Source organism: Chiloscyllium plagiosum, unplaced genomic scaffold, assembly GCF_037043375.1.
Source record: "Chiloscyllium plagiosum isolate Xiang-an unplaced genomic scaffold, Cpla_swu_hap1 HiC_scaffold_16, whole genome shotgun sequence".
In the NCBI taxonomy this organism is placed as follows: domain Eukaryota; kingdom Metazoa; phylum Chordata; class Chondrichthyes; order Orectolobiformes; family Hemiscylliidae; genus Chiloscyllium; species Chiloscyllium plagiosum.
The window spans coordinates 16533068-16604302 of NW_028270154.1; the positions used below are offsets into that span (position 1 = coordinate 16533068).

Consider the following 71235-nt stretch of genomic DNA (forward strand, 5'->3'; position numbering starts at 1 on the left):
GATTGTATTTACAGCCATGAACTGAGAAACCTGGGCTCAAGTCGCACCGATGTTAGAGGGGTGCAATAATGTCTCTTGACAGTTCAAATGGGAAAAATGGATGCAAGATATTCAGTCATGTATTCTGTATGATTGATTGATGACATTAAATCTATGATGTGTTGGTGCTGGCGTTGAACTGGTGTGGATAAAGTCAGAAGTCATACAATACCAGGTTCGTTCACCTGACGAAGGAGCACTGCTCTGAAAGTTTGTGATTTCAAATAAACATTTTGGACTATAACCTGGTGTTGTGTGACATCTGATTAAATCTATGAGCTGGTATTATTCCTCTTGCCATTGCAGTTATTTATTCTTATTAAAGCAAAGCAATTTTATATAGAGTGGAAGAAAACAATGCTGATTGTGTGATGATGCTGAGCGACAGCAGTGAACAACAAACCAACCAAGTTATCAATAAAAAGGAACCAAGACAAGAAGATACCTCTCCATGGGACCATATAATCACCAGTTTGGGTCAAGTTGTCAAAGCTCCAAGGCATTATATCAAAGTTGAATAATTAATTTTGTTAACAATTATGTTAAATATATGTATAATTACTGAATTGACAACATTTGCGTCTGTACAGTTATCTGTTTATGATTGGTTTTCTTTGCAGATGATGTATCATAAAGGAACATGCCTTTAATGGATGTGCATATGATGTCAGCATTGTATCTGTATGTGGCCTGTACTTACAAAGTTTTCAGGATCCATCTTGCAGACCTCTGTCCTCTTACAGCATAACAAGCTGAGAAAAGCATGAGATCAGAATACATCTGACGGACATGGCTTAGGGCCAGCCACACGAATCATTCACTGAAGCTTCCAACTTTTCTGGGACAACAAACAGCTTCTGACTATTACAGCTAAAATTAACTATAAAGCCTGTTGTATGAGAACTGGCCATTCCCATTCAACCTGCTTCCATTGTTGCAACTTTTCAAAGACATCTAAAGTCCTCCTCAGTTGTTCATTTGGACTCTCACCAGTAACTTCACCTTTACAATCGCTTTTCAGAAAAAACCCCAGGACAAGATAACCTTATTAAAGTGACAACGTTGTCACATGGGATGGCACATTACAGTGAACATTGGTGAGGCCACGTTTGGAATGCTGTCTTCAGTTCTTGTCTCCCTGCTCAAGGAAAGAAGCTGTTAAACTTGAAAGGAAGCAGAAAAGATTGACAAGTATGTTGCCAGGACTGGAAAGTTTGAGTTGGACGGAGAGGCTAAATGGGCTCGTGCTGTTCTCCATGGAGCACAGGAGGCTGAGGGGCGACCTTTTTCGAGGCTTATCAAATCATGTGGGGTATGGTAGGGTGAATATACAAGATTATTTTCCTACACCTTGACAGGCCTCCACTCTGAAAGACATCCCTCCATCAACATTCTCTGTTTTTTATCTTTGAGTGGTTTCTGTATCAAAATAGTTTGTTCTACCTGTATTCCATTAGATCTAGCCATGCCAGCCTATCTCCCATGAGGAAGCCTGTCAAGGTGTTGTTGATGGCTGAGGTATGTGACAAGGTGTTTTCTGCTGGGAGTGGTGAGGGAAAGCTGTTATTTGTAATTTATATGAATGATTTAATTGAAACTGCGGTTTGTCTGCTTTGTAATTTTTCTGATTACGTGAAAGTTAATGGAGTTGTGGAAAGCTGTCAAAGGACATAGTAGGATATAGATCAGTTGGAAAGCTGAATGGAGAAATGGCAGATGGAACTTAATCTGGACAAGCTCTGGTGGCCACACAATAGAAAATATCTGGACACTGTGGTGTGGGTGAAAAAGAAGCTGACCAGGATATTGCCTTGATTGTATTATATTAGTTCAAAGGAAGGGTTGGACAAAATTTATTTTATTTCAAGTGTGTGGGAGGCTGAGGGCGACTTGATAGATGTATGTAAAATGTGTACTCTGTTGTAAAATGTACTTTTGATTGTGAGCCAAGAAATTGTTTTAAAACCAAGAACTGCTGAAAGATCATTGCATTTTTTGAAATCAAGCAACCTGACATTCATTGTCAGTTCTCTTTGCACAATTGGAACTTCAGTTGAAGTGCAGTTTGCAGATGAGCTGCAGCTGTTGTGGCTGTATCTGGAGATTCAGTTTCTGTGATGACAGGATGGTTTGTAAAGGTGAATTCTGTCCTTTTTTTTGAGAACAGACATTGAAATAGATGTGCCCCAAGCCAATTAAGTAGACAGACTGTGATGCCTTGGGTCTTTTTCAAGGTTGTACCAACAGAAAGAGCATGATTGGGTGGAATCAGGCTCCCATAGAGCCAAGGTTTTTGTTCAGCTTTCAGCAGTTACTTGGGTCATGAAACTGTATGTGTAAGTTATTTTTTTTTCTCTCTCTGTCACAGCTAAAAGCTGGACATCAGAACTGAGCTGAGAGAACTATGTATGAGATAAACTATTTTGCTGAATTTGCCTTTGCCAAAGGCATGTACATTGGATGGCACTATATTTGGATTAATTGTTGTTTGTTAGTTAAATAATCTGTTATTCTATTAAGTTTTCCAATAGAGTTAATTTATTACAATTCTTCTTTGTTTTGTGTGTATTTTCACTACAGGGTAAGAAGAAAGTGGATTTGGCTTAAAACCAATTAGTGTGACCAATTTAATTTCATGTGGAACACAGCATCTTACACTTGCCTTTGAATAAGAGAGCCGTTAGAGTCTAGGCTACCTCCATGTTATATTTGACGGGGGTTTGGTCCAGTCCATTATACCTCTAAAACGTAACTGATTGGTCTGTGGACTAGTAACCATTTAATGATAACAGAAGTCTTCTGCTGCTAACAATTATGGGAATTATTCTCAGCTATGTGAGCAACTTGTGGTTGTGAACAACAGAGAGAGAAGCCATTAGACATTCAGCAGATCAGGAGATCACTCTGTTCTCTGCCATAAGAGCCACTTTACATGCATAAAACTGGTTTATATGTTTAAGCCTGGGGGTCTCTGGAAAAGGAACACGTGGTGTCTCCCAACACCCTCAGGTGGTTCAAGAAGAGGAAGGCACCACAGGGAGTTGAGTGTTTTATTTCCCCCTCCAACTCTATTTTGATTCAATCCTTGCACTCTCCGTCACTTTTTTGATCACACAGGATTGCCTTTTGATGAAAAGGGCATTGCTTGTCACTGGGCACTCTGGTGTTTCTTTTCTTCCTGGTGGTGGGAAATGAATAAAGATGTGTACACCAGTTGTCTTTCACTGTGTCTCACAGCTTTATACACTCCAGGCAGTAGTGTGAGGTGGGAGGAAATTAAAAAGAAAAAACCCCAATAAAACTGGTTTATCTTCACTTCAGCAGTTGAAAGCTGAGACTATTCTGAAACCTGTGTCTCTCCTGTAACATAAGATATTGGGCATGGTCATCTATGTTCAAGAATCTAACTGATATTTATGCAGCTCATTATTGTGAACAATTGTTACTTTCCTCAGCCAGATAAATAGCTGCGGCAGGGTTGTGCAATCCTCTGTTGTCGAGTGCCATGCCTCAAGCGATCTGTGGTAAGATGGAATTGAGATCTTTATACCCTCAGGTCACATGCTATGAAGCCACAATAGTATCATCAGCATGCTTCTTATGAGAGTGTAACATAGCCTTGATCAGTTCTGATTTATAACCACAATTTAATATGAAAATACCAAAAGCATCACCAACAATTAAAATGTTAATCATTTTATATTTGAACAGGTTTAAAGTTTCCATTGTTCTCAGTGACCTGCTGCTTGAATTCATTGAGGTCCCTAAATAGATTTTGGATTTTCAGGAAGAATCGTCGGTATGGCTTCATACTCAAGCTTGCCATTTTCCAACACCTTCAGCGATGCCCCATTCCTGGTCTGATCCATGACAAGCTGCAAGAATCCCTCTGCAATGTGGGAAGTTCTGTAAAAGTCAGATGGTGATCATGAGCAAACATCCTGTTTGTTTAAAATATCCCGCCATTGGTACACAATCCCTTCCAGTGTGTTAAGGCAGCACAAGACTAGGACATCTACCCAATCTTGGAGATCTAACTAGCAGGGTTGATGAAGGAGAAACAGCCAACATCATTGATTTCCAGTCGACATTCCCGGTTGGTTTGCACATCTCATCATTCTGCACACTCATCAAATCAAACATGCAAATTCTCAGGTTAATGCTGAAGATTCAGAAATCAAGCTGTGATATTTTGTGGATACCATGCCATCATTTCTGTAAGATATTCCTCTACAAATGCTCCATGTTAACATTCTGAACACATTTTCACCCTATCAATTCCCACCCCACTTCCTGATTATGATCAAACTCACTTCAGAACTCCAAGGTTGGCTATCATCATCTCAAGCTTCTCCTTGTGGTCTGGAGCCTTCACTGATTTCAGATCTGTCAGAAGCTTAGTGTCGACGAAAACAGGACACAGTGCTTGTAATCGAACCCCATGCTTCTCAAGGCAGGTCAGCTGAAAGCAGAAACCTTGTAATGTCTCATACTCTTAGAGTATTATAGAACTTTACAACTTCCTGACAGGAAGCACTCAGATGTTAGTTTATGTGGAGTTTTGTGATGAGGGCCCATCCTGACTGCAGCAGACTGGGGGAAATCAGGAATCCAGTCCAAGTTCCTGGAAGTGTTTGTGCTTTGTGTGAGGCTGACCTGAGAGGCAGCACAATTCAAACTCCCACAACTATTAGGGTCATCAACACATTCAATCTGATTAGACTTGCCTCTCAAACCCATACCCTGTGTTCATCTTTAGTTGGGTGACCTTAAACACTTGGAGCAAGTCAACCTGCACATAGCCCCACAGCCTTTTACCAATAATCAATTTGTGGTGTGTCTCCTGCCCCATGTATGATTATCTAACCACCAGTGAAGAAAGTGAGGAATGGAGACGCTGGAGATCTGACTCAAGAGTGTAATGTGAAAGGCTTATGCCCGGAACGTCGATTCTCCTGTTCCTCGGATGCTGCCTGACCTGCTGTGCTTTTCCAGCACTACACTCTCGATCTAACTGCCAGTGTCAATAAATGAGAACCAAGCAATATAGTATATTTGGATTTCACTGTAAAATTATCATAGGAGTTCATGGGATTGTGGGTAATATATTAACATGCATAAACAATTAGGAAGGAAAATGTTCATTTTCAAGTTGACAGACGATGTCTTTGGACGGCCACAATGATCAATGCTGGGGCCTCAGCTATTTGCACTCAATGTTAATGAATTTGTCAAAGAGACAGAGTATTATATCTACATTTGCAATCCATTCAATGCTAGATAAAAACGGCAGCTGTGAGGAGGTCATAAAGCAATTGCAATAATGCTTAAGCAGGTTAAATAAAATTGTGCAACAAAGTGATGGATGTTCGCATGTAGGTCCTGGTGAAGGGCTTATGCCCAAAATGTCGATTCTTCTGCCCTCGGATGCTGCCTGACCTGCTGTGCTTTCCCAGCACCAAGCTCTCTTCCCAGCAAACAACCAGGAAGGCAAACAGCGTGTTGACCTTGATTGCAAGGAGATTAGATTACAGGAATGAGGAAATCATTGGTGGAAGCATCGGTCATATCCACATTGTGTTTGACTAAAGGATCCTGTATCAGGGAGTTGGGGCTGTAGTTTTAAATGCCACTACACACAAATTACTTCCAACTTCCTACCAACCCCCACCCCACAAGCCTCATCTCTTCAACACTCACCTCTATCTAGGGATCCATCCTCATCCACACCCACATGTAGTATTGACAATGACCATCTTTCCATTAATTAAGTGTAAGACCTTAAGCTGTTCAGAGGAGTGCCTGAATACCAGGACATTGTGTTGGGCCTCCAGTAGGGAAGCAATGCCAGGGTCTTAATGGTTCTCCTAGTGATAGGTGAGATCCCTGTATGACAGTCTCCTATCTTTAGAAGAATGAGAGGTGGTCTAATTGATCTTTGCAAATTTCTGACAGAGCTTGTCAGAGTGGACATCGAGTCAGACGTTGCACACGACACCAGGTTATCCACCAGGTTTATGCGAAATCAGACAAGCTTTTGGCACACAGTTCATTGGTCAGGTGTAGTGGAGCAATGCTCTAAAAGCTTGTGATTTCAAACAAACCTGTAGGTCTATAACCTGGTGTTGTGTGACTTCTGACTTTGCCTAAACCAGTTCAATACCGGCAGATCTACATCAAGAGTAGATATTGAGATTGTTTCACCTGTCTTAGGAACCTATAACGCAGTGAGCATGAGAGTCCATCATTTTGGCCTGAAATGAGGAGAATTGAGGAAATTCTGTCAAAGATTAGTGAATCTTTGGAGCTCTCCATCCCTGAAGATGACAGTTCCATTGTTGAATACATTTCAGGATGAGATAGGTCTTTGGTCCCTCAGAATCACTGGGTATGAGGATAAGGCAGGAAAGTGGTGTTAAAGCCCAAAACTAGTCATGATTGTTCTGGTTTAGGCAGAAACATAATTCAACAAAATCTCCGATTCCATAAACCAGCAGTGCCACTTAGGAGCAGCTGCTGGGATTGCAGAAGAAACAAAGCCATGGAGTTTGAAACAAGCTCAGTCCATGGACCGGCAGATCCATTCTTGCAGATCCCAATTTGGTGCATGGACACAGGCTTGCATGGGCAGCACAATTGCTTTTGTAACCTCTGTGCCAATGTACGGCATTATCCAGGTTAAAACAATGACTGCAGATGCTGGAAACCAGATTCTGGATTATTGGTGCTGGAAGAGCACAGCAGTTCAGGCAGCATCCGAGGAGCAGTAAAATCGACGTTTCGGTCCAGTACCACTAATCCAGGATATGGTAATATTCACCCCATCCACTATGTGAGACTGTGGATCCTCAGTTACTGATGACATTCAAGGTCAACATTGACAGAGTTTTGGGCACTAAGATAGTCAAGACGGAGTTTGAGAAAATTAAGTCAAGGTGCTAACTGAGCTTTCATCTTACTGAGGAGCAGAGCAAGCTTGAGGGACCATGTGGCCTGTTACTTGCTCGACAGCTGCTGCTTGTTCTGAGATTCTGACAAGGTATTAGTGCATTATTTATCGAGATAACCTTTACGCTTTGCATGATAGTATAGCACTCACAGACAATGATGCAGTGAATCCCACAACTCCATACTTTGAGGCTGCATAAACTGGTCCACGGAAGAAAGGAATCAGACCTGTTCACCATGAATTAGCAGAGAATTAGCTTCAAACACTCCATCAAACAGAAACATGTGAATATATGCAAACGCTTTGGCATGGAAACAGGTCACCTAATTCATGTCAACATTTATCCCTTACATGAAGAAATAGTCCTGATATCATTTATTGAATTTAAAATGTAAAGGAAAGCTAAGCAAGAAACTGTCAGTCATAAATAACTTTTCTGAAAACAAAAAGTGCTGGACATTAGAGCAAGAGGCAGTAGGCATGGCGAGAGATCAGGCTAACATTTTGAGTTGAGAGCTTAAGTGAAGTGTGAACTGTGAAGGAGGCAGCATTTATGCTATATTGTGGGGTTTGGGGTGTGGAGAGCCTGGCGGGGAAAGGAATTTGATAGTTCAGATAAAGCGATCAGAATGTGAGATCGGCAGAACAATGGTGTGTCTAAGTGCCAGACCGGAAAGAGCAGGCAGTCCCACTGAAGAGGGATGCGGGGACAAAGGACTTGGTGACAGAGAATGTAACAAGCAAAGCTAAAGAAATGGAAGGAATGTATGTGGATTCTCCATAATTAACCTCTCCATTGCAATGCTTCTACCCAGAGGGTGGTATGAAGGCTCAGTGATTAGCACTGCTATCTCACAGCGCCAGGGACCTGGGTTCGATTCCAGCCTCAGGCGATTGTCTGTGTGGCGTTTGTGCATTCTCTCCTTCTCTGCATGGACTTCCTCCGGACATGTTGGTTTCCTTCCACAGTTCCAAGAATATGCAGGTTAGGTGGATTGGCAAATGCTAAAATGTCCAGAAATGTGTAGACTGGATGGATTAGCCATTCGCAATGGAGGGTTACAAGGTTAGGGTGAATTTGGGTGAGATGCTCTTCAGAGGGTCGGTGGGGACTCCCTGGGCCAAATGGCATGCGTTCACACTGTATGGATTCTATGAAGACGGTTCTCTTGTCACCCAATCTGCACATTCCTCACATATGGTATAAATATAGTTTTTCCCTTACTTTGGTTTTCATTGAGACTTGTCCTGATGAGTGTAAGACAAAATGGGTTGTTATTCAGCTATACAAAGTATTTATGTGCTACAAAGGATAGTCTAGATAAATGCTAGTCAGGACACTGGATATATCCCCGATCTTCTTTGAAACAGTAGCAATGGTAATGTTCCTATCCCTGAGTGGGCAGGCATCATCTCATTTTATCATCTCAGTGACTAATAGCTGAGCCACACTCCCGTATTGCTAAGCTGAAATGTCAGTGCAAATTGTTGGGATGAAAAGTTAGGCTTGGCTCATATTTTTAGGAAAGAGAAGGCTGTGGAATAGACGTCAACTGTGTTGGATAAGGCTGAAGATACCAGGAACTGATCGGAAGCTTGACAATGGGTGTTATGTGAATGTAATTATGCTGATTTATGCATGTTTGCTAAGAATTAAGATTGCAAATCATTGACGACTGTTACTTTCAAATAAGGACAAAACATTCAGGTTTGGTCATGTACACAGAAAGTTCAAAGTAAGGCATATGCTTGACACAGATCTCTTTATGAAGCAGCCCAGGAAGTCCTTCATATTTAGCAAGACTTTAAAAAATATTTCTACAAGAGATACCCGTTGTTAGGAGGTGTGGTGAAGACAGTGAGAAGAATTCCATCCCAGGCAGCGTGCATTATTTGTTTATGTCTTTTATAAATTAATTGCATTTTTTCGAGCTGTAAGTGTCTCTGTTATATCTTTGTCTATGTATATCCTGTTGTCTCCCAGAGACGTGCAATAACTGTGGTGCGCCTCTGATCAGACTTGTCCTGGAAAGTGAGGCGAGTGTAGATTCAGTATATTTTTGGCAGTCCAGACCCGATGGGGCAAAGAGCCTCTCCTGTTCTATGTGATTCTATGGACTATGAAACTGTCACCACCAAATCCAATGAGGAACAAAGGAAAAACCCGAAGTGATTCGAATGTAATCATCTTGTGATTGTGAGAAAATGGCTTGAGGTGAATGACACTTGAAGGGAAGTTAAAGAAGTTGAATGATGTTGTGAGTTGAATCAGATGACCGGCAGCTTGTGTGGAGGTTAAATATCTTTTCCATTGCTGTACATTATGTGAAAAGTGAGCTTCCACCGAAATTGTATTTTGTCCACTGTGGATGCTTTCCAAAATCCTCAGGCAGCACTTCGAATATTCATTGATAAACTATTGTTACTTTGCTGACTTACCTGCAATGGAGGCGGTATTAACAATCACTCCTCCTTTCCCTCCAGTCTCTTTACTCATGTGCTGTATTCCCAGATAGGTTCCTTTAATTACACTGACCTGCAATACAAGCATCATAGGAATCATCAGGGAGCAGGCCAATCAGATCATATTAAAATACTGACATGTACAGACAGTTGCAAAATGCAGAGAGATGCATATGGATAGCAAGCTACATTCAAATTCACCCAACAAGAGTACATTCAAGCATTAGGAGAACACAGAAAAATTCAGGTGCTTGTAGGACAATAAGCAGTAAAACACTGGAAAGATGCAGGATTATTTGTGGACTGGGCAGTCTATTAAACAGGATGGACCAACTCGGTGTTGGCAACCTGGTTACTTGAAAAAACCGATTGATCCATAAATGAAGAGGAAATTCAGTGGAATGAGCAAATTGGTTATTGTGATGTGAAGATTGGTCAGTGGGTGGATCAACAGTTCGTAAAATGAAAGAGATCAACCAGTGACTTGGTTAATGGAATGGATTTACAGTCCAGATTCACATTAATATGGTGAGTTTTGAGCAAATCTGTTTATGAAGAAATATAATGACCAAAGTGTACTGGGTTTTCGAGCACCACACAGTTTTTGACTCTTATCTGCAGCATCTGCAGTCCTCATTTTCTCCGAGTTGATTATGTTAAATGGGGTGTGGTAGTAGTCCACTGAATCAACAGGAAATTGATTAGCAGACAGCTGACAGAGAGCAGAGATAAGAAGCACACGGTCTGGTGTGCAATATGTGATTGGTGATGGTGTTTTGCAGCGACTGGTCTCAAGCTTCAGCTATTCATCGCACTTAGCAATGAGTTGGGTTTTTATTCATTCCTGGATGGAGTGGTCTTCGCCCAGGTCAACTTTGATTGCCTGTCCTCATTTCCTTTGAGAAAGTGATAGAGGTAAGATTTCCTTTTATTATTTATTCATTCATGAAATGTTGGCATCGCTGGCCTCGCCAGTATCTATTGCCCATTCCTAATTGCTCAGAATGCAGTTAATCACTGAACAATTTGGCCCTGGAATCACACCGGCCAGAACATGGAAAGGCATTGGATTTTTACCCCTAAAGGACTTAGTGAACAGATGGATTTTTTCAACAATCGACAAAAAGCTCATGGTAAGAATTATACCAGCTTTTAATTCCAGATTTTGTTTTGTTGAATTTAAATGTCACCATGTGCCCTGATAGGACTTGAACCCAGGTCTCCAGAACATTAAGCCTTAGTGGCTACTATTTAGTGACGTCATAATTAACACACAAAAGCGGTGAGTATATTTATGTGAGGCTGGTGCTTGAATAGCGTGTGTGACACCTCTCTCAATTTTGGCACACATCCCGAGTTGATAGTCCTGAGGAGGACTTTGCTGTATTAAGTTTGCTGTTTTTGTCATTTTTGATACTTAAGGTGATGTCAGAAGGACCTTCACCATTCCCTTTTATTCATCTTTGCTGTGGAGCTTTGTGCAGCTATATGCTGTGGGAGGCCATTTTAGAGTCAACCACAATGCCGTGGGTGTAGAATCATACACAGGCAGACCAGGTAAGATCATCAGATTTCCCACCAGATTTCCTTCCCTGAGGAACGCAAGAGAAGTCGACAGGTTTTTATGACTATCTGGTATTTTCATGATCTCCATTCATTTGAGCTGCGTTTTGCCAAGTTATAATGGTCAGATTTGTACAACTGGCATTCGGACATTAAGCGTGGGTCATTGGTTTACTAGTCTAGTAACATTCCCGCAATGCTCCTCTTCCCCTTAAGGTTTTGAATTTTGAAAATGATTTGGTTAGGTTAGGTAGATATGGAGAAATTCTTCCCACTGGCAGGGAATAATTTAAAATGAGACCAAGACCTTTGTGGAACAAAAATAAAAACATTTCTTCATGCAAGTATTAATTAAAATTTTATTCTTTCTTCCAAACAACTAATGCTGAGGGGAACAATTTTGACCTTTGAAGAGAAAGATAATTTGTTGCTGGGTGAGGTTATCTGATAATAAGAAGCAAAATCATTCAAATGCAATCAATGTAGAGATTATCTCTAATCTAACTGAGTTGTGAAACAGGATCAACATGTTGACTGGTCTCTTTAGAAACATAGAAACATTCCACTTTTAATTTGTTTGTCGGATGTGGGCATTGCTGAACAGGTCATTATTTATTGCCAATTCCTAACATCTTTGAGAAAGAATAACCCAGGGAATTGACAGTGCAGAATTCAGTGATGGCAATACCATTGCATATCAGAATGTGAGGGTGAGATTTTCTCATGTTTGAGATGATCACTGCCTTGTACTTGCATGTTTTAAATGTTACTTGCCACATATCAGACCAAGTCTGGATGTAGTTCAAGCCTTGCTGTATATGGATACTTAACTTACCTCTATAATAGACTGAAAGGGACTGAATTGTTCACTAAATTTTCTTAGTTGCAGTTTTGATGCTGCAGCATATGAAGGAGATCATAATTGTCAAAAGTAGATTGTTCAGGAATGTGCCAGGTAGTTGTAATAACTGAACCATAACTATCCGTTAACAGACCACAGTCCTCTGACACCTTCATGGGTATTTCCTGTTCCACTGGCACAACAGATAAATTCACAGAACCCAAGCCTACACTTCAGAATTTCTTCATGTTGTGGGAAATGTCACAAGAACATAAAAACTATAAGCAGACATGTGCCATCAGCTGAACAAATGTCTTCTGCTGTTCTATAAGAACAGTTAAAATCTTCCAAATCAATGGAAATACCACAAACTGCAACGTCTACTCCAAGCCACTGCTGTCCTGACTTGGAAATATATCACTGTTTCTTCAGTGTTGCTAGGTCTAAATCCTGGAATTCCTACTCCATTGGCGTTGTGGATGGACCTAAAGATCATCAACTGCATAATGTAATAAGGAGCCCTCCACCACCTTCTCAAATGTCCATAGACACCTACACCCACAAATCATGAGTAAATTAAAAAATGGTCATGATGTGAGCTCAACAAATCAAGGGAAAGTATTGCTGCTTACCAGCAGCCATCCTTCTGTGTTATATCTCTCTCTCCCACATCCCATTCTCCCAACACTCTCAGATGACAGCACATCCATGATAAAGATATCTTGATCTGAGGAACCGAAAGCTTCCGAATATTCTGGGTAAGGACTTCCCTATCCATCATTGGTTAGTGTTAGTTAGAACCTTGGGTTTCACAAGAGTGTCTCCATCACTGACAAGAGACTGTGTTGTGCCACCATCGTTGTCAGATAGAGATACTTCTGGTAGTGAGGGACTGAGGATATAACCTAAGCCTCAGCAACCAGCCAGAGGAGTGCATACTATTGCAATCTACTGAGTCAAGGATGTTATTGGAACCATCCATTGCTGACTATTATATTGATTTACGGAATGAGGCATTAAAAACTTTCATCTTCAAACTCAACCGCATCCTAGTTTCAAGAAGTGTTAATTAATGTGCTCACACAAAAACCCAATTAATATAAACAATGTACAATTGACACAAACCAGGTTTATACTGAGGCAGTTCTCCCAGTTTTGCTCATCAAAGATCCCTGCATTGTTGCATACTATATCCAATCTCTGAAATTTTTCAAGAGTTTTAGTGAAACAATCTGCAAAAGACAGTAAATGGAATTGATTATCAAAGTTTGCAATGTCTTTGACCAAGCATAACAACACTAAGCACATTCCTCAGAATGACTCATTCAGTCACTGTGTCACAAATAGCAGCAGAGAAACAAGCCCTTCAGTCCACCATATCTGTGCTGACCAACAAACACCAAACTATGTTATACCTATTGACCTGCACTTGGTCCATAACTTGCTTTGCTCTGGCATTACAAGTGCTCATTCAGATGCTTCTTAAATATTTCAAGACCACCTGACCCAATCATCCTCTCAACCAGTGCATTCCATATTTCCACCAGCCTCTGAGAGGAATGTCATTCCTCAGGTCTTCTGGAAAACACTTACTCCTCACTTTATGCTTTCGACCTTTGATCTGAGATACATCTGTGATGGGGAGGAAGATTTCATGGTTTCTCTATTGTTGCCTCCAAAGGTTTGTATACCTAATTCAGACCACCCCCCAAACTTCTCTGCTGCAGGGAAAATAATCCCATCCTATCCAATCTCTCCCTGTAATGAGGCTTTCCATCCCATTTGTCAGATGTTTCATTATCGAGGATGATCTATTTATGCAAACAATTGATGAATTTTCCCAATCTTTGCCTTGGGAAATGTGGTTGACCAAAGCCGAGACAGAACGTTTTCACTGAACCCTCTTGATGCTGAATCAAAATGTTTGGAGATTGGCAGTGCATGGAATGGGAAGCATGGTCCCAGCATGCTTCCTGTTGCCCACAATCAGCAATCATCAAAATCCTGAAATAAAACCTGTAGATTTGCAAAAATCACCTCCTCTCCTCCATGCATACACCTGGAAGATGTAATGCTGTGCAACATCAAACCACTGCGGAGCGTCCTTATTTCCTAGCAACAGGCAACAGGCCTTAATTCTTTGACCAGAACTGGATAGACTCTGAGAACCATTATCAGGAGAACTGAGACACTAAAGTAGAACATGTACTCACTACTCGGACACTAAACCAGGACCATCTGAACCAAGACCTACAGTAGAAGCATGTAATTAAACGACAAGGGTCTAAAGAAGGATCACCTGGACTGAGATCCTCGACCAGGAACACTGAGACCCTCAAACCGAGGAAGATGAAAAGCTGAGCAGTATCAATTGGTGTCTGAGCACAGACTGAGTATTGAATTCTGGAATCTGTGCTCCCAATGAAGCATCCCATTTCTATGTAGATATTTGCTCCCTGTTCTGAGGGCACAGTTTTTAATTGTAAATGCATTCTTGTGCTCCTTTTCAGCACATGGAAGGTTATCCTCAATGCTGTACGAATTATATTTAATCATATTACAGTGTATAAGCTTACTAATGCCAACAATGTAACTCCCATTCACACTCACTCCAGCTGATTATTACACCCACTGGTTGCAGCAAAGTGTCTGTTAAGAAACCAGTCAGTCAGATTGAACAAGTCAGTGGCATGTTGATAAAATTAGTGTTTGAATTGGTACCTTTCAGCTGATTCTCAGATGTTACATCACATGGAAGGAACAAAATATTCTCAGCTCCATAGGTCGGTCCAAAGGCAGCTTTGGTAGCTTCCCCTCTGGATACACTGATATCCAACAGACTCACCTAAAGGAAGAAAACATGGTTGAGTCCTAAAGTAAACATGTGGGTTGGTCAATGTGTCTGAGGAGAGCTTGGGTCAGTCAATGGCTCATTTCAAACTCTCTTTCCAACTCTGACCAGACAATTGGAAACTACACACTCAAACTATACTGATATTTTCTGAATGCACCCCTGATGGACGATCCTTCAGCACTGATTTGTTGCAGCATTCCTCAGAGGACACAGTGCAGAGATTTTTCCTTACTGTGGCATGAGCTGCTGGATTAGAATGAGTAAAGAGTTCAGTTGACCCAAAGCTTCTTCAAAAGCAACAGTGGATGAAGAAGGTGTGTAGGTGTAACATCATTGTGTTATTAACCCAGGGGAGCAGTGTAATTCTCAAGGGATTTGGGTTCAAATGGCACCTAGTGAGCTGGTGGTGTTTTAAAGTTGAGAGGTGACCTGTTGGAGGTGTAATAGCTTATGATGGGCATGGACTGGATGGACATCAAGTACCTGTTCTTCTTAGTTGAAGGGTCAGTAATCAGGGGCATTCTGTTAAAATGAAATGCAGAAGATTGAGAGGAGATTTGAGGAAGGTTTTTGTTTTCATCGAGAGCATGGTGGAGATCCAGGCTGCATGTGCTGGAGGTTGGTTGATACGCGAAATCTCGCAACTTTTAATAAGTACTTGAATGAGCTCTTGAAATGGTATAATATTGAAGGCTATGGGCCAAGTGCTGGAGAGTGGGGTAACGGTAGGTTTAATGTAGTTTTTATCAGAGGAGACCTGATGAGTCTAAGGGGCTCTTCTGTTCAGTGTGAATCTATGATTCTGTGATAAGTAAGCAAGTGTGTAATGTATAAATGGTATTTGGGGAAGGGTGAGTGAAATATACAGATTAAGAGGTAGGATGGTAGCAAGGTAAATAGGTCAGGAGTTCTGCCAGAGGATTAGTTGACTACTGAGGTCATGTTAGGAGTCGGAGTGACAGGCTAGTTGTTGGATGTCAAGGGGAAGCTTGGTTGGGTGGTCAACGTGAATGATTGGGGTTCAGTTGTATTGTTCTCCTGGAGGTGAAAAACTTTACTGTTAGACATTTCCTGGGTAATTATCTAGACTTGTATTGTGACACAACCAAACACTGCGGCATGAAATCCAAGCTTTTTCTGGAGATGTAGGTGTTGCTGGCTCGGCCACCATTTAATGCCTGGTCCTATTTGCCCTTGAGGAGGTGGTGGAGAACAGCTTTCTTGAACCACTACTGTGCACCCGTCTGTGGTTTAACCCACAATGCCGTTGGGAAGGGAGCTGCAGGGTTTTGATCCAAAGATGGAACAGTGATATCTTTCCAAGTCAGCATGTGAGTAGCTTGGAGGGCAACTTTCACGTTTAGTGTTCCCATATATCTGTGGCCCTTATCCTTTGAGATAGAAGTTATCAAAGATTTGGAAGGTGCTGTTCAAGGATGCTTGGTGAACTGCTGCAGTGCATTTTATTTTTAGCACACACTGCTGCTTCTGAGCATCAGTGGTGGAAGGAGTCAATACTTGTGGTTATGGTTCCAATCAAGTGGGCTGTTTTGTCCTGGAAGGTGTCAAGGTTCTTGAGTATTGCTGGAGCTGCACCCATCCAGGCTAGTTGGGAGTATTCCATCACACTCCTGATTTGTGCCTTGTAGATAATGGTCATGCTTTGGGGATTCAAGGGGTGAGTTACTCATCACTGTATTCTTACCTTGGCACTGTGTTTATGCCTCAAGTCCAGTTGACTTTCTGGTCAATGTTAATCTTAAAGATAGTGGGGGATTCAGTGATAGTGACACCACAGAAATCAAGGGGTGGTAGTTAGATTGTAAATTATCAGTGATGGTCTTCATTCATGTGACGAGATTATCACTGCCCAAGCCAGGATTTATTGCCCATCCCTAATTGTCCAAACGGCAGATAAGCGTCAATTACAGATCTGTGGATCTGGAGTCAAATGTAGGCCAGACCAGGTAAGGATGGTAGTTTCCTTCCCTAAAGGACATTAGTGACCCAGATGGGCTTTTCCAACGATCAACAATGGATTCATGGTCATCATTAGATTCTTAATTTCAGATATTTATTGAATTCAAACTCTACCAACTGCTGTGCCGTGTTTTGAACCTGGGTCCCCAGAATATTATGTGGATCTCTGGATGAGCAGTCCAGCGATTACACCATTAGGCCATTGCCTCCCCATAATGGTCATAGTCTAGCATTTTTGTGGCACCAATGTTACTTGCCTGTTGTTAATCCAAGCCTGGATCTCATCCAGCTTTGTTTGCCTTTGAACATGGACTGCGAGGATTTGAGGAGTCTTGATTAATGCTGAACATTGTGCAATCATGAATGAATGGATGTAATCTCACGTTACTTTATGGTTAGAAAGAGTAAAATATAGTGAAAACGTTTTCTCTTGATACCATGATCCTGCGCCATTTTTATTTGTTTCTCGAATAAGAAAAATAGAAAGCCATTTGTCAAATACAGTTCATCAGTCCTGAGCCAGCTCACCTTCGGAGAACATGTCCATTTCTGACCTTATGATAGAAGGGATGGCGTTAGTCATTATGAAGCAGCTGAGGACATCTCCAACATATTCAATAAGGATCCTATCATGGTGCAGTGATTGTATTTACAGCCATGAACTGAGAAACCTGGGCTCAAGTCGCACCGATGTTAGGGGGGTGTAATAAAGTCTCTCGACAGTTCAAATGGGAAAAATGGATGCAAGATATTCAGTCATGTATTCTGTATGATTGTTTGCTGACATTAAATCTATGATGTGTTGGTGCTGGTGTTGAACTGGTGTGGATAAAGTCAGAAGTCATACAATACCAGGTTAGTTCACCTGACGAAGGAGCACTGCTCTGAAAGTTTGTGATTTCAAATAAACATTTTGGACTATAACCTGGTGTTGTGTGACATCTGATTAAATCTATGAGCTGGTATTATTCCTCTTGCCATTGCAGTTATTTATTCTTATTAAAGCAAAGCAATTTTATATGGAGTGGAAAAAAACAATGCTGATTGTGTGATGATGCTGAGCGACAGCAGTGAACAACAAACCAACCAAGTTATCAATAAAAAGGAACCAAGACAAGAAGATACCTCTCCATGGGACCATATAATCACCAGTTTGGGACAAGTTGTCAAAGCTCCAAGGCATTATATCAAAGTTGAATAATTAATTTTGTTAACAATTATGTTAAATATATGTATAATTACTGAATTGACAACATTTGCGTCTGTACAATTATCTGTTTATGATTGGTTTTCTTTGCAGACGATGTATCATAAAGGAACATACCTTTAAAGGATGAGCATATGATGTCAGCATTGTATCTGCATGTGGCCTGTACTTACAAAGTTTTCAGGATCCATTTTGCAGACCTCTGTCCTCTTACAGCATAACAAGCTGAGAAAAGCATGAGATCAGAATACATCTGACGGACATGGCTTAGGGCCAGCCACACGAATCATTCACTGAAGCTTCCAACTTTTCTGGGACAACAAACAGCTTCTGACTATTACAGCTAAAATTAACTAGAAAGCCTGTTGTTTGAGAACTGGCCATTCCCATTCAAGCTGCTTCCATTGTTGCAACTTTTCAAAGACACCTAAAGTCCTCCTGAGTTGTTCATTTGGGCTCTCACCAGTAACTTCACCTTTACAATCTCTTTTCAGAAAAAACTCCAGGACAAGATAACCTTATTAAAGTGACAGCGTTGTCACATGGGATGGCACATTACAGTGAACATTGGTGAGGCCACGTTTGGAATGCTGTGTTCAGTTCTTGTCTCCCTGCTCAAGGAAAGAAGCTGTTAAACTTGAAAAGAAGCAGAAAAGATTGACAAGTATGTTGCCAGGACTGGAAAGTTTGAGTTGGACGGAGAGGCTAAATGGGCTCGTGCTGTTCTCCCTGGAGCACAGGAGGATGAGGGGTGACCTTCTTAGAGGCTTATAAAATCATGTGGGGTATGGTAGGGTGAATATACAAGATTATTTTCTTCGGTGGTGTAGTCCAAAACTAGAGGAGAAAGGTTTAAGGTGAGAGGGGAAAGATTTAACAATCACCTAAGGACCGACTTTTTCATAAAGAGGGTGATGAGTCTGTATGAGTCTATAACTTTACATCGTTATTTTTGGTGAGAGGATGTCGGTGTTCTGCAAAGCAGTTACCCAGTCTGCGCTTTGTTTCTCCAGTGTGGAGGAGACCACATTGTGAGCAGTGAATACTGTAGACTAAATGGAGCGAAGTGCAGGTAAAGTGCTGCTTCACCTGGAACTTGTGCCAGGAGCATTAGATAGTGAGGAAGGGGGATGGAGATGGGCAGGTGTTACACTTTCTGCCATTGCATACTTACTCGCAGGTAATTCATGTAAATTGCTGGAATATCGTTTTCACTGCACTTCATTTCCAATTTAATATCTTATTATTCAACCTAGCTTTTGCACACCACTCGCTTCACATCAGTCATCAGGTTAACACAAACTGCTGCATTTCTGAACACACTGCCTGGGCAATCGTCGTCTTTCTTTGCATGGGGAAATTGACAGGAATGATTCAACCAGAATTGTTACCTTAGCGCCATTCTTCAGGAGGATTTCAGCAATTGCTTTCCCAATGCCTTGGGCAGCGCCAGTCACCAGCGCAACTTTCCCCTGGAGCTCCATCGTAGCACTGACGGTGGACTTTAGCGATTTGCCCCTGGACTTTATGAAGAGTTTGCAGTTAACTTGTCATGAGTAAATATTTGCATGAGCTGCTGATATTTACCTACACAAAGTAGAGGACAAACTCCAATGTCTAATCAGTTTCCTCCCCAATCCTTCATGGTTTTGCACCACTCTGAAAATCTGTCACCCTCCCACTTTCTCGCACCCTCACATTTCTAGTTCATGGCCAGCATCCACATTATGGATTGAAATAGGTCCTCAGCCTTTAAACCAAGCAGTGTTTGACTGGGGAACGGGCTGTCATATCTGAGTTCACTCTGCCTGTTCCCCCTACCCAGTACACAGGCAGGGAGCTGTTATAACAAGACCCATCCTCTTCACTTTGAAGAACTACAAAATGTGGATTTGTGAAAAGGATGGTGGGGATCTAGGAGGGCTTATTTGGTGTGAACATGTTGTCAATTACCATGGCCCATTTCTTCGAGGGGAGCTCACCCTTGCTGTGGTGACTGCTTTATGCTCAAATGTGTTTGCAAAAAATACCCACTATGCGCTGGGTGCTCACTCCTACGTTCACATCCAAATCTTTATATAAATGTGAAAAAGAGTGGAACCAACACCAATCCTTCAGGCACACCACTGGGGACAGGCCTCCACTCTGAAAGGCATCCCTCCACTAACATTCTCTGTATTCTACCTTTGGGTGATTTCTGTATCAAAATAGCTTGTTCTACCTGTATTCATTAGATCTAACCAAGCCAGCCTATCTCCCATGAGGAAGATTGTCAAGTTGTTGTTGATATGTGTTTTACTGGCTGACGTATGTGATAAGGTGTTTTCTGCTGGGAGTGGTGCAGTGAAAGCTGTTATTTGCAATTAATATAAATGATTTAATTGAAACTGTGGTTTGTCTGCTTTTTAGTTTTACTGATAACATGAAAGTTAATGGAGTTGTAGAAAGCTGTCAAAGGACATAGCAGGATATAGATCAGTTGGAAAGCTGAGTAGAGAAATGGCAGATGGAACTTAATCTGGACAAGTTCTGGTGGCCACACAATAGAAAAGATCTGGACACTGTGGCGTGGGGAAAAAGAAGCTGACCAGGATATTGCCTTGATTGTAGTTTATTAGTGGAGAAAGTGAGGTCTGCAGATGCTGGAGATCAGAGCTGGAAATGTGTTGCTGGAAAAGCGCATAAGCCTGAAGAATTCCTGAATTCGAATTCCTGAAGAAGGGCTTATGCCCGAAACGTCGATTCTCCTGTTCCCTGGATGCTGCCTGACCTGCTGCGCTTTTCCAGCAACACATTTCCAGCTCTGTAGTTTATTAGTTCAAAGGAAGTGTTGGACAATATTTATCTTTTTTATTCAAGTGTGTGGGAGGCTGAGGGCGACTTGATAGATGTATGTAAAATGTGTACTCTGTTGTAAAATGTACTTTTGATTGTGAACCAAGTAATTGTTTTAAAACCAAGAACTGCTGAAAGATCATTGCATGTTTTGAAATCAAGTAACCTGACATTCATTGTCAGTTCTCTTTGCATTATGGTAGCTTCAGTTGAAGTGCAGTTTGCAGATGAGCTGCAGCTGTTGTGGCTGCATCTGGAAATTCAGCCTCTGTGATGACAGGATGGTTTGTAAAGGTGAATTCTGTCCTTTATTTTGAGGACAGACATTGAAACAGATGTGTCCCAAGCCAATTAAGTAGCCAGTGTGTGATGCCTTGGATTTTTTTCAAGGTTGTACCAACAGAAACAGCATGATTGGGTGGAATCAGGCTCCCATAGAGCCTGTTACTTTGGTCATGAAACTGTATGTGTAAGTTATTTTTTTCTCTCTCTCTGACACAGCTAAAAGCTGGACTTCAGAACTGAGTTGAGAGAACTATGTGTGAGATAAACTATTTTGCTGAATTTGCCTTTGCCAAAGGCATGTACATTTATTTGGATTAATTGTTGATTGTTAGTTAAATAATCTGTTATTCTATTAAGTTTTCCAATAGAGTTAATTTATTACAATTCTTCTTTGTTTTGTGTGTATTTTCACTACAGTATAAGAATAAAGTGGATTTGGCTTAAAACCAAGTAGTGTGACCAATTTAATTTCATGTGGAACACAGCATCTTACACTTGCCTTTGAATAAGAGAGACATTAGGGTCTAGGCGACCTCCATGTTATATTTAAAGGAGGTTTGGTCTAGTCCATAATACCTCTAATACGTAACTGATTGGTCTGTGGACTAGTAACCATTTAATGATAACAGAAGTCTTCTGCTGCTAACAATTATGGGAATTATTCTCAGCTATGTGAGCAGCTTGTGGTTGTGAACAACAGAGAGAGAAACCATCAGACATTTACCAGGTCAGGAGAACTCTCCGTTCTCTGCCATAAAAGCAACTTTACACGCATAAAACTGGTTTATATGTTTAAGCCTGGGAGTCTCTAGAGAAGGTTCACGTGGTGTCTCCCAACACCCTCAAGTTGTTCAGGGAGAGGTGGGCACCACAGACAGTTGAGTATTTTATTTCCCCCTCCAACTCTATTTTGATTCAATCCCTGCAGTCTCCGTCACTTTTTTGATCACACAGGATTGCTTTTTGATGAAAAGGGCATTGCTCGTCATTGGGCACTCTGGTGTTTCTTTTCTTCCTGGTGGTGGGAAATGAATAAAGATGTGTACACCAGTTGTCTTTCACTGTGTCTCACAGCTTTACACACTCCAGGCAGTAGTGTGGGGTGGGAGGAAATTAAAAATAAAAATAATCTTCACTTCAGCAGTTGAAAGCTGAGACTATTCTGAAACCTGTGTCTCTCCTGTAACATGCCCTGTATTGGGCATGGTTATCTATGTTCAAGAATCTAACTGATATTTATGCAGCTCATTATTGTGAACAATTGTTAATTTCCTCAGCCAGATAAATAGCTGGGGCAATCCTCTGTTGTCGAGTGCCACGCCTCAAGCGATCTGGGGTAAGATGAAATTGAGATCTTTATACCCTCAGGTTACATGCTATGAAGCCACAATAGTATCATCAGCATGCTTCTTATGAGAGTGTAACATAGCCTTGATCTGATTTATAACCACAATTCTATATGAAAACACCAAAAGCATCACCAACAATTAAAATGTTAATCATTTTATATTTGAACAGGTTTAAATTTTCCATTGTTCTCAGTGACCTGTTGCTTGAATTCATTGAGGTCCCTAAATAGATTTTGTATTTTCTGGAAGAATCGTCGGTATGGCTTCATACTCAAGCTTGCCATTTTCCAACACCTTCAGCGATGCCCCATTCCTGGTCTGATCCATGACAAGCTTCAAGAATCCCTCTGCAATGTGTGAGGTTCTGTAAAAGTCAGATGGTGATCATGTGCAAACATCCTGTTTGTTTAAAATATCCCGCCATTGGAACACAATCCCTTCCAGTGTGTTAAGGCAGCACAAGACTAGGACATCTACCCAATTTTGGAGGATTTAACTAGCAGGGTTGATGAAGGAGAAACAGCCAACATCATTGATTTCCAGTCGACATTCCCAGTTGGTTTGCACATCTCATCATTCTGCACACTCATCAAATCAAACATGCAAATTCTCAGGTTAATGCTGAAGATTCAGAAATCAATCTGAGATATTTTGCGGATACCACACCAATCATTTCTGTAAGATATTCCTCTACAAATGCTCCATGTAGACATGCTGAACACATTTTCACCCTATCAATTCCCACCCCACTTCCTGATTATGTTCAAACTCACTTCAGAACTCCAAGGTTGGCTATCATCATCTCAAGTTTCTCCTTGTGGTCTGGAACCTTCACTGATTTCAGATCTGTCAGAAGCTTAGTGTCGACGAAAACAGGACACAGCGCTTGTAATCGAACCCCATGCTTCTCAAGGCAGGTCAGCTGAAAGCAGAAACCTTGTAATGTCTCACACTCTTTGAGTTTTATGGAACTTTACAACTTCCTGACAGGAAGCTCTCAGATGTTAGTTTATGTGGAGTTTTGTGATGAGGGCCCATCCTGACTGCAGCAGACTGGGGGAAATCAGGAATCCAGTCCAAGTTCCTGGAAGTGTTTGTGCTTTGTGTGAGGCTCACCTGAGAGGCAGCACAATTCAAACACGCACAACTATTAGGGTCATCAACACATTCAATCTGATTAGACTTGCCTCTCAAACCCATACCCTGTGTTCATCTTTAGTTGTGTGATATGAAACGCTTGGAGCAACTCGACCTGCACATAGCCCCACAGCCTTTTACCAATAATCAATTTGTGGTGTGTCAACTGCCCTATGTATAATGATCTAACTGCCAGTGGAGAAAGTGAGGAATGGAGATGTTGGCGATCCGAGTCAAGAGTGTAATACAGGAAAGCACAGCCGGTCAGGCAGCATCCAAGGAGCAGAAGAATCGACGTTTCGGGCTTAAGCCCTTCATCATCCCATTCGCCTGACCTGCTGTGCTTTTCCAGCACTACACTCTTGATCTAACTGCCAGTGTCGATAAATGAGAACCAAGCAATATACTTGGATTTCACTGTAAAGGAATCATAAGAGTTCATGGGATTATGGGTAATATATTAACATGCATAAACATTTAGGAAGGAAAACGTTCATTTTTGAGGTGACAGACTGTCTAATTGATCTTTGCAAATTTCTGACAGAGCTTGTCAGAGTAGACATCGAGTCAGAAGTTGCACACGACACCAGGTTATCCACCAGGTTTATGCGAAATCAGACAAGCTTTTGGCGCACAGCTCATTGGTCAGTTGTAGTGGAGCAGTGCTCCAAAAGTTTGTCATTTCAAACAATTCTGTAGGACTATAACCTGGTGTTGTGTGACTTCTGACTTTGCCTAAACCAGTTCAATATTGGTATATCTACATCAAGAGTAGACATCGAGATTGTTTCACCTGTCTTAGGAATCTATAACATAGTGAGCATGAGGGTCAATCATTTTGGCCTGAAATGAGGAGAATTGAGGAAATTCTATCAAAGGTTAGTGAATCTTTGGAGCTCTCCATCCCTGAAGATGACAGTTCCATTGTTGAATACATTTCAGGATGAGATAGGTCTTTGGTCCCTCAGAATCACTGGGTATGAGGATAAGGCAGGAAAGTGATGTAGAAGCCCAAAACCAGTCATGATTGTTCTGGTTTAGGCACAAACATAATTCAACAAAATCTCCGATTCCATAAACCAGCAGTGCCACTTGGGAGCAGCTGCTGGGATTGCAGAAGAAACAAAGCCATGGAGTTTGAAACAAGCTCAGTCCATGGACCGGCAGATCCATTCTTGCAGATCCCAATTTGGTGCGTGGACACAGGCTTGCATGGGCAGCACAATTGCTTTTGTAACCTCCGTGCCAATGTATGGCATTATCCACCCATCCACTATGTGAAACAGTTACTGATGACATTCAAGGTCAACATTGACAGAATTTGGGGCACTAAGGTAATCAAGAGGTAGGGTGAGAAAATGAAGTCAAGGTGCTAACTGAGCTCTCATCTTACTGAGGAGCAGAGCAAACGTGAGGGACCATGTGGCCTGTTACTTGCTCGACAGCTGCTGCTTGTTCTGAGATTCTGACAAGGTATTAGTGTGTTATTTATAGCAAAAACGTTTATTCTTTGCATGATAGTATAGCACTCACAGACAATGATGCAGTGAATCCTACTACTCCATACTTTGAGGCTGCATAAACTGGTCCACGGAAGAAAGGAATCAGACCTGTTCACCATGAAATAGCAGAGAATTAGCTTCACACACTCCATCAAACAGAAACTTGTGAATATATGGAAACGCTTTGGCATGGAGACAGGTCACCTAATTCATGTCAACATTTATCCCTTATATGAAGAAATAGTCCTAATTACATTTGCCAGTATTTATTGAATTTAAAATGTAAAGGAAAGCTAAGCAAGAAACTGTCAGTCATAAATAACTTTTCTGAAAACAAAAAATGCTGGACATCAGAGCAAGAGGTAGTAGGCATGGCGAGAGATCAGGCTAAGAATTAAGATTGCAAATCATTGACGACTGTTACTTTCAAATAAGGACAAAACATTCAGGTTTGGTCATGTACACAGAAAATTCAAAGTAAGGCATATACTTGACACAGATCTCTTTATGAAGCAGCCCAGGAAGTCATTCATATTTAGCAAGACTTTAAAAAATACTTCTACAAGAGATACCCGTGGTCAGGAGGTGTGGTGAAGACAGTGAGAGGAATTCCATCCCAGGCAGCGTGTGTTATTTGTTTATGTCTTTTATAAATGAATTGCATTTTTTAGAGCTGTAAGTGTCTCTGTTATATCTTTGTCTATGTATATCCTGTTGTCTCTCAGAGACGTGCAATAACTGTGGTGGGCCTCTGATCGGACGTGCCGTGGAAAGTGAGGCTAGTGTAGATTCAGTATATTTACGGCAGTACAGACCCGATGGGGCAAAGAGCCTCTCCTGTTCTATGTGATTCTATGGTCTATTAAACTGTCACCACCAAATCCAATGAGGAACAAAGGAAAAACCCGAAGTGATTTGAATGTAATCATCTTGAGATTGTGAGAAAATGGCTTGAGGTGAATGACACTTGAAGGGAAGTTACAGAAGTTGAATGATGTTGTGAGTTGAATCAGATGACCGGCAGCTTGTGTGGAAGTTAAATACCTTTTCCTTTGCTGTACATTATGTGAAAAATCAGCTTTGCCCTTAATTGCATTTTGTCCACTGTGGATGCTTTCCAAAATCCTCAGGCAACACTTCGAATATTCATTGATAAACTATTGTTACTTTGCTGACTTACCTGCAATGGAGGCGGTATTAACAATCACTCCTCCTTTCCCTCCAGTCTCTTTACTCATGTGCTGTATTCCCAGATAGGTTCCTTTAATTACACTGACCTGCAAAACAAGCATCATAGGAATCATCAGGGAGCAGGCCCATTCAGTTAATGTGAAAATACCAACATGCACAGACAGTTGCAAAATGCAGAGAGATGCATATGGATGGCAAGCTATATTCAAATTCACCCAACAAGAGTACATTCAAGCATTAGCAGAGCACAGAAAAATTCAGGTGCTAGTAGAATGATAAACAGTAAAACACTGTGGAAAGATGCAGGAATCATTTGTGGAATGGGAAGTCTATTAAACAGGATGGACAAACTCAGAGTTGGTGACCTGGTTACTGGAAAAAAACCGATTGATCCATAAATGAAGAGGATATTCAGTGGAATGAGCAAACTGGTTACTGTGATGTGAAGATTGGTCAGTGGGTGGATCAACAGTTCATAAAATGAAATAGCTCAATCAGTGACTGGTTAATGGAATGTATTCACAATCCAGATTCACATCAATGTGGTGAATTTTGAGCAAATCTGTTTATGAAGAAATATAATGGCCAAAGTGTACTGGGTTTTCGAGCATCACACTTTTTGACTCTTATCTGCAGCATCTGCAGTCCTCATTTTCTCCGAGTTGATTATATTAAATGGAGTGTGGTAGTAGTCCACTGAATCAACAGGAAATTGATTAGCAGACAGCTGACAGAGAGGCAGGGATAAGGAGCACATGGTCTGGTGTGCAATATGTCATTGGTGATGGTGTTTTGCAACGATTGGTCTCAAGCTTTAGCTATTCATCGCACTTAGCAATGAATTGGTTTTGTATTAATTCCTGGATGGAGTGGTCTTCGCCCAGGAGAAAGTGAGGACTGCAGATGATGGAGGTCAGAGCTGAAAATGTGTTGCTGGAAAAGCGCAGCAGGTCAGGCAGCATCCAACGAGCTGGAGAATCGACGATTCGGGCATGAGCCCTTCTACAGGAATGAGGAAAGAGTGCCAAGCAGGCAAAGTAAAAGGTAGGGAGGAGGGACTTGGGGGAGGGGCGTTGGAAATGCGATAGGTGGAAGGAGATTTAGGTGAGGGTGATAAGGTGCGGGTGATAGGCTGGAGTGGGGGTGGGGGCAGAGAAGTCAGGAAGAAGATTGCAGATTAGGAAGGTGGTGCTGAGTTCGAGGGTTGGGACTGAGACAAGGTGGGGGGAGGGGAAATGAGGAAACTGGAGAAATCTGAGTTCATCCCTTGAGGTTGAATGGTTCCTCGGTGGAAGATGAGGCACTCTTTCTCCAGCTGTTGTGTTGCTACGGTCTGGCGATGGAGGAGTCCAAGGACCAGCATGTCCTTGGTGGAGTGGGAGGGGGAGTTGAAGTGTTGAGCCACGGAGTGGTTGGGTTGGTTGGTCCGGGTGTCCCAGAGGTGTTCTCTGAAACGTTCCGCAAGTAGGCGGCCTGTCTCCCCAATATAGAGGAGACCTAATCGGGTGCAGCGGATGCAGTAAATGATGTGTGTGGAGGTGCAGGTGAATTTGTGGTGGATATGAAAGGATCCCTTGGGGCCTTGGAGGGAAGTGAGGGGGGAGGTGTGGGCGCAAGTTTTGCATTTCTTGCGGTTGCAGGGGAAGGTGCCGGGAGTGGAGGTTGGGTTGGTGGGGGGTGTGGACCTGACGAGGGAGTCACGGAGGGAGTGGTCTTTTCGGAACGCTGTTAGGGGAGGGGAGGGAAATATATCCCTGGTGGTGGGGTCCGTTTGGAGGTGGCGGAAATAACGACGGATGATACGATGCATATGGAGGTTGGTGGAGTGGTAGGTGAGGACCAGTGGGATTCTGTCCTGGTGCCACCAGGACACCTACCACCCTACCAACCTCCATTTACATTGCATCATGCGTCATCATTTCTGCCACCTCCAAACGGACCCCACCACCAGGGATATATTTCCCTCCCCTCCCCTATCAGCGTTCCTCACCTACCACTCCCTCCGTGACTCCCTCGTCAGGTCCACACCCCCCACCAACCCAACCTCCACTCCCGGCACCTTCCCCTGCAACCGCAAGAAATGCAAAACTTGCGCCCACACCTCCCCCCTCACTTCCCTCCAAGGCACCAAGGGATCCTTTCATATCCACCACAAATTCACCTGCACCTCCACACACATCATTTATTGCATCCGCTGCACCCGATGTGGCCTCCTCTATATTGGGGAGACAGGCCGCCTACTTGCGGAACGTTTCAGAGAACACCTCTGGGACACCCGGACCAACCAACCCAACCGCCCCGTGGCTCAAATCATCAACTCCCCCTCCCACTCCACAAAGGACATGCAGGTCCTTGGACTCCTCCATTGCCAGACCATAGCAACACGACGGCTGGAGGAAGAGCGTCTCATCTTCCGCCTAGGAACCCTTCAACCACAAGGGATGAACTCAGATTTCTCCAGTTTCCTCATTTCCCCTCCCCCCACCTTGTCTCAGTCCCAACCCTCGAATTCAGCACCACTTTCCTAACCTGCAATCTTCTTCCTGACCTCTCTGCCCCCACCCCCACTCCTGCCTATCACCCTCACCTTATCACCCTCACCTTGACCTCCTTCCACCTGTCGCATTTCCAATGCCCCTCCCCCAAGTCCCTCCTCTCTACCTTTTATCTTAGCCTGCCGAACCTTCTGGGTAAGGACTTCCATGTCTATCATTGGTTAGTGGTAGCTAGAATCTTGGGGTTTCACAAGAGTGTCTCCATCACTGACAAGAGACTGTGTCGTGCCACCATCGTTGTCAGATAGAGATACTTCTGGTAGTGAGGGACTGAAGATGTAACCTAATTATCCTCAGCCTCAGCAACCAGCCAGAGGAGTGCATACTGTTGCAATCTACTGAGTCAAGGATGTTATTGGAACCATCCATTGCTGACTATTACATTGATTTACGGAATGAGGCCTTAAAAACATTCATCTCCAAACTCAACCGCATCCCAGTTTCAAGAAGTGTTAATTAATGTGCTCACACAAATCCCAATTAATATAAACAAAGTACAATTGACACAAACCAGGTTTATACTGAGGCAGTTCTCCCAGTTTTGCTCATCAAAGATCCCTGCATTGTTGCATACTATATCCAATCTCTGAAATTTTTCAAGAGTTTTGGTGAAACAATCTGCAAAAGACAGTAAATGGAGTTGATTATCAAAGTTTGCAATGTCTTTGACCAAGCATAACAACACTAAGCACATTCCTCAGAATGACTCATTCAGTCACTGAGTCACAGTGAGATGCAGCAGAGAAACAAGCCCTTCAGTCCACCATATCTGTGCTGAACAACAAACGCCAAACTATGTTAAACCTATTGACCTGCACTTGGTCCATAACTTGCTTTGCTCTGGCATTTCAAGTGCTCATTCAAATGTTTCTTAAATATTTCAAGAGCACCTGACTCCATCATCCTCTCAACCAGTGCATTCCATATTTCCACCAGCCTCTGAGAGGAAATTTCATTCCTCAGGTCTTCTGGAAAACACTTATTCCTCACTTTATGCTTTCGACCTTTGATCTGAGATACATCTGTGATGGGGAGGAAGATTTCATGGTCTCCCTGGCGTTGCCTCCAAAGGTTTGTATACCTAATTCAGATCACCCCCCAAACTTCTCTGCTGCAGGGAAAATAATCCCATCCTATACGATCTCTCCCTATAATGAGGCTTTCCATCCCATTTGTCAGATGTTTCATTATCGAGGATGATCTATTCATGCAAACAATTGATGAATTTTCCCAATCTTTGCCTCGGGAAATGTGGTTGACCAAAGCCGAGACAGAACTTTTTCACTGAACCCTCTTGATGCTGAATCAAAATGTTTGGAGATTGGCAGTGCATGGAATGGGAAGCATGGTCCCAGCATGCTTCCTGTTGCCCACAATCAGCAATCATCAAAATCCTGAAATAAAACCTGTAGATTTACAAAAATCACCTCCTCTCCTCCATGCATACACCTGGAAGATGGTAATGGTGTGCAACATCAAACCATTGAGGAGCATCCTTGTTTCCTAGCAAGAGGCAACAGGCCTTAATTCGTTGACCAGAACTGGATAGACTCTGAGAACCATTATCAGGAGAACTGAGACACTAAAGTAGAACATGTACTCACTACTCGGACACTAAACCAGGACCAATTGAACCAAGACCTACACAAGAAGCATGTACTTAGACGACAAGGGTCGAAAGAAGGATCACTTGCACTGAGATCCTCGACCAGGAACACTGAGACCCTCAAACCAAGGAAGATGAAAAGCTGAGCAGTATCAATTGGTGTCTGAGCACAGACTGAGTATTGAGTTCTGGAATCTGTGCTCCCAATGAAGCATCCCATTTCTATGTAGATATTTGCTCCCTGTTCTGAGGGCACAGTTTTTAATTGTAAATGCATTCTTCTGCTCCTTTTCAGCACATGGAAGGTTATCCTCAATGCTGTACTGATTATATTTAATCATATTGCAGTGTATAAGCTTACTAATGCCAACAATGTAACTCCCATTCACACTCACTCCAGCTGATTATTACACCCACTGGTTGCAGCAAAGTGTCTGTTAAGAAACCAGTCAGTCAGATTGAACAAGTCAGTGGCATATTGTTAAAATTAATGTTTGAATTGGTACCTTTAAGCTGATTCTCAGATGTTACATCACATGGAAGGAACAAAATATTCTCAGCTCCATAGGTCGGTCCAAAGGCAGCTTTGGTAGCTTCCCCTCTGGATACACTGATATCCAACAGACTCACCTAAAGGAAGAAAACATGGTTGAGTCCTAAAGTAAACATGTGGGTTGGTCAATGTGTCTGAGGAGAGCTTGGGTCAGTCAATGGCTCATTTCAAACTCTCTTTCCAACTCTGACCAGACAATTGGAAACTACACACTCAAACTATACTGATATTTTCTGAATGCACCCCTGATGGACGATCCTTCAGCACTGATTTGTTGCAGCATTCCTCAGGGGACATGGTGCAGAGATTCTTCCTTACTGTGGCATGAGCTGCTGGATTAGAATGAGTAAAGAGTTCAGTTGACCCAAAGCTTCTTCAAAAGCAACAGTGGATGAAGAAGGTGTGTAGGTGTAACATCATTGTGTTATTAACCCAGGGGAGCAGTGTAATTCTCAAGGGATTTGGGTTCAAATGGCACCTAGTGAGCTGGTAGTGTTTTAAAGTTGAGAGGTGACCTGTTGGAGGTGTAATAGCTTATGAGAGGCATGGACTGGATGGACATCAAGTATCTGTTCCTCTTAGTTGAAGGGTCAGTAATAAGGGGCATTCTGTTAAAATGAAATGCAGAAGATTGAGAGGAGATTTGAGGAAGGTTTTTGTTTTCACCAAGAGCATGGTGGAGATCCAGGCTGCATGTGCTGGAGGTTGGTTGATACGCGAAATCTCACAACTTTTAATAAGTACTTGAATGAGCTCTTGAAATGGTATAATATTCAAGGCTATGGGCCAAGTGCTGGAAAGTGGGGTAACTGTAGGATTAATGTAGTTTTTATCAGAGGAGACCTGATGAGTCTAAGGGGCTCTTCTGTTCAGTGTGAATCTATGATTCTGTGAGAAGTAAGCAAGTGTGTAATGTATAAGTGGTATTTGGGGAAGGGTGAGTTGTGCCAGAGGATTAGATGATGACTGAGGTCATGTTAGGAGTCGGGGTGACAGGCTAGTTGTTGGATGTCAAGGGGAAGCTTGGTTGGGTGGTCAACGTGAATGATTGGGGTTCAGTTGTATTGTTCTCCTGGAGGTGAAAAACTTTACTGTCAGACATTTCCGGGGTAATTATCTAGACATGTATTGTGACACAACCAAACTCTGCGGCATGAAATCCAAGCTTTTTGTGGAGATGTAGGTGTTGCTGGCTAGGCCACCATTTAATGCCTGGTCCTATTTGCCCTTGAGGAGGTGGTGGTGAGCAGCTTTCTTGAACCACTACTGTGCACCCGTCTGTGGTTTAACCCACAATGCCATTGGGAAGGGAGCTGCAGGGTTTTGATCCAAAGACGGAACAGTGATATCTTTCCAAGTCAGCATGTGAGTAGCTTGGAGGGCAACTTTCACGTTTAGTGTTCCCATATATCTGCGGCCCTTATCCTTTGAGATAGAAGTTATCAAAGATTTGGAAGGTGCTGTTCAAGGATACTTGGTGAACTGCTGCAGTGCATTTTATTTTTAGCACACACTGCTGCTTCTGAGCATCAGTGGTGAAAGGAGTCAATGCTTGTGGTTGTGGTGCCAATCAAGTGGGCTGTTTTGTCCTGGAAGGTGTCAAGCTTCTTGAGTGTTGTTGGAGCTGCACCCATCCAGGCTAGTTGGGAGTATTCCATCACACTCCTAATTTGTGCCTTGTAGATAATGGTCATGCTTTGGGGATTCAAGGGGTGAGTTACTCATCACTGTATTCTTACCATGGCACTGTGTTTATGCCTCAGGTCCAGTTGAGTTTTTGGTCAATGTTAATCTTAAAGATAGTGGAGGATTCAGTGATAGGAACACCACAGAAATCAAGGGGTGGTAGATAGATTGTAAATTATCAGTGATGGTCTTCATTCATGTGAAGAGATTATCACTGTCCAAGCCAGGATTTATTGCCCATCCCTAATTGTCCAAAGGGCAGATAAGCATCAATCACAGTTCTGTGGATCTGGAGTCAAATGTAGGCCAGACCAGGTAAGGATGGTAGTTTCCTTCCCTAAAGGACATTAGTGACCCCAATGGTCTTTGCCAATAATCAACAATGGATTAATGGTCATCATTAGATTCTTAATTTCAGATATTTATTAAATTCAAACTCTACCAACTGCTGTGGCGTGTTTTGAACCTGGGTCCACAGAATATTATATAGATCTCTGGATGAGCAGTCCAGCAATTACACCACTAGGCCATTGCCTCCCCATAATGGTCATAGTCTAGCATTTTTGTGGCACCAATGTTACTTGCCCGTTGTTAATCCAAGCCTGGATCTCATCCAGCTTTGTTTGCCTTTGAACATGGACTGCGTTAGTATTTGAGGAGTCTTGATTGATGCTGAACATTGTGCAATCATGAATGAATGGATGTAATCTCACATTACTTTATGGTAAGAAAGAGTAAAATATAGTGAAAATGTTTTCTCCTGATACCATGATCCTGCACCATTTTTTTCTGTTTCACGAATAAGAAAAATAGAAAGCTATTTGTCAAATAGAGTTCATCAGTCATGAGCCAGCTCACCTTTGGAGAACATGTCCATTCTGACCTTATGATAGAGGGGAGGTCATTGGTCATTATGAAGCAGTCGAGGACATCTCCAACATATTCAATAAGGATCCTATCATAGTGCAGTGATTGTATTTACAGCCATGAACTGAGAAACCTGGGCTCAAGTCGCACCGATGTTAGGGCGGTGTAATAATGTCTCTTGACAGTTCAAATGGGAAAAATGGATGCAAGATATTCAGTCCTGTATTCTGTATTATCGTTTGACGACATTAAATCTATGATGTGTTGGTGCTGGCATTGAACTGGTGTGGATAAAGTCAGAAGTCATACAATTCCAGGTTAGTTCACCTGACGAAGGAGCACTGCTCTGAAAGTTTGTGATTTCAAATAAACATTTTGGACTATAACCTGGTGTTGTGTGACATCTGATTAAATCTATGAGCTGGTATTATTCCTCTTGCCATTGCAGTTATTTATTCTTATTAAAGCAAAGCAATTTTATATAGAGTGGAAGAAAACAATGCTGATTGTGTGATGATGCTGAGCGACAGCAGTGAACAACAAACCAACCAAGTTATCAATAAAAAGGAACCAAGACAAGAAGATACCGCTCCATGGGACCATATAATCACCAGTTTGGGTCAAGTTGTCAAAGCTCCAAGGCATTATATCAAACTTGAATAATTGATTTTGTTAACATTTATGTTAAATGTATGTATAATTACTGAATTGACAACATTTGCGTCTGTACAATTATCTGTTTATGATTGGTTTTCTTTGCAGACGATGTATCATAAAGGAACATACCTTTAAAGGATGTGCATATGATGTCAGCATTGTATCTGCATGTGGCCTGTACTTACAAAGTTTTCAGGATCCAACTTGCAGACCTCTGTCCTCTTACAGCATAACAAGCTGAGAAAAGCATGAGATCAGAATACCTCTGACGGACATGGCTTAAGGCCAGCCACACGAATCATTCACTGAAGCTTCCAACATTTCTGGGACAACAAACAGCTTCTGACTATTACAGCTAAAATTAACTATAAAGCCTGTTGTATGAGAACTGGCCATTCCCATTCAAGCTGCTTCCATTGTTGCAACTTTTCAAAGACACCTAAAGTCCTCCTCAGTTGTTCATTTGGACTCTCACCAGTAACTTCACCTTTACAATCGTTTTTCAGAAAAAACCCCAGGACAAGATAACCTTATTAAAGTGACAGCGTTGTCACATGGGATGGCACATTACAGTGAACATTGGTGAGGCCACGTTTGGAATGCTGTCTTCAGTTCTTGTCTCCCTGCTCAAGGAAAGAAGCTGTTAAACTTGAAAGGAAGCAGGAAAGATTGACAAGTATGTTGCCAGGGCTGGAAAGTTTGAGTTGGACGGAGAGGCTAAATGGGCTCGTGCTGTTCTCCATGGAGCACAGGAGGCTGAGGGGCGACCTTTTTAGAGGCTTATAAAATCATGTGGGGTATGGTAGGGTGAATATACAAGATTATTTTCCTCGGTGGTGTAGTCCAAAACTAGAGGAGAAAGGTTTAAGTTGAGAGGGGAAAGATTTAACAATCACCTAAGGACTGACTTTTTCATAAAGAGGGTGATGAGTCTGTATGAGTCTATAACTTTACATCGTTATTTTTGCTGAGAGGATGTCGGTGTTCTACAAAGCAGTTACCCAGTCTGCGCTTTGTTTCTCCAGTGTGGAGGAGACCACATTGTGAGCAGTGAATACTGTAGACTAAATGGAGCGAAGTGCAGGTAAAGTGCTGCTTCACCTGGAACTTGTGCCAGGAGCATTAGATAGTGAGGAAGTTGGATTTGGGCAGGTGTTACACTTTCTGCCATTGCATACTTACTCGCAGGTAATTCATGGTGGAAATAGCTGGAATATCGTTTTCACTGCACTTCAGTTCCAATTTAATATCTTATTATTCAACCTAGCTTTTGCACACCGATCGCTTCACATCAGTCATCAGGTTAACACAAACTGCTGCATTTCTGAACACACTGCCTGGGCAATCGTCGTCTTTCTTTGCACGGGGAAATTGACAGGAATGATTCAACCAGAATTGTTACCTTAGCGCCATTCTTCAGGAGGATTTCAGCAATTGCTTTCCCGATGCCTTGGGCAGCGCCAGTCACCAGCGCAACTTTCCCCTGGAGTTCCATCGTAGCACTGACGGTGGACTTTAGCGATTTGCCCCTGGACTTTATGAAGAGTTTGCAGTTAACTTGTCATGAGTAAATATTTGCATGAGCTGCTGATATTTACCTACACAAAGAAAGAGGACAAACTCCAATGTCTAATCAGTTTTCTCCCCATTCCTTCATGGTTTTGCACCACTCTGAAAATCTGTCACCCTCCCATTTTCTCGCACCCTCACATTTCTAGTTCATGGCCAGCATCCACATTATGGATTGAAATAGGTCCTCAGCCTTTAAACCAAGCAGCGTTTGACTGGGGAAAGGGCTGTCATATCTGAGTTCACTCTGCCTGTACCCCCTACCCAGTACACAGGCAGGGAGCTGTCAAAACAAGACCCACCCCCTTCACTTTGAAGAACTACGAAATGTAGATTTGTGAAAAGGATGGTGGGGATCTAGGAGGGCTTGTTTGGGGTGAACATGTTGTCAATTACCATGGCCCATTTCTTCAAGGGGAGCTCACCCTTGCTGTGGTGACTGCTTTATGCTCAAATGTGTTTGCAAAAAATACCCACTATGCGCTGGGTGCTCACTCCTACGTTCACATCCAAATCCATTATATAAATGTGAAAAGGAGTGGAACCAACACCGATCCTTCAGGCACACCACTGGGGACAGGCCTCCACTCTGAAAGGCATCCCTCCACCAACATTCTCTGTATTCTACCTTTGAGTGATTTCTGTATCAAAATAGCTTGTTCTACCTGTATTCCATTAGATCTAACCAAGCCAGCCTATCTCCCATGAGGAAGATTGTCAAGGTGTTGTTGATGGGTGTTTTACTGGCTGACGGATGTGACAAGGGGTTTTCTGCTGGGAGTGGTGCAGGGAAAGCTGTTATTTGCAATTAATATAAATGATTTAATTGAAACTGTGGTTTGTCTGCTTTGTAGTTTTTCTGATAACATGAAATTTAATGGAGTTGTAGAAAGCTGTCAAAGGACATAGCAGGATATAGATCAGTTGGAAAGCTGAGTAGAGAAATGGCAGATGGAACTTAATCTGGACAAGTTCTGGTGGCCACACAATAGAAAAGATCTGGACACTGTGGCGTGGGGACAAAGAAGCTGACCAGGATATTGCCTTGATTGTAGTGTATTAGTTCAAAGGAAGTGTTGGACAATATTTATCTTTTTTATTCAAGTGTGTGAGAGGCTGAGGGCGACTTGATAGATGTATGTAAAATGTGTACTCTGTGGTAAAATGTACTTTTGATTGTGAAACAAGAAATTGTTTTAAAACCAAGAACTGCTGAAAGATCATTGCATGTTTTGAAATCAAGTAACCTGACATTCATTGTCAGTTCTCTTTGCATTATTGTAGGTTCAGTTGAAGTGCAGTTTGCAGATGAGCTGCAGCTGTTGTGGCTGCATCTGGAGATTCAGCCTCTGTGATGACAGGATGGTTTGTAAAGGTGAATTCTGTCCTTTTTTTTTGAGACATTGAAACAGATGTGTTCCAAGCCAATTAAGTAGACAGTGTGTGACGCCTTGGATTTTTTTCAAGGTTGTACCAATAGAAACAGCATGTTTGGATAGAATCAGGCTCCCATAGAGCCAAGGTTTTTGTTCAGCTTTCAGCAGTTACTTGGGTCATGAAACTGTATGTGTAAGTTATTTTTTTTCTCTCTCTCTGCCACAGCTAAAAGCTGGACTTCAGAACTGAGTTGAGAGAACTATGTGTGAGATAAACTATTTTGCTGAATTTGCCTTTGCCAAAGGCATGTACATTTATTTGGATTAATTGTTGATTGTTGGTTAAATAATCTGTTATTCTATTAAGTTTTCCAATAGAGTTAATTTATTACAATTCTTCTTTGTTTTGTGTGTATTTTCACTACAGTATAAGATCTAACTGATATTTATGCAGCTCATTATTATGAACAATTGTTACTTTCCTCAGCCAGATAAATAGCTGGGGCAATCCTCTGTTGTCGAGTGCCACGCCTCAAGCGATCTGGGGTAAGATGAAATTGAGATCTTTATGCCCTCAGGTCACATGCTATGAAGCCACAATAGTATCATCAGCATGCTTCTTCTGAGAGTGTAACATAGCCTTGATCTGATTTATAACCACAATTCTATATGAAAACACCAAAAGCATCACCAACAATTAAAATGTTAATCATTTTATATTTGAACAGGTTTAAATTTTCCATTGTTCTCAGTGACCTGTTGCTTGAATTCATTGAGGTCTCTAAATAGATTTTGGATTTTCTGGAAGAATCGTCGGTATGGCTTCATACTCAAGCTTGCCATTTTCCAACACCTTCAGCGATGCCCCATTCCTGGTCTGATCCATGACAAGCTTCAAGAATCCCTCTGCAATGTGTGAAGTTCTGTAAAAGTCAGATGGTGATCATGAGCAAACATCCTGTTTGTTTAAAATATCCCGCCATTGGAACACAATCCCTTCCAGTGTGTTAAGGCAGCACAAGACTAGGACATCTACCCAATCTTGGAGGATTTAACTAGCAGGGTTGATGAAGGAGAAACAGCCAACATCATTGATTTCCAGTCGACATTCCCGGTTGGTTTGCACATCTCATCATTCTGCACACTCATCAAATCAAACATGCAAATTCTCAGGTTAATGCTGAAGATTCAGAAATCAATCTGTGATATTTCGCGGATACCACACCAATCATTTCTGTAAGATATTCCTCTACAAATGCTCCATGTAGACATGCTGAACACATTTTCACCCTATCAATTCCCACCCCACATCCTGATTATGATCAAACTCACTTCAGAACTCCAAGGTTGGCTATCATCATCTCAAGTTTCTCCTTGTGGTCTGGAACCTTCACTGATTTCAGATCTGTCAGAAGCTTAGTGTCGACGAAAACAGGACACAGTGCTTGTAATCGAACCCCATGCTTCTCAAGGCAGGTCAGCTGAAAGCAGAAACCTTGTAATGTCTCACACTCTTTGAGTTTTATGGAACTTTACAACTTCCTGACAGGAAGCTCTCAGATGTTAGTTTATGTGGAGTTTTGTGATGAGGGCCCATCCTGACTGCAGCAGACTGGGGGAAATCAGGAATCCAGTCCAAGTTCCTGGAAGTGTTTGTGCTTTGTGTGAGGCTCACCTGAGAGGCAGCACAATTCAAACACGCACAACTATTAGGGTCATCAACACATTCAATCTGATTAGACTTGCCTCTCAAACCCATACCCTGTGTTCATCTTTAGTTGTGTGATATGAAACGCTTGGAGCAAGTCGACCTACACATAGCCCCACAGCCTTTTACCAATAATCAATTTGTGGTGTGTCACCTGCCCTATGTATAATGATCGAACTGCCAGTGGAGAAAGTGAGGAATGGAGATGTTGGCGATCCGAGTCAAGAGTGTAATACAGGAAAGCACAGCCGGTCAGGCAGCATCCAAGGAGCAGAAGAATCGACGTTTCGGGCTTAAGCCCTTCATCATCCCATTCGCCTGACCTGCTGTGCTTTTCCAGCACTACACTCTTGATCTAACTGCCAGTGTCGATAAATGAGAACCAAGCAATATACTTGGATTTCACTGTAAAGGAATCATAAGAGTTCATGGGATTATGGGTAATATATTAACATGCATAAACATTTAGGAAGGAAAATGTTCATTTTTGAGTTGACAGACTGTGTCATTCGGATGGCCACAATGATCAGTGCTGGGGCCTCAGCTATTTGCACTCAATGTTAATGAATTTGGCAAAGTGACAGAGTATTATATCTACAGTTGCTCGCCATTCAAAGCTAGACAAAAATGGCAGCTGTGAGGAGGTCAAAAAGCGGTTGTAATAATGCTTAAGCAGGTTAAATAAAATTGTGTAACAAAGTGATGGATGAATTGTCATTTTATAAGTATGCACTTGTTCACTTTGTTCAATTTTGTAGTCAAGCAGAATATTTTAAAAAGTAAGAAATTTGTAAAGGTTGATGTTCACAGAGATTGGTGTGTACACATAAAAGGAAAACAATGTTCGCATGTAGGTCCAGCAAACATAAGCTCTCGTGAAGGGCTTATGCCCAAAACATTGATTCTCCTGCTCCTCGGATGCTGCCTGACCTGCTGTGCTTTCCCAGCACCAAGCTCTCTTCCCAGCAAACAACCAGGAATGCAAACAGCATGTTGACCTTGATTGCAAGGAGATTAGATTACAGGAATGAGGAAATCATTGGTGGAAGCATCACTCATATCCACATTGTGTTTGACTAAAGGACCCTATATCAGGGAATTGGGGCTGTAGTTTTGAAAGCCACTACACACAACTTGCTTCCAACTTCCTACCAACCCCCACCCCACATGCTGCATCTCATCAACACTCACCTCTATCTAGGGATCCATCCTCCTCCACACCCACATGTAGTGTTGACAATGACAACCATTCCATTAATGGAATGGAAGGCCTGAAGCTGTTCAGAGGAGTGCCTGAATACCAGGACATTGTGTTGGGGCCTCCAGGAGAGAAGCAATGCCAGGGTCGTAACGGTTCTCCTAGTGATAGGTGAGGTCCCTGTATGACAGTCTCCTATCTTTAGAAGAATGAGAGGTAGTCTAATTGATCTTTGCAAATTTCTGACAGAGCTTGTCAGAGTAGACATCGAGTCAGAGGTTGCACACGACACCAGGTTATCCACCAGGTTTATGCGAAATCAGACAAGCTTTTGGCGCACAGCTCATTGGTCAGTTGTAGTGGAGCAGTGCTCCAAAAGTTTGTCATTTCAAACAATTCTGTAGGTCTATAACCTGGTGTTGTGTGACTTCTGACTTTGCCTAAACCAGTTCAATATTGGTATATCTACATCAAGAGTAGACATCGAGATTGTTTCACCTGTCTTAGGAATCTATAACATAGTGAGCATGAGGGTCAATCATTTTGGCCTGAAATGAGGAGAATTGAGGAAATTCTATCAAAGGTTAGTGAATCTTTGGAGCTCTCCATCCCTGAAGATGACAGTTCCATTGTTGAATACATTTCAGGATGAGATAGGTCTTTGGTCCCTCAGAATCACTGGGTATGAGGATAAGGCAGGAAAGTGATGTAGAAGCCCAAAACCAGTCATGATTGTTCTGGTTTAGGCACAAACATAATTCAACAAAATCTCCGATTCCATAAACCAGCAGTGCCACTTGGGAGCAGCTGCTGGGATTGCAGAAGAAACAAAGCCATGGAGTTTGAAACAAGCTCAGTCCATGGACCGGCAGATCCATTCTTGCAGATCCCAATTTGGTGCGTGGACACAGGCTTGCATGGGCAGCACAATTGCTTTTGTAACCTCCGTGCCAATGTATGGCATTATCCACCCATCCACTATGTGAAACAGTTACTGATGACATTCAAGGTCAACATTGACAGAGTTTGGGGCACTAAGGTAATCAAGAGGTAGGGTGAGAAAATTAAGTCAAGGTGCTAACTGAGCTCTCATCTTACTGAGGAGCAGAGCAAGCTTGAGGGACCATGTGGCCTGTTACTTGCTCGACAGCTGCTGCTTGTTCTGAGATTCTGACAAGGTATTAGTGTGTTATTTATAGAAAAAACGTTTATTCTTTGCATGATAGTATAGCACTCACAGACAATGATGCAGTGAATCCTACTACTCCATACTTTGAGGCTGCATAAACTGGTCCACGGAAGAAAGGAATCAGACCTGTTCACCATGAAATAGCAGAGAATTAGCTTCACACACTCCATCAAACAGAAACTTGTGAATATATGGAAACGCTTTGGCATGGAGACAGGTCACCTAATTCATGTCAACATTTATCCCTTATATGAAGAAATAGTCCTAATTACATTTGCCAGTATTTATTGAATTTAAAATGTAAAGGAAAGCTAAGCAAGAAACTGTCAGTCATAAATAACTTTTCTGAAAACAAAAAATGCTGGACATCAGAGCAAGAGGTAGTAGGCATGGCGAGAGATCAGGCTAAGAATTAAGATTGCAAATCATTGACGACTGTTACTTTCAAATAAGGACAAAACATTCAGGTTTGGTCATGTACACAGAAAATTCAAAGTAAGGCATATACTTGACACAGATCTCTTTATGAAGCAGCCCATGAAGTCATTCATATTTAGCAAGACTTTAAAAAATACTTCTACAAGAGATACCCGTGGTCAGGAGGTGTGGTGAAGACAGTGAGAGGAATTCCATCCCAGGCAGCGTGTGTTATTTGTTTATGTCTTTTATAAATGAATTGCATTTTTTAGAGCTGTAAGTGTCTCTGTTATATCTTTGTCTATGTATATCCTGTTGTCTCTCAGAGACGTGCAATAACTGTGGTGGGCCTCTGATCGGACTTGCCGTGGAAAGTGAGGCTAGTGTAGATTCAGTATATTTTCGGCAGTACAGACCCGATGGGGCAAAGAGCCTCTCCTGTTCTATGTGATTCTATGGACTATTAAACTGTCACCACCAAATCCAATGAGGAACAAAGGAAAAACCCGAAGTGATTTGAATGTAATCATCTTGAGATTGTGAGAAAATGGCTTGAGGTGAATGACACTTGAAGGGAAGTTACAGAAGTTGAATGATGTTGTGAGTTGAATCAGATGACCGGCAGCTTGTGTGGAATTTAAATATCTTTTCCTTTGCTGTACATTATGTGAAAAATCAGCTTTGCCCTTAATTGCATTTTGTCCACTGTGGATGCTTTCCAAAATCCTCAGGCAACACTTCGAATATTCATTGATAAACTATTGTTACTTTGCTGACTTACCTGCAATGGAGGCGGTATTAACAATCACTCCTCCTTTCCCTCCAGTCTCTTTACTCATGTGCTGTATTCCCAGATAGGTTCCTTTAATTACACTGACCTGCAAAACAAGCATCATAGGAATCATCAGGGAGCAGGCCCATTCAGTTAATGTGAAAATACCAACATGCACAGACAGTTGCAAAATGCAGAGAGATGCATATGGATGGCAAGCTATATTCAAATTCACCCAACAAGAGTACATTCAAGCATTAGCAGAGCACAGAAAAATTCAGGTGCTAGTAGAACGATAAACAGTAAAACACTGTGGAAAGATGCAGGAATCATTTGTGGAATGGGAAGTCTATTAAACAGGATGGACAAACTCAGAGTTGGTGACCTGGTTACTGGAAAAAAACCGATTGATCCATAAATGAAGAGGATATTCAGTGGAATGAGCAAACTGGTTACTGTGATGTGAAGATTGGTCAGTGGGTGGATCAACAGTTCATAAAATGAAATAGCTCAATCAGTGACTGGTTAATGGAATGTATTCACAATCCAGATTCACATCAATGTGGTGAATTTTGAGCAAATCTGTTTATGAAGAAATATAATGGCCAAAGTGTACTGGGTTTTCGAGCATCACACTTTTTGACTCTTATCTGCAGCATCTGCAGTCCTCATTTTCTCCGAGTTGATTATATTAAATGGAGTGTGGTAGTAGTCCACTGAATCAACAGGAAATTGATTAGCAGACAGCTGACAGAGAGGCAGGGATAAGGAGCACATGGTCTGGTGTGCAATATGTCATTGGTGATGGTGTTTTGCAACGATTGGTCTCAAGCTTTAGCTATTCATCGCACTTAGCAATGAATTGGTTTTGTATTCATTCCTGGATGGAGTGGTCTTCGCCCAGGAGAAAGTGAGGACTGCAGATGATGGAGGTCAGAGCTGAAAATGTGTTGCTGGAAAAGCGCAGCAGGTCAGGCAGCATCCAACGAGCTGGAGAATCGATGATTCGGGCATGAGCCCTTCTACAGGAATGAGGAAAGAGTGCCAAGCAGGCAAAGTAAAAGGTAGGGAGGAGGGACTTGGGGGAGGGGCGTTGGAAATGCGATAGGTGGAAGGAGATTTAGGTGAGGGTGATAAGGTGGGGGTGATAGGCTGGAGTGGGGGTGGGGGCAGAGAAGTCAGGAAGAAGATTGCAGATTAGGAAGGTGGTGCTGAGTTCGAGGGTTGGGACTGAGACAAGGTGGGGGGAGGGGAAATGAGGAAACTGGAGAAATCTGAGTCCATCCCTTGAGGTTGAATGGTTCCTCGGTGGAAGATGAGGCACTCTTTCTCCAGCTGTTGTGTTGCTACGGTCTGGCGATGGAGGAGTCCAAGGACCAGCATGTCCTTGGTGGAGTGGGAGGGGGAGTTGAAGTGTTGAGCCACGGAGTGGTTGGGTTGGTTGGTCCGGGTGTCCCAGAGGTGTTCTCTGAAACGTTCCGCAAGTAGGCGGCCTGTCTCCCCAATATAGAGGAGACCTAATCGGGTGCAGCGGATGCAGTAAATGATGTGTGTGGAGGTGCAGGTGAATTTGTGGTGGATATGAAAGGATCCCTTGGGGCCTTGGAGGGAAGTGAGGGGGGAGGTGTGGGCGCAAGTTTTGCATTTCTTGCGGTTGCAGGGGAAGGTGCCGGGAGTGGAGGTTGGGTTGGTGGGGGGTGTGGACCTGACGAGGGAGTCACAGAGGGAGTGGTCTTTTCGGAACGCTGTTAGGGGAGGGGAGGGAAATATATCCCTGGTGGTGGGGTCCGTTTGGAGGTGGCGGAAATAACGACGGATGATACGATGCACATGGAGGTTGGTGGAGTGGTAGGTGAGGACCAGTGGGATTCTGTCCTGGTGCCACCAGGACACCTACCACCCTACCAACCTCCATTTACATTGCATCATGCGTCGTCATTTCCGCCACCTCCAAACGGACCCCACCACCAGGGATATATTTCCCTCCCCTCCCCTATCAGCGTTCCTCACCTACCACTCCCTCCGTGACTCCCTCGTCAGGTCCACACCCCCCACCAACCCAACCTCCACTCCCGGCACCTTCCCCTGCAACCGCAAGAAATGCAAAACTTGCGCCCACACCTCCCCCCTCACTTCCCTCCAAGGCGCCAAGGGATCCTTTCATATCCACCACAAATTCACCTGCACCTCCACACACATCATTTATTGCATCCGCTGCACCCGATGTGGCCTCCTCTATATTGGGGAGACAGGCCGCCTCCTTGCGGAACGTTTCAGAGAACACCTCTGGGACACCCGGACCAACCAACCCAACCGCCCCGTGGCTCAAATCATCAACTCCCCCTCCCACTCCACAAAGGACATGCAGGTCCTTGGACTCCTCCCTTGCCAGACCATAGCAACACGACGGCTGGAGGAAGAGCGTCTCATCTTCCGCCTAGGAACCCTTCAACCACAAGGGATGAACTCAGATTTCTCCAGTTTCCTCATTTCCCCTCCCCCCACCTTGTCTCAGTCCCAACCCTCGAATTCAGCACCACTTTCCTAACCTGCAATCTTCTTCCTGACCTCTCTGCCCCCACCCCCACTCCTGCCTATCACCCTCACCTTATCACCCTCACCTTGACCTCCTTCCACCTGTCGCATTTCCAATGCCCCTCCCCCAAGTCCCTCCTCTCTACCTTTTATCTTAGCCTGCTTGGCACTCTTTCCTCATTCCTGTGGGAGGGCTCATGCCCGAAACGTCGATTCTCCTGCTCCTTGGATGTTGCCTGACCTGCTGTGCTTTTCCAGCAACACATTTTCAGCTCTGGTCTTCGCCCTGGTCAACTTTGATTGCCCGTCCTCAAATCCTTTGAGAAAGTGATAGAGGTAAGATTTTCTTTTATTATTTATTCATTCATGGAATGTGGGCATCACTGGCAGCGCCAGTATCTATTGCTCATTCCTAATTGCTCAGAATGCAGTTAATCACCGACCAATTTGGCCCTGGCATCACACGTCGGCCATGACATGGAAAGTTATTTGATTTTTACCCCTAAAGGATGTTAGTGAACCACATGGATTTTTCCAACAATCGACAAAAAGTTCATGGTAACAATATTACCAGCTTCTAATTCCAGATTTTGTTTTGTTGGATTTAAATGTTACCATGTGCCCTGATAGGACTTGAACCCAGGTCTCCAGAACATTAAGCCTTAGTGGCTACTAATATGGTGACGTCATAATTAACTCACAAAAGCAGTGAGCATATTTATGTGAAGCTGGTGCTTGAATAGCATGTGTGACACCTCTCTCAATTTTGGCACACATCCCGAGTTGATATTCCTTCTTATTCATCTTTGCTGTGGAGCTTTGTGCAGCTATATGCTGTGGGAGGCCATTTTAGAGTCAACCACAATGCCGTGGGTGTAGAATCATACACAGGCAGACCGGGTAAGATCATCAGATTTCCCACCAGATTTCCTTCCCTGAGGAACGCAAGAGAAGTCGACAGGTTTTTATGACTATTTGGTATCTTCATGATCTCCATTCATTTGAGCTGCGTTTTGCCGAGTTTTAATGGTCAGATTTGTACAACTGGCATTCGGACATTAAGCGTGGGTCATTGGTTTACTAGTCTAGTAACATTCCCGCAATGCTTCTCTTCCCCTTAAGGTTTTGAATTTTGAAAATGATTTGGTTAGATTAGGTAGATATGGAGAAATTCTTCCCACTGGCAGGGAATAATTTAAAATGCGAACAAGACCTTTGTGGAACAGAAATTTCTTCATGCAAATATTAATTGAAATTTTATTCTTTCTTCCAAACAACTAATGCTGAGGGGAGCAATTTTGACCTTTGAAGAGAAAGATAATTTGTTGCTGGGTGAGGTTGTCTGATAATAAGAAGCAAAATCATTCAAATGCAATTAATGTAGAGATTATCTCTGATCTAACTGAGTAGTGAAACAGGATCGACATGTTGACTGGTCTCTTTAGAAACATAGAAACATTCGATTTTTTAATTTGTATGTGGGATGCAGGCATTGGTAAACAGGCCATTACTTGTTGCCAATTCCTAACGTCTGTCAGAAAGGATAACCCAGGGTATTGACAGTGCAGAATTCAGTGATGGCAATGCCATTGTATATCAGAATGTGAGGGTAAGATTTTCTCATGTTTGAGATGATCACTGCCTTGCATTTGCATGTTGTGAATGTTACTTGCCACATATCAGACCAAGTCTGGATGTTGTTCAAGCCTTGCTGTATATGGATACTGAAATTTCCACCATAATAGACTGAAAGGGAATGAATTGTCCACTAATTTTTTTAGTTGCAGTTTTGATGCAGCAGCATGCGAAGGAGATCATAATTATCAAGAGTAGATTGTTCAGGAATGTGCCAGGAAGTTGTAATAACTGAACCATAACTATCCGTTAATTGACCACAGTCCTCCAACACCTTCATGGGCATTTCCTGTTCCACTGGCACAACAGATGACTTCACAGAACCCAAGCCTACACTTCAGAATTTCTTCATGTTGTGGGAAATGTCACAAGAACATAAAACCAATTTGCGGACATATGCCATCAGCTGAACAAATGTCTTCTGCTGTTCTATAAGATCAGTTAAAATCTGCCAAATCAATGGAAATACTACAACCTGCAACGTCTACTCCAAACCACTGCTGTCCTGACTTGGAAATATATCATTTTCCTTCAGTGTCGCTGGGTCTAAATCCTGGAATTCCTTCTCTAATGGTGTTGTGAATGGACCTAAAGGTCATCAACTGCACAATGTAATAAGGAGCCCTCCACCACCTTCTCAAATGTCCATAGGCGCCTTCACCCACATCTCATGAGTAAATTTAAAAATTTTCATGATGTGAGCTCAACAAAATCTACGGAAATTATTGCTGGTTACGGGTTTCCACATTCTTTTTTACATATTTCTCTCGCTCATCCCATTCATTCAACACTCTCAGATGACAGCACATCCATGATAAAGATATCTTGATCTGAGGAAAAGAAAGATTCCGAACCTTCTGGGTAAGGACTTCCATGTCTATCATTGGTTAGTGGTAGCTAGAATCTTGGGGTTTCACAAGAGTGTCTCCATCACTGACAAGAGACTGTGTCGTGCCACCATCGTTGTCAGATAGAGATACTTCTGGTAGTGAGGGACTGAGGATGTAACCTAATTATCCTCAGCCTCAGCAACCAGCCAGAGGAGTGCATACTGTTGCAATCTACTGAGTCAAGGATGTTATTGAAACCATCCATTGCTGACTATTACATTGATTTACGGAATGAGGCCTTAAAAACATTCATCTCCAAACTCAACCGCATCCCAGTTTCAAGAAGTGTTAATTAATGTGCTCACACAAATCCCAATTAATATAAACAAAGTACAATTGACACAAACCAGGTTTATACTGAGGCAGTTCTCCCAGTTTTGCTCATCAAAGATCCCTGCATTGTTGCATACTATATCCAATCTCTGAAATTTTTCAAGAGTTTTGGTGAAACAATCTGCAAAAGACAGTAAATGGAGTTGATTATCAAAGTTTGCAATGTCTTTGACCAAGCATAACAACACTAAGCACATTCCTCAGAATGACTCATTCAGTCACTGAGTCACAGTGAGATGCAGCAGAGAAACAAGCCCTTCAGTCCACCATATCTGTGCTGAACAACAAACGCCAAACTATGTTAAACCTATTGACCTGCACTTGGTCCATAACTTGCTTTGCTCTGGCATTTCAAATGTTCATTCAGATGTTTCTTAAATATTTCAAGAGCACCTGACTCCATCATCCTCTCAACCAGTGCATTCCATATTTCCACCAGCCTCTGAGAGGAAATTTCATTCCTAAGGTCTTCTGGAAAACACTTATTCCTCACTTTATGCTTTCGACCTTTGATCTGAGATACATCTGTGATGGGGAGGAAGATTTCATTGTCTCCCTGGCGTTGCCTCCAAAGGTTTGTATACCTAATTCAGATCACCCCCCAAACTTCTCTGCTGCAGGGAAAATAATCCCATCCTATACGATCTCTCCCTATAATGAGGCTTTCCATCCCATTTGTCAGATGTTTCATTATCGAGGATGATCTATTCATGCAAACAATTGATGAATTTTCCCAATCTTTGCCTCGGGAAATGTGGTTGACCAAAGCCGAGACAGAACTTTTTCACTGAACCCTCTTGATGCTGAATCAAAATGTTTGGAGATTGGCAGTGCATGGAATGGGAAGCATGGTCCCAGCATGCTTCCTGTTGCCCACAATCAGCAATCATCAAAATCCTGAAATAAAACCTGTAGATTTACAAAAATCACCTCCTCTCCTCCATGCATACACCTGGAAGATGGTAATGGTGTGCAACATCAAACCATTGAGGAGCATCCTTGTTTCCTAGCAAGAGGCAACAGGCCTTAATTCGTTGACCAGAACTGGATAGACTCTGAGAACCATTATCAGGAGAACTGAGACACTAAAGTAGAACATGTACTCACTACTCGGACACTAAACCAGGACCAATTGAACCAAGACCTACACAAGAAGCATGTACTTAGACGACAAGGGTCGAAAGAAGGATCACTTGCACTGAGATCCTCGACCAGGAACACTGAGACCCTCAAACCAAGGAAGATGAAAAGCTGAGCAGTATCAATTGGTGTCTGAGCACAGACTGAGTATTGAGTTCTGGAATCTGTGCTCCCAATGAAGCATCCCATTTCTATGTAGATATTTGCTCCCTGTTCTGAGGGCACAGTTTTTAATTGTAAATGCATTCTTCTGCTCCTTTTCAGCACATGGAAGGTTATCCTCAATGCTGTACTGATTATATTTAATCATATTGCAGTGTATAAGCTTACTAATGCCAACAATGTAACTCCCATTCACACTCACTCCAGCTGATTATTACACCCACTGGTTGCAGCAAAGTGTCTGTTAAGAAACCAGTCAGTCAGATTGAACAAGTCAGTGGCATATTGTTAAAATTAATGTTTGAATTGGTACCTTTAAGCTGATTCTCAGATGTTACATCACATGGAAGGAACAAAATATTCTCAGCTCCATAGTTCGGTCCAAAGGCAGCTTTGGTAGCTTCCCCTCTGGATACACTGATATCCAACAGACTCACCTAAAGGAAGAAAACATGGTTGAGTCCTAAAGTAAACATGTGGGTTGGTCAATGTGTCTGAGGAGAGCTTGGGTCAGTCAATGGCTCATTTCAAACTCTCTTTCCAACTCTGACCAGACAATTGGAAACTACACACTCAAACTATACTGATATTTTCTGAATGCACCCCTGATGGACGATCCTTCAGCACTGATTTGTTGCAGCATTCCTCAGAGGACATGGTGCAGAGATTCTTCCTTACTGTGGCATGAGCTGCTGGATTAGAATGAGTAAAGAGTTCAGTTGACCCAAAGCTTCTTCAAAAGCAACAGTGGATGAAGAAGGTGTGTAGGTGTAACATCATTGTGTTATTAACCCAGGGGAGCAGTGTAATTCTCATGGGATTTGGGTTCAAATGGCACCTAGTGAGCTGGTAGTGTTTTAAAGTTGAGAGGTGACCTGTTGGAGGTGTAATAGCTTATGAGAGGCATGGACTGGATGGACATCAAGTATCTGTTCCTCTTAGTTGAAGGGTCAGTAATAAGGGGCATTCTGTTAAAATGAAATGCAGAAGATTGAGAGGAGATTTGAGGAAGGTTTTTGTTTTCACCAAGAGCATGGTGGAGATCCAGGCTGCATGTGCTGGAGGTTGGTTGATACGCGAAATCTCACAACTTTTAATAAGTACTTGAATGAGCTCTTGAAATGGTATAATATTCAAGGCTATGGGCCAAGTGCTGGAAAGTGGGGTAACTGTAGGTTTAATGTAGTTTTTATCAGAGGAGACCTGATGCGTCTAAGGGGCTCTTCTGTTCAGTGTGAATCTATGATTCTGTGAGAAGTAAGCAAGTGTGTAATGTATAAGTGGTATTTGGGGAAGGGTGAGTTGTGCCAGAGGATTAGATGATGACTGAGGTCATGTTAGGAGTCGGGGTGACAGGCTAGTTGTTGGATGTCAAGGGGAAGCTTGGTTGGGTGGTCAACGTGAATGATTGGGGTTCAGTTGTATTGTTCTCCTGGAGGTGAAAAACTTTACTGTCAGACATTTCCGGGGTAATTATCTAGACATGTATTGTGACACAACCAAACTCTGCGGCATGAAATCCAAGCTTTTTGTGGAGATGTAGGTGTTGCTGGCTAGGCCACCATTTAATGCCTGGTCCTATTTGCCCTTGAGGAGGTGGTGGTGAGCAGCTTTCTTGAACCACTACTGTGCACCCGTCTGTGGTTTAACCCACAATGCCATTGGGAAGGGAGCTGCAGGGTTTTGATCCAAAGACGGAACAGTGATATCTTTCCAAGTCAGCATGTGAGTAGCTTGGAGGGCAACTTTCACGTTTAGTGTTCCCATATATCTGCGGCCCTTATCCTTTGAGATAGAAGTTATCAAAGATTTGGAAGGTGCTGTTCAAGGATACTTGGTGAACTGCTGCAGTGCATTTTATTTTTAGCACACACTGCTGCTTCTGAGCATCAGTGGTGAAAGGAGTCAATGCTTGTGGTTGTGGTGCCAATCAAGTGGGCTGTTTTGTCCTGGAAGGTGTCAAGCTTCTTGAGTGTTGTTGGAGCTGCACCCATCCAGGCTAGTTGGGAGTATTCCATCACACTCCTAATTTGTGCCTTGTAGATAATGGTCATGCTTTGGGGATTCAAGGGGTGAGTTACTCATCACTGTATTCTTACCATGGCACTGTGTTTATGCCTCAGGTCCAGTTGAGTTTTTGGTCAATGTTAATCTTAAAGATAGTGGAGGATTCAGTGATAGGAACACCACAGAAATCAAGGGGTGGTAGATAGATTGTAAATTATCAGTGATGGTCTTCATTCATGTGAAGAGATTATCACTGTCCAAGCCAGGATTTATTGCCCATCCCTAATTGTCCAAAGGGCAGATAAGCGTCAATCACAGTTCTGTGGATCTGGAGTCAAATGTAGGCCAGACCAGGTAAGGATGGTAGTTTCCTTCCCTAAAGGACATTAGTGACCCCAATGGTCTTTGCCAATAATCAACAATGGATTAATGGTCATCATTAGATTCTTAATTTCAGATATTTATTAAATTCAAACTCTATCAACTGCTGTGGCGTGTTTTGAACCTGGGTCCACAGAATATTATATAGATCTCTGGATGAGCAGTCCAGCGATTACACCACTAGACCATTGCCTCCCCATAATGGTCATAGTCTAGCATTTTTGTGGCACCAATGTTACTTGCCCGTTGTTAATCCAAGCCTGGATCTCATCCAGCTTTGTTTGCCTTTGAACATGGACTGCGTTAGTATTTGAGGAGTCTTGATTGATGCTGAACATTGTGCAATCATGAATGAATGGATGTAATCTCACATTACTTTATGGTAAGAAAGAGTAAAATATAGTGAAAATGTTTTCTCCTGATACCATGATCCTGCACCATTTTTTTCTGTTTCACGAATAAGAAAAATAGAAAGCTATTTGTCAAATAGAGTTCATCAGTCATGAGCCAGCTCACCTTTGGAGAACATGTCCATTCTGACCTTATGATAGAGGGGAGGTCATTGGTCATTATGAAGCAGTCGAGGACATCTCCAACATATTCAATAAGGATCCTATCATAGTGCAGTGATTGTATTTACAGCCATGAACTGAGAAACCTGGGCTCAAGTCACCCCGATGTTAGGGCGGTGTAATAATGTCTCTTGACAGTTCAAATGGGAAAAATGGATGCAAGATATTCAGTCCTGTATTCTGTATTATCGTTTGACGACATTAAATCTATGATGTGTTGGTGCTGGCATTGAACTGGTGTGGATAAAGTCAGAAGTCATACAATTCCAGGTTAGTTCACCTGACGAAGGAGCACTGCTCTGAAAGTTTGTGATTTCAAATAAACATTTTGGACTATAACCTGGTGTTGTGTGACATCTGATTAAATCTATGAGCTGGTATTATTCCTCTTGCCATTGCAGTTATTTATTCTTATTAAAGCAAAGCAATTTTATATAGAGTGGAAGAAAACAATGCTGATTGTGTGATGATGCTGAGCGACAGCAGTGAACAACAAACCAACCAAGTTATCAATAAAAAGGAACCAAGACAAGAAGATACCTCTCCATGGGACCATATAATCACCAGTTTGGGACAAGTTGACAAAGCTCCAAGGCATTATATCAAACTTGAATAATTAATTTTGTTAACAATTATGTTAAATGTATGTATAATTACTGAATTGACAACATTTGCGTCTGTACAATTATCTGTTTATGATTGGTTTTCTTTGCAGACGATGTATCATAAAGGAACATACCTTTAAAGGATTTGCATATGATGTCAGCATTGTATCTGCATGTGGCCTGTACTTACAAAGTGTTCAGGATCCAACTTGCAGACCTCTGTCCTCTTACAGCATAACAAGCTGAGAAAAGCATGAGATCAGAATACATCTGACGGACATGGCTTAGGGCCAGCCACACGAATCATTCACTGAAGCTTCCAACTTTTCTGGGACAACAAACAGCTTCTGACTATTACAGCTAAAATTAACTATAAAGCCTGTTGTATGAGAACTGGCCATTCCCATTCAAGCTGCTTCCATTGTTGCAACTTTTCAAAGACACCTAAAGTCCTCCTCAGTTGTTCATTTGGGCTCTCACCAGTAACTTCACCTTTACAATCGTTGTTCAGAAAAAAACCCCAGGACAAGATAACCTTATTAAAGTGACAGCGTTGTCACATGGGATGGCACATTACAGTGAACATTGGTGAGGCCACGTTTGGAATGCTGTCTTCAGTTCTTGTCTCCCTGCTCAAGGAAAGAAGCTGTTAAACTTGAAAGGAAGCAGGAAAGATTGACAAGTATGTTGCCAGGACTGGAAAGTTTGAGTTGGGCGGAGAGGCTAAATGGGCTCGTGCTGTTCTCCATGGAGCACAGGAGGATGAGGGGCGACCTTTTTAGAGGCTTATAAAATCATGTGGGGTATGGTAGGGTGAATATACAAGATTATTTTCCTCGGTGGTGTAGTCCAAAACTAGAGGAGAAAGGTTTAAGGTGAGAGGGGAAAGATTTAACAATCACCTAAGGACCGACTTTTTCATAAAGAGGGTGATGAGTCTGTATGAGTCTATAACTTTACATCGGTCATTTTTGGTGAGAGGATGTCGGTGTTCTACAAAGCAGTTACCCAGTCTGCGCTTTGTTTCTCCAGTGTGGAGGAGACCACATTGTGAGCAGTGAATACTGTAGACTAAAGGAGCGAAGTGCAGGTAAAGTGCTGCTTCACCTGGAACTTGTGCCAGGAGCATTAGATAGTGAGGAAGTTGGATTTGGGCAGGTGTTACACTTTCTGCCATTGCATACTTACTCGCAGATAATTCATGTAAATTGCTGGAATATCGTTTTCACTGCACTTCAGTTCCAATTTAATATCTTATTATTCAACCTAGCTTTTGCACACCGCTCGCTTCACATCAGTCATCAGGTTAACACAAACTGCTGCATTTCTGAACACACTGCCTGGGCAATCGTCGTCTTTCTTTGCACGGGGAAATTGACAGGAATGATTCAACCAGAATTGTTACCTTAGCGCCATTCTTCAGGAGGATTTCAGCAATTGCTTTCCCGATGCCTTGGGCAGCGCCAGTCACCAGCGCAACTTTCCCCTGGAGTTCCATCGTAGCACTGACGGTGGACTTTAGCGATTTGCCCCTGGACTTTATGAAGAGTTTGCAGTTAACTGTCATGAGTAAATATTTGCATGAGCTGCTGATATTTACCTACACAAAGAAAGAGGACAAACTCCAATGTCTAATCAGTTTTCTCCCCATTCCTTCATGGTTTTGCACCACTCTGAAAATCTGTCACCCTCCCATTTTCTCGCAACCTCACATTTCTAGTTCATGGCCAGCATCCACATTATGGATTGAAATAGGTCCTCAGCCTTTAAACCAAGCAGCGTTTGACTGGGGAAAGGGCTGTCATATCTGAGTTCACTCTGCCTGTACTCCCTACCCAGTACACAGGCAGGGAGCTGTCACAACAAGACCCATCCCCTTCACTTTGAAGAACTACAAAATGTGGATTTGTGAAAAGGATAGTGGGGATCTAGGAGGGCTTGTTTGGGGTAAACATGTTGTCAATTACCATGGCCCATTTCTTCAAGGGGAGCTCACCCTTGCTGTGGTGACTGCTTTATGCTCAAATGTGTTTGCAAAAAATACCCACTATGCGCTGGGTGCTCACTCCAACGTTCACATCCAAATCCATTATGTAAATGAGAAAAGGAGTGGAACCAACACCGATCCTTCAGGCACACCACTGGGGACAGGCCTCCACTCTGAAAGGCATCCCTCCACTAACATTCTCTGTATTCTACCTTTGAGTGATTTCTGTATCAAAATAGCTTGTTCTACCTGTATTCCATTAGATCTAACCAAGCCAGCGTTATCTCCCATGAGGAAGATTGTCAAGGTGTTGATGATGGGTGTTTTACTGGCTGACGTATGTGACACGGGGTTTTCTGCTGGGAGTGGTGCAGGGAAAGCTGTTATTTGTAATTTATATGAATGATTTAATTGAAACTGTGGTTTGTCTGCTTTGTAGTTTTTCTGATTACATGAAAATTCATGGAGTTGTAGAAAGCTGTCAAAGGACATAGGAGGATATAGATCAGTTGGAAAGCTGAATGGAGAAATGGCAGATGGAACTTAATCTGGAGAAGTTCTGGTGGCCACACAATAGAAAAGATCTGGACTGTGGCGTGGGGAAAAAGAAGCTGACCAGGATATTGCCTTGATTGTAGTGTATTAGTTCAAAGGAAGTGTTGGACAATATTTATCTTTTTTATTCAAGTTTGTGGGAGGCTGAGGGCGACTTGACAGATGTATGTAAAATGTGTACTCTGTTGTAAAATGTACTTTTGATTGTGAAACAAGAAATTGTTTTAAAACCAAGAACTGCTGAAAGATCATTGCATGTTTTGAAATCAAGTAACCTGACATTCATTGTCAGTTCTCTTTGCATTATTGTAGCTTCAGTTGAAGTGCAGTTTGCAGATGAGCTGCAGCTGTTGTGGCTGCATCTGGAGATTCAGCCTCTGTGATGACAGGATGGTTTGTAAAGGTGAATTCTGTCCTTTATTTTGAGACATTGAAACAGATGTGCCCCAAGCCAATTAAGCAGACAGTGTGTGACGCCTTGGATGTTTTTCAAGGTTGCACCAACAGAAAGAGCATGATTGGGTGGAATCAGGCTCCCATAGAGCCAAGGTTTTTGTTCAACTTTCAGCAGTTACATGGGTCATGAAACTGTATGTGTAAGTTATTTTTTGTTTCTCTCTCTGCCACAGCTAAAAGCTGGACTTCAGAGCTGAGTTGAGAGAACTATGTGTGAGATAAACTATTTTGCTGAATTTGCCTTTGCCAAAGGCATGTACATTTATTTGGATTAATTGTTGATTGTTAGTTAAATAATCTGTTATTCTATTAAGTTTTCCAATAGAGTTAATTTATTACAATTCTTCTTTGTTTTGTGTGTATTTTCACTACAGTGTAAGAATAAAGTGGATTTGGCTTAAAACCAAGTAGTGTGACCAATTTAATTTCATGTGGAACACAGCATCTTACACTTGCCTTTGAATAAGAGAGACATTAGGGTCTGGGCGACCTCCATGTTATATTTGAAGGAGGTTTTGGTCTAGTCCATAATACCTCTAATACGTAACTGATTGGTCTGTGGACTAGTAACCATTTAATGATAACAGAAGTCTTCTGCTGCTAACAATTATGGGAATTATTCTCAGCTATGTGAGCAGCTTGTGGTTGTGAACAACAGAGAGAGAAACCATCAGACATTCACTAGGTCAGGAGAACTCTCTGTTCTCTGCCATAAAAGCCACTTTACACGCATAAAACTGATTTATATGTTTAAGCCTGGGAGTCTCTAGAGAAGGTTCACGTGGTGTCTCCCAACACCCTCAAGTTGTTCAGGGAGAGGTGGGCACCACAGGCAGTTGAGTGTTTTATTTCCCCCTCCACCTCTATTTTGATTCAATCCCTGCAGTCTCCGTCACTTTTTTGATCACACAGGATTGCCTTTTGATGAAAAGGGCATTGCTCGTCATTGGGCACTCTGGTGTTTCTTTTCTTCCTGGTGGTGGGAAATGAATAAAGATGTGTACACCAGTTGTCTTTCACTGTGTCTCACAGCTTTACACACTCCAGGCAGTAGTGTGGGGTGGGAGGAAATTAAAAATGAAAAAAAACAATAAAACTCGTTTATCTTCACTTCAGCAGTTGAGGGCTGAGACTATTCTGAAACCTGTGTCTCTCCTGTAACATGCCCTGTATTGGGCATGGTCATCTATGTTAAAGAATCTTACTGATATTTATGCAGCTCATTATTGTGAACAATTGTTACTTTCCTCAGCCAGATAAATAGCTGGGGCAATCCTCTGTTGTCGAGTGCCACGCCTCAAGCGATCTGGGGTAAGATGAAATTGAGATCTTTATACCCTCAGGTCACATGCTATGAAGCCACAATAGTATCATCAGCATGCTTCTTATGAGAGTGTAACATAGCCTTGATCTGATTTATAACCACTATTCTATATGAAAACACCAAAAGCATCACCAACAATTAAAATGTTAATCATTTTATATTTGAACAGGTTTAAATTTTCCATTATTCTCAGTGACCTGTTGCTTGAATTCATTGAGGTCCCTAAATAGATTTTGTATTTTCTGGAAGAATCGTCGGTATGGCTTCATACTCAAGCTTGCCATTTTCCAACACCTTTAGCGATGCCCCATTCCTGGTCTGATCCATGACAAGCTTCAAGAATCCCTCTGCAATGTGGGAAGTCCTGTAAAAGTCAGATGGTGATCATGAGCAAACATCCTGTTTGTTTAAAATATCCCGCCATTGGTACACAATCCCTTCCAGTGTGTTAAGGCAGCACATGACTAGGACATCTACCCAATCTTGGAGGATCTAACTAGCAGGGTTGATGAAGGAGAAACAGCCAACATCATTGATTTCCAGTTGACATTCCCGGTTGGTTTGCATATCTCATCATTCTGCAGACTCATCAAATCAAACATGCAAATTCTCAGGTTAATGCTGAAGATTCAGAAATCAATCTGTGATATTTCGCAGATACCACACCAATCATTTCTGTAAGATATTCCTCTACAAATGCTCCATGTAGACATGCTGAACACATTTTCACCCTATCAATTCCCACCCCACTTCCTGATTATGTTCAAACTCACTTCAGAACTCCAAGGTTGGCTATCATCATCTCAAGTTTCTCCTTGTGGTCTGGAACCTTCACTGATTTCAGATCTGTCAGAAGCTTAGTGTCGACGAAAACAGGACACAGTGCTTGTAATCGAACCCCATGCTTCTCAAGGCAGGTCAGCTGAAAGCAGAAACCTTGTAATGTCTCACACTCTTTGAGTTTTATAGAACTTTACAACTTCCTGACAGGAAGCTCTCAGATGTTAGTTTATGTGGAGTTTTGTGATGAGGGCCCATCTTGACTGCAGCAGACTGGGGGAAATCAGGAATCCAGTCCAAGTTCCTGGAAGTGTTTGTGCTTTGTGTGAGGCTGACCTGAGAGGCAGCACAATTCAAACACACACAACTATTAGGGTCATCAACACTTTCAATCTGATTAGACTTGCCTCTCAAACTCATACCCTGTGTTCATCTTTAGTTGTGTGATATGAAACGCTTGGAGCAAGTCGACCTGCACACAGCCCCACAGCCTTTTACCAATAATCAATATTGTGGTGTGTCACCTGCCCTATGTATAATGATCTAACTGCCAGTGGAGAAAGTGAGGAATGGAGATGTTGGCGATCCGGGTCAAGAGTGTAATACAGGAAAGCACAGCCGGTCAGGCAGCATCCAAGGAGCAGAAGAATCAACGTTTCGGGCTTAAGCCCTTCATCATCCCATTCGCCTGACCTGCTGTGCTTTTCCAGCACTACACTCTCGATCTAACTGCCAGTGTCAATAAATGAGAACCAAGCAAAATACTTGGATTTCACTGTAAAGGAATCATAAGAGTTCATGGGATTATGGGTAATATATTAACATGCATAAACATTTAGGAAGGAAAATGTTCATTTTTGAGTTGACAGACTGTGTCATTCGGATGGCCACAATGATCAGTGCTGGGGCCTCAGCTATTTGCACTCAATGTTAATGAATTTGGCAAAGTGACAGAGTATTATATCTACATTTGCTCGCCATTCAAAGCTAGACAAAAATGGCAGCTGTGAGGAGGTCAAAAAGCGGTTGTAATAATGCTTAAGCAGGTTAAATAAAATTGTGTAACAAAGTGATGGATGAATTGTCATTTTATAAGTATGCACTTGTTCACTTTGTTCAATTTTGTAGTCAAGCAGAATATTTTAAAAAGTAAGAAATTTGTAAAGGTTGATGTTCACAGAGATTGGTGTGTACACATAAAAGGAAAACAATGTTCGCATGTAGGTCCAGCAAACATAAGCTCTCGTGAAGGGCTTATGCCCAAAACATTGATTCTCCTGCTCCTCGGATGCTGCCTGACCTGCTGTGCTTTCCCAGCACCAAGCTCTCTTCCCAGCAAACAACCAGGAATGCAAACAGCATGTTGACCTTGATTGCAAGGAGATTAGATTACAGGAATGAGGAAATCATTGGTGGAAGCATCACTCATATCCACATTGTGTTTGACTAAAGGACCCTATATCAGGGAATTGGGGCTGTAGTTTTGAAAGCCACTACACACAACTTGCTTCCAACTTCCTACCAACCCCCACCCCACATGCTGCATCTCATCAACACTCACCTCTATCTAGGGATCCATCCTCCTCCACACCCACATGTAGTGTTGACAATGACAACCATTCCATTAATGGAATGGAAGGCCTGAAGCTGTTCAGAGGAGTGCCTGAATACCAGGACATTGTGTTGGGGCCTCCAGGAGAGAAGCAATGCCAGGGTCGTAACGGTTCTCCTAGTGATAGGTGAGGTCCCTGTATGACAGTCTCCTATCTTTAGAAGAATGAGAGGTAGTCTAATTGATCTTTGCAAATTTCTGACAGAGCTTGTCAGAGTAGACATCGAGTCAGAGGTTGCACACGACACCAGGTTATCCACCAGGTTTATGCGAAATCAGACAAGCTTTTGGCGCACAGCTCATTGGTCAGTTGTAGTGGAGCAGTGCTCCAAAAGTTTGTCATTTCAAACAATTCTGTAGGTCTATAACCTGGTGTTGTGTGACTTCTGACTTTGCCTAAACCAGTTCAATACCGGCAGATCTACATCAAGAGTAGATATCGAGATTGTTTCACCTGTCTTAGGAATCTATAACATAGTGAGCATGAGGGTCAATCATTTTGGCCTGAAATGAGGAGAATTGAGGAAATTCTATCAAAGGTTAGTGAATCTTTGGAGCTCTCCATCCCTGAAGATGACAGTTCCATTGTTGAATACATTTCAGGATGAGATAGGTCTTTGGTCCCTCAGAATCACTGGGTATGAGGATAAGGCAGGAAAGTGATGTAGAAGCCCAAAACCAGTCATGATTGTTCTGGTTTAGGCACAAACATAATTCAACAAAATCTCCGATTCCATAAACCAGCAGTGCCACTTGGGAGCAGCTGCTGGGATTGCAGAAGAAACAAAGCCATGGAGTTTGAAACAAGCTCAGTCCATGGACCGGCAGATCCATTCTTGCAGATCCCAATTTGGTGCGTGGACACAGGCTTGCATGGGCAGCACAATTGCTTTTGTAACCTCCGTGCCAATGTATGGCATTATCCACCCATCCACTATGTGAAACAGTTACTGATGACATTCAAGGTCAACATTGACAGAGTTTGGGGCACTAAGGTAATCAAGAGGTAGGGTGAGAAAATGAAGTCAAGGTGCTAACTGAGCTCTCATCTTACTGAGGAGCAGAGCAAGCTTGAGGGACCATGTGGCCTGTTACTTGCTCGACAGCTGCTGCTTGTTCTGAGATTCTGACAAGGTATTAGTGTGTTATTTATAGAAAAAACGTTTATTCTTTGCATGATAGTATAGCACTCACAGACAATGATGCAGTGAATCCTACTACTCCATACTTTGAGGCTGCATAAACTGGTCCACGGAAGAAAGGAATCAGACCTGTTCACCATGAAATAGCAGAGAATTAGCTTCACACACTCCATCAAACAGAAACTTGTGAATATATGGAAACGCTTTGGCATGGAGACAGGTCACCTAATTCATGTCAACATTTATCCCTTATATGAAGAAATAGTCCTAATTACATTTGCCAGTATTTATTGAATTTAAAATGTAAAGGAAAGCTAAGCAAGAAACTGTCAGTCATAAATAACTTTTCTGAAAACAAAAAATGCTGGACATCAGAGCAAGAGGTAGTAGGCATGGCGAGAGATCAGGCTAAGAATTAAGATTGCAAATCATTGACGACTGTTACTTTCAAATAAGGACAAAACATTCAGGTTTGGTCATGTACACAGAAAATTCAAAGTAAGGCATATACTTGACACAGATCTCTTTATGAAGCAGCCCATGAAGTCATTCATATTTAGCAAGACTTTAAAAAATACTTCTACAAGAGATACCCGTGGTCAGGAGGTGTGGTGAAGACAGTGAGAGGAATTCCATCCCAGGCAGCGTGTGTTATTTGTTTATGTCTTTTATAAATGAATTGCATTTTTTAGAGCTGTAAGTGTCTCTGTTATATCTTTGTCTATGTATATCCTGTTGTCTCTCAGAGACGTGCAATAACTGTGGTGGGCCTCTGATCGGACGTGCCGTGGAAAGTGAGGCTAGTGTAGATTCAGTATATTTTCGGCAGTACAGACCCGATGGGGCAAAGAGCCTCTCCTGTTCTATGTGATTCTATGGACTATTAAACTGTCACCACCAAATCCAATGAGGAACAAAGGAAAAACCCGAAGTGATTTGAATGTAATCATCTTGAGATTGTGAGAAAATGGCTTGAGGTGAATGACACTTGAAGGGAAGTTACAGAAGTTGAATGATGTTGTGAGTTGAATCAGATGACCGGCAGCTTGTGTGGAAGTTAAATATCTTTTCCTTTGCTGTACATTATGTGAAAAATCAGCTTTGCCCTTAATTGCATTTTGTCCACTGTGGATGCTTTCCAAAATCCTCAGGCAACACTTCGAATATTCATTGATAAACTATTGTTACTTTGCTGACTTACCTGCTATGGAGGCGGTATTAACAATCACTCCTCCTTTCCCTCCAGTCTCTTTACTCATGTGCTGTATTCCCAGATAGGTTCCTTTAATTACACTGACCTGCAAAACAAGCATCATAGGAATCATCAGGGAGCAGGCCCATTCAGTTAATGTGAAAATACCAACATGCACAGACAGTTGCAAAATGCAGAGAGATGCATATGGATGGCAAGCTATATTCAAATTCACCCAACAAGAGTACATTCAAGCATTAGCAGAGCACAGAAAAATTCAGGTGCTAGTAGAACGATAAACAGTAAAACACTGTGGAAAGATGCAGGAATCATTTGTGGAATGGGAAGTCTATTAAACAGGATGGACAAACTCAGAGTTGGTGACCTGGTTACTGGAAAAAAACCGATTGATCCATAAATGAAGAGGATATTCAGTGGAATGAGCAAACTGGTTACTGTGATGTGAAGATTGGTCAGTGGGTGGATCAACAGTTCATAAAATGAAATAGCTCAATCAGTGACTGGTTAATGGAATGTATTCACAATCCAGATTCACATCAATGTGGTGAATTTTGAGCAAATCTGTTTATGAAGAAATATAATGGCCAAAGTGTACTGGGTTTTCGAGCATCACACTTTTTGACTCTTATCTGCAGCATCTGCAGTCCTCATTTTCTCCGAGTTGATTATATTAAATGGAGTGTGGTAGTAGTCCACTGAATCAACAGGAAATTGATTAGCAGACAGCTGACAGAGAGGCAGGGATAAGGAGCACATGGTCTGGTGTGCAATATGTGATTGGTGATGGTGTTTTGCAACGATTGGTCTCAAGCTTTAGCTATTCATCGCACTTAGCAATGAATTGGTTTTGTATTCATTCCTGGATGGAGTGGTCTTCGCCCAGGAGAAAGTGAGGACTGCAGATGATGGAGGTCAGAGCTGAAAATGTGTTGCTGGAAAAGCGCAGCAGGTCAGGCAGCATCCAACGAGCTGGAGAATCGACGATTCGGGCATGAGCCCTTCTACAGGAATGAGGAAAGAGTGCCAAGCAGGCAAAGTAAAAGGTAGGGAGGAGGGACTTGGGGGAGGGGCGTTGGAAATGCGATAGGTGGAAGGAGGTTTAGGTGAGGGTGATAAGGTGCGGGTGATAGGCTGGAGTGGGGGTGGGGGCAGAGAAGTCAGGAAGAAGATTGCAGATTAGGAAGGTGGTGCTGAGTTCGAGGGTTGGGACTGAGACAAGGTGGGGGGAGGGGAAATGAGGAAACTGGAGAAATCTGAGTTCATCCCTTGAGGTTGAATGGTTCCTCGGTGGAAGATGAGGCACTCTTTCTCCAGCTGTTGTGTTGCTACGGTCTGGCGATGGAGGAGTCCAAGGACCAGCATGTCCTTGGTGGAGTGGGAGGGGGAGTTGAAGTGTTGAGCCACGGAGTGGTTGGGTTGGTTGGTCCGGGTGTCCCAGAGGTGTTCTCTGAAACGTTCCGCAAGTAGGCGGCCTGTCTCCCCAATATAGAGGAGACCTAATCGGGTGCAGCGGATGCAGTAAATGATGTGTGTGGAGGTGCAGGTGAATTTGTGGTGGATATGAAAGGATCCCTTGGGGCCTTGGAGGGAAGTGAGGGGGGAGGTGTGGGCGCAAGTTTTGCATTTCTTGCGGTTGCAGGGGAAGGTGCCGGGAGTGGAGGTTGGGTTGGTGGGGGGTGTGGACCTGACGAGGGAGTCACGGAGGGAGTGGTCTTTTCGGAACGCTGTTAGGGGAGGGGAGGGAAATATATCCCTGGTGGTGGGGTCCGTTTGGAGGTGGCGGAAATAACGACGGATGATACGATGCATATGGAGGTTGGTGGAGTGGTAGGTGAGGACCAGTGGGATTCTGTCCTGGTGCCACCAGGACACCTACCACCCTACCAACCTCCATTTACATTGCATCATGCGTCGTCATTTCCGCCACCTCCAAACGGACCCCACCACCAGGGATATATTTCCCTCCCCTCCCCTATCAGCGTTCCTCACCTACCACTCCCTCCGTGACTCCCTCGTCAGGTCCACACCCCCCACCAACCCAACCTCCACTCCCGGCACCTTCCCCTGCAACCGCAAGAAATGCAAAACTTGCGCCCACACCTCCCCCCTCACTTCCCTCCAAGGCGCCAAGGGATCCTTTCATATCCACCACAAATTCACCTGCACCTCCACACACATCATTTATTGCATCCGCTGCACCCGATGTGGCCTCCTCTATATTGGGGAGACAGGCCGCCTACTTGCGGAACGTTTCAGAGAACACCTCTGGGACACCCGGACCAACCAACCCAACCGCCCCGTGGCTCAAAACATCAACTCCCCCTCCCACTCCACAAAGGACATGCAGGTCCTTGGACTCCTCCATTGCCAGACCATAGCAACACGACGGCTGGAGGAAGAGCGTCTCATCTTCCGCCTAGGAACCCTTCAACCACAAGGGATGAACTCAGATTTCTCCAGTTTCCTCATTTCCCCTCCCCCCACCTTGTCTCAGTCCCAACCCTCGAATTCAGCACCACTTTCCTAACCTGCAATCTTCTTCCTGACCTCTCTGCCCCCACCCCCACTCCTGCCTATCACCCTCACCTTATCACCCTCACCTTGACCTCCTTCCACCTGTCGCATTTCCAATGCCCCTCCCCCAAGTCCCTCCTCTCTACCTTTTATCTTAGCCTGCTTGGCACTCTTTCCTCATTCCTGTGGGAGGGCTCATGCCCGAAACGTCGATTCTCCTGCTCCTTGGATGTTGCCTGACCTGCTGTGCTTTTCCAGCAACACATTTTCAGCTCTGGTCTTCGCCCTGGTCAACTTTGATTGCCCGTCCTCAAATCCTTTGAGAAAGTGATAGAGGTAAGATTTTCTTTTATTATTTATTCATTCATGGAATGTGGGCATCACTGGCAGCGCCAGTATCTATTGCTCATTCCTAATTGCTCAGAATGCAGTTAATCACCGACCAATTTGGCCCTGGCATCACACGTCGGCCATGACATGGAAAGTTATTTGATTTTTACCCCTAAAGGATGTTAGTGAACCACATGGATTTTTCCAACAATCGACAAAAAGTTCATGGTAACAATATTACCAGCTTCTAATTCCAGATTTTGTTTTGTTGGATTTAAATGTTACCATGTGCCCTGATAGGACTTGAACCCAGGTCTCCAGAACATTAAGCCTTAGTGGCTACTAATATGGTGACGTCATAATTAACTCACAAAAGCAGTGAGCATATTTATGTGAAGCTGGTGCTTGAATAGCATGTGTGACACCTCTCTCAATTTTGGCACACATCCCGAGTTGATATTCCTTCTTATTCATCTTTGCTGTGGAGCTTTGTGCAGCTATATGCTGTGGGAGACCATTTTAGAGTCAACCACAATGCTGTGGGTGTAGAATCATACACAGGCAGACCGGGTAAGATCATCAGATTTCCCACCAGATTTCCTTCCCTGAGGAACGCAAGAGAACTCGACAGGTTTTTATGACTATTTGGTATCTTCATGATCTCCATTCATTTGAGCTGCGTTTTGCCGAGTTTTAATGGTCAGATTTGTACAACTGGCATTCGGACATTAAGTGTGGGTCATTGGTTTACTAGTCTAGTAACATTCCCGCAATGCTTCTCTTCCCCTTAAGGTTTTGAATTTTGAAAATGATTTGGTTAGATTAGGTAGATATGGAGAAATTCTTCCCACTGGCAGGGAATAATTTAAAATGCGAACAAGACCTTTGTGGAACAGAAATTTCTTCATGCAAATATTAATTGAAATTTTATTCTTTCTTCCAAACAACTAATGCTGAGGGGAGCAATTTTGACCTTTGAAGAGAAAGATAATTTGTTGCTGGGTGAGGTTGTCTGATAATAAGAAGCAAAATCATTCAAATGCAATTAATGTAGAGATTATCTCTGATCTAACTGAGTAGTGAAACAGGATCGACATGTTGACTGGTCTCTTTAGAAACATAGAAACATTCGATTTTTTAATTTGTATGTGGGATGCAGGCATTGGTAAACAGGCCATTACTTGTTGCCAATTCCTAACGTCTGTCAGAAAGGATAACCCAGGGTATTGACAGTGCAGAATTCAGTGATGGCAATGCCATTGCATATCAGAATGTGAGGGTAAGATTTTCTCATGTTTGAGATGATCACTGCCTTGCATTTGCATGTTGTGAATGTTACTTGCCACATATCAGACCAAGTCTGGATGTTGTTCAAGCCTTGCTGTATATGGATACTGAAATTTCCACCATAAGAGACTGAAAGGGAATGAATTGTCCACTAATTTTTTTAGTTGCAGTTTTGATGCAGCAGCATACGAAGGAGATCATAATTATCAAGAGTAGATTGTTCAGGAATGTGCCAGGAAGTTGTAATAACTGAACCATAACTATCCGTTAATTGACCACAGTCCTCCAACACCTTCATGGGCATTTCCTGTTCCACTGGCACAACAGATGACTTCACAGAACCCAAGCCAACACTTCAGAATTTCTTCATGTTGTGGGAAATGTCACAAGAACATAAAACCAATTTGCGGACATATGCCATCAGCTGAACAAATGTCTTCTGCTGTTCTATAAGATCAGTTAAAATCTGCCAAATCAATGGAAATACTACAACCTGCAACGTCTACTCCAAACCACTGCTGTCCTGACTTGGAAATATATCATTTTCCTTCAGTGTCGCTGGGTCTAAATCCTGGAATTCCTGCTCTAATGGTGTTGTGAATGGACCTAAAGATCATCAACTGCACAATGTAATAAGGAGCCCTCCACCACCTTCTCAAATGTCCATAGGCGCCTTCACCCACATCTCATGAGTAAATTTAAAAATTTTCATGATGTGAGCTCAACAAAATCTACGGAAATTATTGCTGGTTACGGGTTTCCATCATTCTTTTTTACATATTTCTCTCGCTCATCCCATTCTCTCAACACTCTCAGATGACAGCACATCCATGATAAAGATATCTTGATCTGAGGAAAAGAAAGATTCCGAACATTCTGGGTAAGGACTTCCATGTCTATCATTGGTTAGTGGTAGCTAGAATCTTGGGGTTTCACAAGAGTGTCTCCATCACTGACAAGAGACTGTGTCGTGCCACCATCGTTGTCAGATAGAGATACTTCTTGTAGTGAGGGACTGAGGATGTAACCTAATTATCCTCAGCCTCAGCAACCAGCCAGAGGAGTGCATACTGTTGCAATCTACTGAGTCAAGGATGTTATTGAAACCATCCATTGCTGACTATTACATTGATTTACGGAATGAGGCCTTAAAAACATTCATCTCCAAACTCAACCGCATCCCAGTTTCAAGAAGTGTTAATTAATGTGCTCGCACAAATCCCAGTTAATATAAACAATATACAATTGACACAAACCAGGTTTATACTGAGGCAGTTCTCCCAGTTTTGCTCATCAAAGATCCCTGCATTGTTGCATACTATATCCAATCTCTGAAATTTTTCAAGAGTTTTGGTGAAACAATCTGCAAAAGACAGTAAATGGAGTTGATTATCAAAGTTTGCAATGTCTTTGACCAAGCATAACAACACTAAGCACATTCCTCAGAATGACTCATTCAGTCACTGTGTCACAGATAGCTGCAGCAGAGAAACAAGCCCTTCAGTCCACCATATCTGTGCTGAACAACAAACGCCAAACTATGTTCAACCTATTGACCTGCACTTGGTCCATAACTTGCTTTGCTCTGGCATTTCAAGTGCTCATTCAGATGTTTCTTAAATATTTCAAGACCACCTGACTCCATCATCCTCTCAACCAGTGCATTCCATATTTCCACCAGCCTCTGAGAAGAATGTCATTCCTCAGGTCTTCTGGAAAACACTTACTCCTCACTTTGTGCTTTCGACCTTTGATCTGAGATACATCTGTGATGGGGAGGCAGATTTCATGGTCTCCCTGTCGTTGCCTCCAAAGGTTTGTATACCTAATTCAAATCACCCCCCAAACTTCTCTGCTGCAGGGAAAATAATCCCATCCTATCCAATCTCTCCCTATAATGAGGCTTTCCATCCCATTTGTCAGGTGTTTCATTATCGAGGATGATCTATTCATGCAGACAATTGATGAATTTTCCCGATCTTTCCCTTGGGAAATGTGGTGAACCAAAGCCGAGACAGAACTTTTTCACTGAACCCTCTTGATGCTGAATCAAAATGTTTGGAGATTAGCAGTGCATGGAATGGGAAGCATGGTCCCAGCATGCTTCCTGTTGCCCACAATCCGCAATCATCAAAATCCTGAATTAAAACCTGTAGATTTACAAAAATCACCACCTCTCCTCCATGCATACACCTGGAAGATGGTAATGCTGTGCAACATCAAACCATTGAGGAGCATCCTTGTTTCCTAGCAAGAGGCAACAGGCCTTAATTCTTTGACCAGAACTGGATAGACCCTGAGAACCATTATCAGGAGAACTGAGACACTACAGTAGAACATGTACTCACTACACGGACACTAAATCAGGACCAACTGAACCAAGACCTACAGTAGAAGCATGTAATTAGACGACAAGGGTCTAAAGAAGGATCACCTGGACTGAGATCCTCGACCAGGAACACTGAGACCCTCAAACCGAGGAAGATGAAAAGCTGAGCAGTATCAATTGGTGTCGGAGCACAGACTGAGTATTGAGTTCTGGAATCTGTGCTCCCAATGAAGCATCCCATTTCTATGTAGATATTTGCTCCCTGTTCTGAGGGCACAGTTTTTAATTGTAAATGCATTCTTGTGCTCCTTTTCAGCACATGGAAGGTTATCCTCAATGCTGTACTGATTATATTTAATCATATTGCAGTGTATAAGCTTACTAATGCCAACAATGTAACTCCCATTCACAGTCACTGCAGCTGATTATTACACCCACTGGTTGCAGCAAAGTGTCTGTTAAGAAACCAGTCAGTCAGATTGAACAAGTCAGTGGCATGTTGATAAAAGTAGTGTTTGAATTGGTACCTTTCAGCTGATTCTCAGATGTTACATCACATGGAAGGAACAAAATATTCTCAGCTCCATAGGTCTGTCGAAAAGCAGCTTTGGTGGCTTCCCCTCTGGATACACTGATATCCAACAGACTCACCTAAAGGAAGAAAACATGGTTGAGTCCTAAAGTAAACACGTGGGTTGGTCAATGTGTCTGAGGAGAGCTTGGGTCAGTCAATGGCTCATTTCAAACTCTCTTTCCAACTCTGACCAGACAATTGGAAACTACACACTCAAACTATACTGATATTTTCTGAATGCACCCCTGATGGACGATCCTTCAGCACTGATTTGTTGCAGCATTCCTCAGAGGACACAGTGCAGAGATTCTTCCTTACTGTGGCATGAGCTGCTGGATTAGAATGAGTAAAGAGTTCAGTTGACCCAAAGCTTCTTCAAAAGCAACAGTAGATGAAGAAGGTGTGTAGGTGTAACATCATTGTGTTATTAACCCAGGGGAGCAGTGTAATTCTCAAGGGATTTGGGTTCAAATGGCACCTAGTGAGCTGGTGGTGTTTTAAAGTTGAGAGGTGACCTGTTGGAGGTGTAATAGCTTATGAGAGGCATGGACTGGATGGACATCAAAGAACCTGTTTCTCTTAGTTGAAGGGTCAGTAATAAGGGGCATTCTGTTAAAATGAAATGCAGAAGATTGAGAGGAGATTTGAGGAAGGTTTTTGTTTTCACCGAGAGCATGGTGGAGATCCAGGCTGCATGTGCTGGAGGTTGGTTGATACGCGAAATCTCGCAACTTTTAATAAGTACTTGAATGAGCTCTTGAAATGGTATAATATTGAAGGCTATGGGCCAAGTGCTGGAGAGTGGGGTAACTGTAGGTTTAATGTAATTTTTATCAGAGGAGACCTGATGGGTCTAAGGGCCTCTTCTGTTCAGTGTGAATCTATGATTCTGTGAGAAGTAAGCAAGTGTGTAATGTATAAGTGGTATTTGGGGAAGGGTGAGTGAAATATACAGATTAAGAGGTAGGATGGCAGCAAGGTAAATAGGTCAGGAGTTGTGCCAGAGGATTAGTTGACTACTGGGGGCTAATCAGGTCATGTAAGGAGTCAGGGTGACAGGCTAGTTGTTGATGTCAAGGGGAAGCTTGGTTGGGTGGTCAACGTGAACGATTGGGGTTCAGTTGTATTGTTCTTCTGGAGATGTAATACTTTACTGTCAGACATTTCCGGGGAAATTATCTAGACATGTATTGTGACACAACCAAACTCTGCGGCATGAAATCCAAGCTTTTTGTGGAGATGTAGGTGTTGCTGGCTTGGCCACCATTTAATGCCTGGTCCTATTTGCCCTTGAGGAGGTGGTGGTAAGCAGCTTTCTTGAATGACTACTGTGCACCATCTGTGGTTTAACCCACAATGCCATTGGGAAGGGAGCTGCAGGGTTTTGATCCAAAGATGGAACAGTGATATCTTTCCAAGTCAGCATGTGAGTAGCTTGGAGGGCAACTTTCACGTTTAGTGTTCCAATATATCTGCAGCCTTTATCCTTTGAGATAGAAGTCATCAAAGATTTGGAAGGTGCTGTTCAAGGATGTTTGGTGAGCTGCTGCAGTGCATTTTATTTTTAGTACACACTGCTGCTTCTGAGCATCAGTGGTGGAAGGAGTCAATGCTTGTGGTTGTGGTGCCAATCAAGTGGGCTGTTTTGTCCTGGAAGGTGTCAAGCTTCTTGAGTGTTGCTGGAGCCGCACCCATCCAGGCCAGTTGGGAGTATTCCATCACACTCCTGATTTGTGCCTTGTAGATAATGGTCATGCTTTGGGGATTCAAGGGGTGAGTTACTCATCACTGTATTCTTACCTTCTGATCTGCTCTTGTTGGCATTGTGTTTATGCCTCAGGTCTAGTTGAGTTTCTGGCCAATGTTAATCCTAAAGATAGTGGGGGATTCAGTGATAGTGACACCACAGAAATCAAGGGGTGGTAATTAGACTGTAAATTATCAGTGATGGTCTTCATTCATGTGAAGAGATTATCACTGCCCAAGCCAGGATTTATTGCCCATCCCTAATTGTCCAAACGGTAGATAGCGTCAATCACAGTTTTGTGGATCTGGAGTCAAATGTAGGCCAGACCAGGTAAGGATGGTAGTTTCCTTCCCTAAAGGACATTAGTGACCCAGATGGGCTTTTCTGACAATCAACAATGGATTCATGGTCATCATTAGATTCTTAATTTCAGATATTTATTGAATTCAAACTGTACCAACTGCTGTGGCGTGTTTTGAACCTGGGTCCACAGAATATTATGTGGATCTCTGGATGAGCAGTCCAGCGATTACACCACTAGGCCATTGCCTCCCCATAATGGTCATAGTCTAGCATTTTTGTGGCACCAATGTTACTTGCCTGTTGTTAAACCAAGCCTGGATCTCATCCAGCTTTGTTTGCCTTTGAACATGGACTTCGTTAGTATTTGAGGAGTCTTGATTGATGCTGAACATTGTGCAATCATGAATGAATGGATGTAATCTCACGTTACTTTATGGTAAGAAAGAGTAAAATATAGTGAAAACGTTTTCTCCT

The 71235-nt window shown here is 42.6% G+C and overlaps 4 protein-coding genes across 4 annotated transcripts in view; all 4 read right to left on the reverse strand.

The window, feature by feature from the left end:
- Window positions 1-3719: 3719 nt before the first annotated feature.
- Window positions 3720-19438, reverse strand: LOC122546638 (15-hydroxyprostaglandin dehydrogenase [NAD(+)]-like). Its single transcript, XM_087995156.1, has 7 exons — window positions 19288-19438; window positions 14577-14700; window positions 12981-13087; window positions 9428-9524; window positions 7139-7215; window positions 4353-4501; window positions 3720-3945 (listed from the first exon to the last, which is right to left on the reverse strand). The coding sequence occupies exons 1-7, from the start codon at window positions 19378-19380 to the stop codon at window positions 3804-3806; spliced, it is 789 nt and encodes a 262-aa protein (XP_087851282.1). The 5' UTR covers window positions 19381-19438; the 3' UTR covers window positions 3720-3803.
- Window positions 19439-22503: 3065 nt separating this feature from the next.
- Window positions 22504-35669, reverse strand: LOC148147489 (15-hydroxyprostaglandin dehydrogenase [NAD(+)]-like). Its single transcript, XM_087995154.1, has 7 exons — window positions 35522-35669; window positions 30863-30986; window positions 29262-29368; window positions 26185-26281; window positions 25036-25112; window positions 23139-23287; window positions 22504-22729 (listed from the first exon to the last, which is right to left on the reverse strand). The coding sequence occupies exons 1-7, from the start codon at window positions 35612-35614 to the stop codon at window positions 22588-22590; spliced, it is 789 nt and encodes a 262-aa protein (XP_087851280.1). The 5' UTR covers window positions 35615-35669; the 3' UTR covers window positions 22504-22587.
- Window positions 35670-37761: 2092 nt separating this feature from the next.
- Window positions 37762-54150, reverse strand: LOC122546468 (15-hydroxyprostaglandin dehydrogenase [NAD(+)]-like). The gene is made up of 7 exons (XM_087995155.1): window positions 54014-54150; window positions 49357-49480; window positions 47756-47862; window positions 42358-42454; window positions 41209-41285; window positions 38397-38545; window positions 37762-37987 (listed from the first exon to the last, which is right to left on the reverse strand). The coding sequence occupies exons 1-7, from the start codon at window positions 54104-54106 to the stop codon at window positions 37846-37848; spliced, it is 789 nt and encodes a 262-aa protein (XP_087851281.1). The 5' UTR covers window positions 54107-54150; the 3' UTR covers window positions 37762-37845.
- A 1864-nt stretch (window positions 54151-56014) lies between these two features.
- The window catches only part of LOC148147490 (15-hydroxyprostaglandin dehydrogenase [NAD(+)]-like), a 17531-nt gene continuing 2310 nt past the window's right edge, over window positions 56015-71235 (reverse strand). Inside the window, exons 2-7 of the mRNA XM_087995157.1 lie at window positions 68665-68788; window positions 67065-67171; window positions 61666-61762; window positions 60517-60593; window positions 57704-57852; window positions 56015-57294 (exon numbers count right to left, since the gene is read on the reverse strand). Of these exons, the coding sequence (XP_087851283.1) occupies window positions 57153-57294; window positions 57704-57852; window positions 60517-60593; window positions 61666-61762; window positions 67065-67171; window positions 68665-68788 (696 nt within the window). The 3' untranslated portion in view covers window positions 56015-57152. The remainder of the gene's footprint in view (window positions 57295-57703; window positions 57853-60516; window positions 60594-61665; window positions 61763-67064; window positions 67172-68664; window positions 68789-71235) is intronic.

Excerpts from the sequence above, each read along its gene's own strand:
- LOC122546638 (XM_087995156.1), bottom strand. The coding sequence starts at position 19,380 with ATGGAGCTCCAGGGGAAAGTTGCGCTGGTGACTGGCGCTGCCCAAGGC. Across the intron at positions 14,701-19,287 it reads TCCTGAAGAATGGCGCTAAG|GTGAGTCTGTTGGATATCAG; the intron begins GTAACAATTCTG and ends TTCTTCCTTTAG. Across the intron at positions 13,088-14,576 it reads ATCTGAGAATCAGCTGAAAG|ATTGTTTCACTAAAACTCTT; the intron begins GTACCAATTCAA and ends TGTCTTTTGCAG.
- LOC148147489 (XM_087995154.1), bottom strand. The coding sequence starts at position 35,614 with ATGGAACTCCAGGGGAAAGTTGCGCTGGTGACTGGCGCTGCCCAAGGC. Across the intron at positions 29,369-30,862 it reads ATCTGAGAATCAGCTTAAAG|ATTGTTTCACCAAAACTCTT; the intron begins GTACCAATTCAA and ends TGTCTTTTGCAG. Across the intron at positions 25,113-26,184 it reads TAATACCGCCTCCATTGCAG|GTCTGATTCCTTTCTTCCGT; the intron begins GTAAGTCAGCAA and ends CATGGTGAACAG.
- LOC122546468 (XM_087995155.1), bottom strand. The coding sequence starts at position 54,106 with ATGGAACTCCAGGGGAAAGTTGCGCTGGTGACTGGCGCTGCCCAAGGC. Across the intron at positions 47,863-49,356 it reads ATCTGAGAATCAGCTTAAAG|ATTGTTTCACCAAAACTCTT; the intron begins GTACCAATTCAA and ends TGTCTTTTGCAG. Across the intron at positions 38,546-41,208 it reads GATTCACTGCATCATTGTCT|CTGACCTGCCTTGAGAAGCA; the intron begins GTGAGTGCTATA and ends TTCTGCTTTCAG.